We start from the raw sequence: 72,089 nt of genomic DNA on the forward strand, positions 1-72,089 counted from the left end.
GACAAATAAGTGTCCGTCTCTTGTTGTTTTAACCTGTTCAACTGGTGCCGTTATTTTACTCATATTTTACCTCTTGTCATTTGCTGCCGTGCGCTCTTCGTTTGTAGATTTTATCAGAAGCATTTTTTTTTTCGTCTTTAGCGGTTCAACATAAGTTTTGTCTATAAGTACCTACTGTCATAGTCTTCACATCTTTAACAACGATGTCAGTTTTGTTTTGAATTTCATCAATGTTGACCCTTACGTCACCAGTTTTTGAGCTGAATCCTGAATCAATTTTGCTATATCTCTGTTTGCTTATACCTCTTCATGTTCACCTTCAGTGAGTTTTTATGTGCTAATTCTTTGATCAGACCTCTTGTAATTGTTACAGATGTACATGTTGTCACTCCGAAGTATGGGTGTGTATTTGTCCTTTATATCTGAACATCTGTAGTGGAACCATGTATCACATAAGCATCAACATCGGAGCAATGCCCGCAAATTGCTGACTCTCTCTCAACTTGGATTGACTCATCCTTATCCATTTTCTTTAGTGTTCCATCTCTACATGCAAGCTCGGCACTTTTCACGGAGCACTCTGAAGACATGTCCAATTCTCGCACGACCGGCGTAACAAATCTGTAATTGCAAATATAGAAAAAGTGATGGTCAAAAGGTTTTGAAAATACTAAGAATTCTCGAAAGGGATTATAATTGAACTGAAACTCAGCTAGGAAGCAAGTGTGAGGGAAATTATTGAATAACTTTATATATTGGCATTTTGCCTTATTAGCAACTTGGAACGATGAAATATATGGGTCTATTCTAGACCTATACACAACAGTGATAATAAAGAACTCTGGAATAAAGATTTTCCTGAATAACTCTACAACTTTGCGTGTTAGAATTACACGTAACTTACTGGGAGTAAGAATAAACTTTATCTTCCACATTGCACTCATTTGGTCCAGCAAGTGGGCCCCAGTTATTTACTTTTATTTCTTAAATGTAGCCATGTCCTCACAAGTTATCTTCTTAGTTCCCGGGGAAACTTCTTGAACAGGCTGGGTGTCTTGTATTCACCATTTTGCATCAGCACATAAGGCACTTCTCGAGGAGCTTCGTTGCTTCGCTATTGTGAGCTTCATGAGTGTGTATACTTTTCCTTTTCCTTGCGTGTAGCAAGGCTACATAAAAAAATTTGTTTCATTTTCTGCTGGTATGCTTTGCAGTTCGATAATGACTTTTCGTATCTGTTATTATATTGTTTGGAAGGAGCGGCGCTCTAATTGTATTTGAGCCTCCAATTTGCTACTTTTTCAAGGCTTTGATCGTTGATATTATGAAAAATAAAGCGATACCCTTTCTTTTAAACGGTTCTTGAACTGTGAATAAATACTTTTGGATTATGGGTTTGGCGTACTTTAGTAATGGACCAATTACAGCTATTCTCTTAAAACAGAGTACGAATAGCGAGTTTTATTTTAGCATAGATTTAATCACATATGATGCATTTTTGTGTTAGTGCAGTACGATTATTGTACTTCGTAAGGCTTCATACTTGAACTTTTGTAAAAGGAACTAAATTTTAGTCTTCTATTACATGGGTCAAGTACATAGATATAGCATCTATGGTCAAATGCAAACGTAGACGAATGGTGTCTGTTCTGATACCACAAGTATACGTATTAGTTACCATAGTCTTTTGTGATTGCACCTTTTGAAAAGACGTTCACATTAATTAAAATTTTGATTGCTCATAGTTTTCGTCCATTGTGTAATGTTCAATTTGAACTTTAATTGTTTTGTAACTATTTTAAGTTGCCACCAACATTTTATCTGGCGTTCACATAAGATTAACAGTTGAGCATATAAATGGCACTTTTTCTGTTGGCCTGAGGAATCTGGGGGCAACACCTCCCCAGCACCCTCGGTTATTATGTCGAACGTGCAAGTGACAAATTAAAACCATAATTATTATAAGTTAATTTGTAGAATAGTTAACATGCTAACTTGAATTTATAAAGTACCTATTTTCTTTTCCCGTGGGTGTTAAACGTGTAACAAGACGTAGTTCAATGAGACTTTTCTGAATGTCTGACTTTATATGTTTAAAGCCAACTCTCTGTTGTATTTTCTTTCATACATCCACTCTCTCTGTGGAGGGCTTTACATAAAAACAAACAAAGGGAAGAAGTATATTTTGCTTTCTCCTCGACCAATAGTTGTTGTGTACGAATTTAACCTAAATATTAAAATCATTTACTCTACTCTTTGTTATAATCGGATCAGTGCAGCCTAGCACCCTTTCAGTATATTTAGATTCCCTCATAAACCCAAATACTTCACGTCTACAGGAAATGATGAACAAATTGGATTTTCTTTTACCGTTCCACTGTAGGTAAATGAACATTAATTTTGTTGTCATTGAATGATTCTGAGGAAAAATGTTCTTGGTTTTAATTGTTCTTGAAGCCATTCCCCCTTTTGGGTCCCTTTTCTAGGATGTGGCCTACTTAGCGCGAAGAAGATGAAACGTAAACAAAAGATTATGTAGGTAAATTCCGCGTAATACTACTACTACTACTACTACCATCGCCCCCATTAGGCTGAGGCTTAAGATAGTATCTTGCACGCGTTCTTGGAAGTATTGTGGATAATTAAATATTATTTTGCATTTTGATGCAGCAGCTACATCAAGGATATTTTAAAGCCTATTTATGGTATGTAAAGACATTATATTTGGTATACCTATTCTAGGTTACCTATGGCTGGCCTCGGACTGCAGTTGGAGGACCCCTAATGTTGTTGACAAACTCACCATAGCTAAACTAACCAAACGATCTCTTGCGAAGCCCCTGCCATGGGGTATGCTCCTAGTTGCAATGGGCCAAGGGCATCAATGCACTTCATCAAAGTACAGTTGGGATTAGCTAGCTAGGTATATAGCTAGTAGGTAGCTAGCCTAGGGCTTTAGAGTTTAGGTCAGGCCAGGCGCTGGGACCCGTGAAGGGAATCAGCGCTGAAACGAACATTTGGCGGTAAGAAGGTTTGAAAAGTGTAACAAGAGGGAAACATCGCAAGTTGTCTTATGAAGCAATTGTTGGGAGAGTAAAATGGGAGAGAATAGTTCTCCAATAAAAGGTATATTAAGTTATATAGGCTAATATCTATGAAAATCTTGGATCATTCAGTCTTTACATACCCTTTTTTTTTTTTTATTGTGCAGCCTAAATACACATGTATCTTGCATTATTGTTAAATTGGTGGTGGTCTATAAAAGCAGTTCCACATAGATCACATTAATTGAATTGAAGCATAGACTTATACAGCCCCAGGCCGGTTTCAAGCTTATCTGACCAAAATCATCAAATTGGGCTCTATGCCTTAAAGGGGCCCTCTCGTAGTTACCAATTGAAGCCTTTTCTGTATTATAAGAGGAATAAACCGCTGCCGGAAACATGAAATGAAGTATTATTCCTCACATTACTATGCATACTATATTAAAAGAAATTTTTCACTTGGAAAATCATTTCTGTGTTCGACATAAAATAATTGTCTTAATTTCTATAATAAAAATGATAATAGTGACAAATAGGTATACCACAGCAGTTTATCTCTGAATGCAAGATGTCGCTGTGTATACATACATATATATATATATATATATATATATATATATATATATATATATATATATATATATATATATATGATATATATATATATATATATATATATATATATATATATATATATATATATATATATATATTTATAGGAGAGGAGAGAGAGAGAAGAGAGAGAGAGAGAGAGAGAGAGAGAGAGAGAGAGAGAGAGAGAGAGAGAGAGAACTACAAGGTGAAACAAAGGACATTGATGAAAGCATGGAGTCATTTGAAAAACTTATCACTAAGAATTTATAGAGGAGGGTTTTAATGATGTTCATGGGCACCCGCACATAAGGGCAAGAAGGGGCACTTGTCCCCCCCGAAATCCTGGAAAAAATTTATAAATATTACATTTAACTACATATATATATAGTATATGCACTTTTATTTAGAATAACAGTACCTTTGCCTTTGTCTGGTCTGGTAATAGGCAGATCCTTGTTATTTGTCAGTTTCTTTAAAATGTTCAAATCTTTCTTACTGAAGAATGGTGTCCATTGCACTGTTAATTTGTTAAAAGTCTTTTGGGCTAATACCTGCATTTGTGTACGAAGGCTTATTACATCGGTGTTGAATTGAAATGAACCTTAGAACACAATTGTAGATATTAGCCTAAGAGACTTTTGACTTGTTAACAATGCAATGGACACTATTCTTTAGCATGAAAGATTTGAAAATTTTAAAGAAAATGGTAAATAACAAGGATCTGCATATTCATTCTAAATAAAAGCGAATATGTTGAAAAAGTGGAAAACTCTCTCTCTCTCTCTCTCTCTCTATATATATATATATATATTATAAAATTGAAAAATATGCTGCAAGCGCCCATGATGATGCTCCAGTAGGCGCAAATGAATTGGCTGAAACTAATGGATTACCATTGGAGTTTGGACTATTTCAAGAAAAAAAACTACATAGCAGGATCAGAATGTTTTCATATGAGGCAAAAGATCAACCTTTGTATGATTAAGAGAACCATACAGTTCAGTGCTTCAGCTTAGTGCTAGACGAAGCTATTCAATTTATAGTGACTAGATTTAAGCAACTTAAAAGCCATGTAAAATTATTTGGATTTCTAAATACCCTTCCAAGTTTTCAAAAGGCAGAAATAGGAAGTGGATAGTAGACCTTGAAGCAACTTTAACTGACATCACAATAAAACGCAGCACTGAAGGAAAGGCAGTTACTGAAACAACTAAAGACGTGGATGGCTATCTGTTGGTAAAAAAAACTCAAAACTCTGAACACTTTTGTTCCCTCCAGTGTCATTAAGCCTCAAGCTTAGTTTGAATGCCTGGTAGCAAATAATCATTTTACAGCATTTCCTAATGCTTTTATTGCTTTGAGGATTTAACAATGCCTGTCACAGTTGCATCGGGTGAGACTTTGCAAATAAAACAAACCTGAAAAGTCTTTCTAAAAGACTGAGTATAAACAGTATCCTTGTAATGGCCTTACCTTGTATTAAAAAATTAAAACTTTCATATTGTCTTTCAGATTTAGTATATCAAGCAGTTTTTTTTTCCGTAAAGATAAGTGTACTACATGAAATATAAACAGACATCAATTTTCAGTCATACACATAAATCAACTTTCAATTTTCTAATCGGGCCCCGCAATTCCTAGCACCGGCCCTGATGTAGCCAGTACCAATACGTATTAGGTTATTAATTCATCAAAATCTTGCATGTCAAATGCTAATATCATTGTGAGATCAAGCCTACATATCAAATTCTTATATTCTGAGTCAATGATATGGCATAGGCCTACATACCAGTTTCATATTGGTTCCTACATGGTATAAAGACCTTTCAGTCGTTATATTGGAACATTATTCAGCGAAGCTGGAAATCGACTGTTAAGATTTTAACAAGGTGGTATGGTATTTAACTATACTACTCAGTGAAACTGGAAACCAGCCCTCAAACTTTTAACAAGGCAGTATGGTAGTTAACTGCAGTATTCATAAAAATATTGATTACTTTAATTACAAATGACTAAATAGTATCAGATAATAGTAACATATAGTTCTTTATTCTTTTATGAATAAGTCTATGTTTCTTCGGCAATGTTAGCTAACCGTGGGAAAAGTTTTTGAAGACACAATAAGAACCATAACAGCAACAACAAAACAAGAACAACCACGACACCAAGAACCACAATAACACGGCTGAATATAAGATAGGTCTATACAATAATCCAAATGTCATAAGCTGCTCAAACCAACAAAAAGACATTGGACATTTTAGGTTAACATAATTTTTTATGATTCGATATTTTGAAAGGGGATAATGCTCATAAGAAAATTCTCAGCAAATTATATCATGTATGGCTTGTACAGCCCATCATACTGTAACTTTAAGCTAAATATAAGCCTATTGTGGGTTTTAAGAGTGCAGTCACTGCATGTCATCCCAACAAACATGTAATCGATTGCAATGAAATAGATTTTATGACCATTAAAATGTAGTCAAATTTCCTGAAATCCATATGAAATACTTACTAAGTACAGTGGTCCCCCCCGTATTCGCGGGGGATGCGTACCAGACCCCCCGTGAATAGTTAGAACCCGCGAATGTTTGGAACCCCTTTGAAAATGCTAAAAACAGCCTATTTTGTTAGTTAAAACTCAAGAAAAACCCACTAAAAATTTTCATACTTGGTTTTTTTAATAGTTTTATCACAAAAAGTGCATTTTATGATGAAATTCATAAAAAAAACCCAGGAATTTGTGGATATTTATCATAGAAAAATACCGCGAATGCGAGAATTTTCCGCAAATAATGCGGGGAAACGTTCCCCAGAGAAATCCGCGAATATGTGAGTCCGCGAATCTTGAATGGTGAACTTGCTTGACAATATCAGACAGTAATCACCACTGTCCTATAATTCAAGGGCACCGATTTGAAAGCAGACATTACTTGTTTCACCACCGTGGTCAGTTGAACCTCATTTATGATAAGCTGCATTGCAGCATCGTGGAACATTGCCGACTTCATTCATATTTTCCTATTCTTTTACCAAGTTTAGGGAGATGTGTATTATGATTTTATTTCAGGAGACAATATAATGTTTCCATTTAATGATCAGTAGAAATGATTTTAGTTCGTTAAAGCAACATTGATAAATTAATGAAGATGAAAAGAACCATAAATTAACGAACTTTTTGAAACCATTGCCAACCAATCATAATCATCATCCAGGAATGGTTGTTATGTAACAGTGGGCAGGGCTTAGCTGCAGAGAGCCATGAATGCAAACTGTAAAAATCACCAGAAATTTATAAAGCACAAAAAAGTATCATTGTCAGTTATAGGGATGTGAACTAATCTAACCTACAACACCAGGCTTTTGCCTGGTCATTGTTTGTTTGTATGGTGATTTTACATTGTATGGAACCAGAACTTGAATTTTTTGCAACCAGGGGGCTTACCTTGAACCTTGAATTTGGGAAATACTCAGCTAGAAGGCACACATTTCCTCTTGTCCCATTCCCATTGCAGGTAATCACTTTTTTTTATCAGGCAAGATTTTTGAAGAGGAGGTGGAAATGAATAACTTACCTTCAGATGGATGGAGCTGTTACACATCTTCTATAAAAATGAAATAAATATTAGATCTCCATCACTTCTTTCACACAAAGCAACCATTGTTAAGCTGACGAAACTGTCATATAAAATGGTTGAAGTAAAACATCAAAGGACTTTAGTTATTAAGTTTCCTTTGGTTGAAATATAACAGAAAAAAAAAGGTTCCATAGTGCTCATGCAAGCTTCATCCTTCCTCATCCAACCTCTCAAACAATTGGTGTAAAGACATGTCCTCAGGACCCACCTAGCATGTCTTACAAACAGGAGCACAAAGGTTGTGAAGTGAAAAAATAAAATAAAAATTATCTTCATTTTACCTTATTAAAAGTTGCTGAATTGATTGCCATTCTCGGAGACTGGATAGGAGTAGCGAGCTGTGAAGGACAATCCAATCACCCAATATTGAAAAATTTGTTTAACTTTCATGGTTCATAGAGGAAGTAAATAATACTTACTTGTGTGGCTGGATGAATTAAGTTATTATCACCGACCAAAAATAATGTCTGCAATTGTAGGGGAAGTAAAAAAAAGTGTACTCTATCTGAACCAGAGGTCCCATTGCCATGACAAACAAAAATTATTCATGATTTCTGTTTTTTTTGCAGTTGGCATTTAATTGCCAGAGATTATTAGTTTAACCATCACATATTTTCCAGCTGATGACTAATTTTCTTTGTACGTACTTCATTATTTATGATTTCCTAATGGACCCTGCCACAAAGTAGCAAACTTCTGCAGAATAACTAAACATTAAAATACCAATACAGGCAGTCCCCAGGTTACGACGGGTTCGGCTTACGACGTTCCGAGGTTAAGGCGCTTTTCAATTATATTCATCAGAAATTATTTCCAGGGTTACAACGCTTGTTCCAGGGTTACGACGCATGTTCCAGGGTTACGACGCCTACAACGCTCATCTGGCAGAAGAAATATGACACCAAAAATGCAAAATAATCAATATTTGAAGGTTTTTTGATGCAAAAGGCAATAAGAATACAGTTTACATAGTTTTGAATGCACCCAAAGCATTAAAAGTAAGGTTTACTTAATATTTTTGGTGATGTTCTGGCTTACGACGATTTTCGGGTTACAACGCATCTCAAGAACGGACGATTTTCGGGTTACAACGCACCTCAAGAACGGAACTCCCATCGTAACCCGAGGACTGCCCGTAGTGAGAAAAGTATTATCGAGTTGTACTTGTTGCAGTATGCATACACGAGTTCTTTCCTGTAAGCATATGTGCCTCATAATGTGTATGGCAATACAAGATTTGCAGTGGTCAGGTAGTTGATGATTGTTAGTTGCCTAATTTGTATTCTTATATAGCTAGAGCAAGCCTCAGTGGTAATGAGTATAGTAATGCAGTAACATTAGGCCTTTTTATAAAATTTGACTAATATTACCAGTAGTAATGAAACAGTAAAAATATGTAACAAAACACTTCAAATATTTACTGTATATTTTCAGAAACAGGTTATGCTAAATCTACTTGTTGATGTTCAACAGGAGTGGAAACAAGATTCTTCCGGTTGCTTGAATAAAGATAGCTTTGCACCCTTTTAATGTGAGTATTCACTGTAGTATATATTATATATATATAATATATCTATATATATATATATTATATATATATATTAAATAAATATCAATTCAAGCTACAAATGTCCTAATATCTAAATTCACTTTACCTCCCAAATGATATATTTTCATATATGTACCGAAGGGGAATTTTATTTAATTGATAATAATTTCGTCCCCCTATGGGATCGAACCACCGTCCAAGTGGACGGGGACGAAATCAGGACAGTCAGTGACGCTATCCAATCAGACCAATAGACGACGCATAAGTTCATATCGATTCTGACCTTACAATCACCCTCGATCTGGGTGCTTTCGTATTAGGAATCGATATGAAACCCCGTCTACCATGTTGGCCAATTCGAGCGTTTGACAGCACGTAGCCTTTTGTTATGAATATTATCACATCGAACCGTGATCCATTTATTATATCAATTCAAGCTACAATGTCCTTTAATATCTAAATTCACTTTACCTCCCAAATGATATATTTTCATATAGTACCGAAGGGGAATTTTTTAATTGATAATAATTTTTTTCGTCCCCCCATGGGATCGACACCGTCCAAGTGGACGGGGACGAAATCAGGACAGTCAGTGACGCTATCCAATCAGCCAATAGAGACGCTTGAATTGATATATAAATGGATCACGGTTCGATGTGATAATTATTCATAACAAAAGGCTACGTGGCTGTCAAACGCTCGAATTGGCCAACATGGTAGACGGGGTTTCATATCGATTCTAATTACGAAAGCACCCAGATCGAGGGTGATTTGTAAGGTCAGAATCGATATGAACTTATAGCGTCTCTATTGGCTGATTGGATAGCGTCACTGACTGTCCTGATTTCGTCCCCTCCACTTGGACGGTGGTTCGATCCCATGGGGGGACGAAATTATTATCAATTAAAAAATTCCCCTTCGGTACATATATGAAAATATATCATTTGGAGGTAAAGTGAATTTAGATATTAAAGGACATTTGTAGCTTGAATTGATATATAATGGATCACGGTTCGATGTGATAATTATTCATAACAAAAGGCTACGTGCTGTCAAAACGCTCGAATTGGCAACATGGTAGACGGGGTTTCATATCGATTCTAATTACGAAAGCACCCAGATCGAGGGTGAATTTGTAAGGTCAGAATCGATATGAACTTATAGCGTCTCTATTGGCTGATTGGATAGCGTCACTGACTGTCCTGATTTCGTCCCGTCCACTTGGACGGTGGTTCGATCCCATGGGGGGACGAAATTATTATCAATTAAAAAATTCCCCTTCGGTACATATATGAAAATATATCATTTGGGAGGTAAAGTGAATTTAGATATTAAAGGACATTTGTAGCTTGAATTGAATATATATGGATCATGGTTCGATGTGATAATTATTCATATATATATCTTAATAATATATATATATATATATATATATATATTATATATACTATATACTATATATTAGAATATTAGATTAAGATATATTACATATACTCTTATATAATATATATATATATATATATATTATATAATATTATATTGCTTGCTGTTTGTTTAAAGGACAAAATCTTGTATTGTGTCCATTTCTCCATGTCCTGCACTCAGAGGCTGTACCAATGGAGCAAGGTTTCTGTTTTTTAATGTTAGTTTAAGGCTTAAATAAGGGTTTATTGTCAAGAAACACAACATAAATTTTAAAGCATCTTCAGTATTCCAAGTAAATTGTATTTACTTTTAAGTAAAGCATTTAGTCTTTTTTTATTATTTATGAACACTAATTATTTATTTTCTGTTGACAGAGTCTTCATCATCGATGTCAGCTGGGAAATATGCTTTGCAAAAGTCACTCAAGCGCAAGGATCCAGAAACATCTGATAATCCAATGCAAGTGAAGTTCTGTGGTTTTATATGACCATTTTTCCTTGGATTATGTTTTCATCATTATTTTAATACACATTACAGTATATGTAGTATTTGGGACAAAACTGCCACTCTTTGTGTTTGTGCTCTAGCACTGTGTAATCCTTTATAGGCCAAAAGCTGAAATAGCTGAATGGTAATGAGTAGAGAACATAACACTGAATTATTATTATTATTATTTATATAATATTCAGATGAACCTTATTCATATCAACTTGAAATTGAAGCTTCCAAAGAATGTGGTGATCATTAGAATGACGTAACCGAAGGTAATGGGAAATGCAGAAAGAAGAGATCACTTAATTAAAAATGAAAAAATAAACTAACAAATTAATAAATATAAAAAAAGTAAATTAATATTAAAATATGTACATGGAAAATTGTACAGGCAGTCCCCAGTTATCAGGGGGGAGTTTCTGTTCTTGGTGGGGTGCTGATAAGCGAAAACCATCATTAACTGAAATTTGGCGATTTGTGGCGCCAAGTTTCGGTCAATGGCGCCTCTGTTAGGTATGTTATGGCACCATAGCTCTATTATCATCAACCAAAACTTGGCCAGTTATGGCGCCAATAACAGAAACTTGGCCCCTTAAGGTGCCAATAACCAAAACTTGGCCCGTTATGGCGCCAATAACCAAAACTTGGCCCGTTATGGTGCCAGTAACCGAAACTTGGCCTGTTATGGTGGCAAAAACCAAAACTTGGCCCGTTATGGTGCCGATAACCAAAACTTGGCCCATTATGGTGCCGATAACCAAAACTCGGCCCATTATGGTGCCATAAATTGTCAATTTTATGGGCGCTGGACAGTGCCATAAGACCGGATTGCCATTAAGCAAGTCCACTTGAATTTCTGAGGTTCCAATTATGTGACATCCTCAGGGAGGCTGTTCCACAGTCCAATGATGTGGGAATAAAGGCACTCTGGAACAGAGAATTCGACAGCAAGCAGATTTATTGCACATTGGTACTGCTATTCAGTGAATCTGGTTCCTCTTGGCAGGGAAAAGGGATCAGGGATCAATTGCGAATGTGGAAGATCTCGGTTAAAATGCAGCTTGTGAAAAATTGACATATGAGACGATCTGTTGGTGGTTCAAGTCCTCCCTCTCATGTCCACTGTAGTACCTATTTCATTTTGCTACTTTCCTGCATGCTGTCTTTTTTCATAAACATATTCATTGTTCTTACAAATATTTGAAAATCTATTTTCTTCATTAGGTATATGTGCTACTCCATTTAGTTGATATTGCATATGTTTACACTGCTTGGAACTATCAAGTGAGCTTTTCACTTGCATGAGAGCCCTTCCATATATTTAATGCAAAGACAGTGAAAAGAGGAAGTTAAAGTGGTTGGACAGCAAGATTAAGATATCCAGAGAACACATGAGATGACATATATAAAGATCTAAAGGTGAAACTGGGAGGAAACCTGTTGTACTAAGAAAGTTATAGTTAGAGAGGTTGGACAGTAGGAAGGAAGACATGAAGCAGGAATGGATGTCAAGTGGGAAAAAAATAAAAATAATAAAACACGCTTTTATTACAATGCTCTATAAAAGTAGATAATATTTTGGTACACACCAAGATTTTCTTACAGTTAATTATGTCTTCAAAAATAAAAGTCTGGGTGCCAAATATGGAAGGAAATGCTACAAGAAAAGAAATATATTAAAAAAAAATTTTGTAGCATTTTATTCCATGTTTGGCACCCATGCTTTTATTTTTGTAGCCATAGATAATTGCAAGAAAATCCTGGTTTTAAAATTTTTTTATTTTATACTTTGTAGTTTTTTTTTTTTTTTTGTATCTAAAAAAAATTTAACATGGTATCCTGTCAAGCCAAAGGTTTGAAAATCCATAGAATTGTTAACTTATTCTAACTAGTCAAATAATGTATGAAAAATTCAGAGTTGTTGAACATATTCTACTGAATCAGAGAAGGTATGAAAAATCTGAATTTTCATACAAATTCTTAGATACTGGTAGAAGTCACTATAGGGTCATTAGAGTTCACTGCTGTCCTACTGATCATATATGGTTGTATTGCCACCGGGATTGAGTAATCATGCCAAATTTCAAGTCCATTGGATGAATGGAATAGGTAAAAAACTATTACAACTTTAGACCCAAACAGACAGAAACACAAACCCCTTTAGAAACAACATATTGGTGATTTATGTTTGAAACAACATTATAAGTATCATACATAAAATGCCCGTGTGTTAATAGTTAATTATTTATAATGTTAATTAATGTGTGTACATAAATGAGGATATTTACATGTGTGGGTCAAGTGAGCAATGGCTTCCATCTACAGGTGATCTGAGCTATTTATAACCACTGGTTGCATCTACAGTAAGAGGGCTGCTTTAACCTTTACTGGAGTTTCAACACTTTTGTATACAGGCAGTCCCCAGTGGGCTCGGTTAATGGCGACCTGGTTTTGCGGTGCTTGTCTACCTTTACAAAATCAGCTATATACAGTGCCACACTGGCCTGAGTTTCAGTTATTAGTGCCAATAATAGAGTTATGGCATCATAATGTTAGGTGCCATTAATCAGTCATCGGCGTCATTAACCAAAACTGTCCTCATAAATTGCCAAGTTTTGCTTAATGGCGGTTTTTGCTTATCAGCACCCTACCGAGAATGGAACCCCCCCCCCCCGATAGCTGGGGACTTCCTACATTCTTCAGCAGTCAATCACTGTAGTATTTGCATATTATAACAGTACCATCATAAACTACAAAAGTGGTTATGTAAAAAAAAATCTTTAAACAAGTAGGAAATAGGGATTATGATTCATTAAGTAGTTAGAAAAGCCCCCTTATTGAGGATGTCTTTTGTATGCTTTCTTCCACCTTTTAATTTATAATGCTGTTGTTGCCCTTCCTATGGTGCACTGTAAGCATTACTAAAGGTTGTTTGTAGCATCCATTTGGCTCTTAGCTACATCCACTTTTAGCCTTTTACATTAACTTCATTTCTGCCAATTTTCTTCAATTGTGCTTGCCAACACAGATTTTCTCTTTTCAATGCCTTAGCACTGAATGCCTGAAAGTGCCCTTGCTTGGCTTATAGCCTAATTTTTATATATCTTTGTTTGTTTGTATAGTGTTTTTACGTCACATGGAACCAGTGGTTATTCAGCAGTGGGACCAACAGCTTTATGCGACTTTCGAATCACGTTGAGAGTGAACTTCTATCACCAGAAATATACATCTCTAACACCTCAATAGAATGCCCGAGAATCAAATTCGCGGCCACCAAGGTGGCAGGTCAAGATCATACCGTTCACGCCATGAGGCGCTAATTTTAATGTATCAATTAATTCTACATTTGCTGTCACTATTTCTCCATACTCCCCCTTTGCTCAGTTAGCAAGCTGTTATTCCTACTGCTGTGTTTTGACTGTCTTGTTTTCATTGTTTTCCCCAAGACTCCTGACTTGAATAACAGTTTTTGTGTTGCATCAGGCATGACTTTCCCAAGGTAATAGTACCATACTTTTTTGTTTTGTTTTTGGTTTTTTGTCTCCCAAACTTCTGATCTCAAAATCCATTTTTCAACTCTTGGAAAAATTTGTGACAACGGATTTTGCACTGAGCCATAAATTTTCTTTTTATCAGAAATTACCTTGAGGGGTTAAAATGATTTCAAACTTTTTTTTGTGTGTAAGTAAATTGCAAGTTTATAATTTAAATGCTGCATTTCAATATCTTCACTTTTGTTATCTTGAAATGATAACTGATAAGAAGTAATGCTCCTTTTTTTACCCCTTATACTCCAATCATTATTATTTTAACTGTTGACTCATTAAAATTTCACTTAAATGAGATTTAAAGGCCTAACAATACTCATTTGTACTTTACAGGTCCGTTCCCAGCTTTCAGATGAATAAGGAATTCTTGAGTGCAGAAGAAGAGTTGAAGGCTGATCACAAAGCAGATTACCAAATCTTCTTAGAGGTTCCTGAAGTTCATCCCGAATATGGAACCTATTACCAAATGTTTATGGATCAGTTCTCAAAAAGGTATGGTGATGATCCAGCACGGTGCAAGGAGCTGTGGGAAGCATTCTGGCCCGAGATCATTGAGGAAAAACAAGAAAAGGAATGGAGAATCAAAAGGGCTGTATTAATTAAGCAGTTTCAGATCCAGTTTCGTGGAAATAAGAATTCATTAAAAAAAATGAAGAGTGATAAGAATACAGACTCCCCAGATGTTAAAACCAGTGGTGTTACAGACTTGACGATTTCAGATTTGGCAGCCAGTGACATTTCACATTCATGTGTAAAAGAAAACGGTGTGGAGATATTATCCATGGACTCTGCATCAGTAAAAAACAGTGTGTCAGTGTCTTCCAATCAAAATGATAAACACATGGAATTATATAGTGGTAGTACCTCTTTAGTGACAAAATCAGAGTGGGCAGATAAAAATTCATCCATTTCTCAGTCTTTACAGTTACTTGAAGACACCAGTGATGCTCTTGGGGACATATTTGGGTCTATTCTTAGGAGAGTTATCAAGAAAATAAAAGAATTTAAGGACCCTCAAGAACTGTCCAAGTTTCTGAAAAATAAAGACACTAAGAAACTACTGAGCTGGGTGTCTGGGAAACTGAAGAGACTCAGTGCTATGGCTGTTGGAAATGAAAAAGAGAGATTGGTTCAGAGTGGTAACATAGCCAGGAATTTATCAGAGTATGGTGTAGAAGGCACACAGAGTACAAGGTATGGTGGACTGGACTTGAGGCAAGTTGCTGCAGCTACATACGATAAAGCCATATCCACCACCATTGGAATTATCAGGGAAACTTTGAGGTTCAGTGGGGATCCTAACCCATCAGATGAAGTTGTCAACAAGGTGTTTGGAGAAGTGTCCTCCTTACACTTAGAAATGGCATTAGAAAAGCAATGAGTACCTACTCCACATGAGAGTTTTAATGTACAAAAGTTTTCAGTATCCTATAATTGGAGTTTATATTTTTGTAGTTTTTTAATTGCAAGAAATCAATAATCCAAAAATGTGCCAAAATAGTTTACTCATATACTTAAGTTTATATATGTATTACTATGATGTATGAAAATACAAGGTTTGCTCATCAATTAATACTATATTCTTTGGAAGCTTGAATTTCAAGTCAGTGGCCACTGTAGGATTGTTCCACATGAATAGGGTTTTATCTTCTCATTAATTATTAATAATAGTAAAATGTTTGTTTTCTCTTGTGAAAAAATCACTGATAAGCAGACAGGGGATTTTTATTTTTGTGGTTTTTATTATTGATGCTGCTGTCAAAGCCTATGACAGCACTGGCTTAAAGTTTTGCATGTAAAAAGGCAAAGAAAGGTTGCTGGTGCCACCTCCTGACTTCCTAGATAGTGTTTTGACAGCTATTTTTATTCTTACCAATTAGATTTGACCATTGAGATACATTAGGCTATCTACACCTATAAGAGTTTTTAAATAAAATCTGAACAAAAATGGTTGCACAGCACTTTGTATGTATTTCCAAAAATACTGTCCATCACTGAATTAATCCAAATTTGCAAAGAAAAAAAAATCTATGAACATAGAAATTAGAAAGACCAAGTCTTAATCTAGATGACTTGATCTGCCTTGGCAATAAGGTAATACCTCTCAAGGTGTAAAACCGTTGCCCAGTTCTTCCTTGCATTGTGTAAGGCAACCCCAGCCCCCAACAGTGCACTGGGATATGGAAGGAGGTTAGATCATAACTACATGAAACAAAAGATCTGTAAAATCTACACAAACGGAATAATTTTACAATAATGCAGTGTTTGCTATCTATAAAACAGGCCTAATGGTGAGAATATGACTGGGGGACCATAATTTTCATATATATATTGCAATGATTAACAGTAAGACATATGATGAAGCATGGCACCAAAGCAAAGCTATAATAGCATGCACATTGCCTGAAAGGCTCGGATACACTAATTACAACATGCAATGAAAATCTGAATTTTTTGGGATGATTCTTGTCTGCTCTTCAAGTTAGCTGACAGGATAGTCAACATTAAAAAAAAAGATTGAATGGCTGCCCAGATAATTGTCTAGTACATCAATTCTCCACTAGGTGTGTTTCAAATGTTGTAGCTCGTCAGAATTCTCCTTGCCCTTCCACCATTGTGTATAGGTGCTCGGTATTTCCTGGCGGTTTGCTGCTAGCATAGTGCTACATTAATGTATTTTTCCTACAATTCCTCCACTGGAATCAAGGCTAAGAATGTCAGGGTCTATGATTGATTGCTGTGTTTGTTTTTGTTTGTTTGTTTGGTGCTTTTACATTGCATGGATCCAGTGGTTATTCAGCAACGGGACCAACGGTTTTACATGACTTCTGAACCATGTCGAGAGTGAACTTCTATCACCAGAAATACACATCTCTGACCCCTAAATGGAATGCCTGAGAATTGAACTCGCAGCCACTGAGGTGGCAGGCCAAAACCAAACCAACCATGCCACTGAGGCGCTATGATTGTTGTGTTAGCAGGATGTTGATTTTTTAGGAGATATAGTACAGTTTATGCTGACTGCAATAGTATAAAGTGTATTCTTGAGATGTAAAGAAGTCAGGATTGCAAAAGCAATTAAGTCAGATCAGGTTATCAATCTGCATCACCCCTTTCTCCAGGTCCTTCATCTGTAGTTATTCCTACTCAGTCTAGGCTTTTCCTTTGCTAATGCTTTAGTTAGCACTAAGGCTTCCTCTTTAGCTCGGCCTTCTAGTTCAGGAAAAGCATATCGAGAATTTAGAAGAGGATGTAAATATAATTTTAGGACCCTCATAGTGTGTACTCATTTTTGTGTTCCCTTACAAAAGGTAAATTGTCAGTGCCCTCACCAGTCTGTAGTCCAAGCAAAGGACTGCCCTACGACAGTTGGGAGGCTGTTGCCAAGGAACCAGGTCGGTTCTCAGGACGACGTGGTTTTGTGCCCTCCATTTTTCAAGATCCTAGTCTCTCATAATGAGTTATGATAATTTTGGTAAACGTTAATCTTTGCTATGCATGCAACTAATGCCGTCATCAGCGCCTAGTTCTAAATCCTTGTCTGCCAGCCTATTCCTCTTTCTCCGTCGAAATGCTCTTGTTCGTTCTTAACATGTTTTTTCTTCAGCTAACTGTAAATCTCTTACTTCTGCCTAGATTAATGTTTCTCTTTCTAAATCTACCATGGTTAAAATATCTGTTGTTTTCAAGCTAGGTATTCTAGCTACATAGGTTTCTAAGGATGTGTCGTATGGGAATGCTCTCAAGTATATGTTGACTAGCTTTTGGATGTGGCATGAAATTTGTTGTAAATCCTCTTTCCCCCTTTTCCCATTTTCTTTTGGCACCCTGTTTTCTTTTACTAGGCTAAGTCACTTAGACTGCCTCCCTTTCATCAAACTGTGGATGCAATACAGTACTCGGCTGCTGTCGGATCCTGCCGTCTGGTGTCTCTTCCAGTTGCCAACTGTCTCCTCCTGTCACCCCCCGGCAGAAGTTTGAATTGGATCTCCTTCCATTTGATCGACATTTGCTAGAGTGTTGTGCTTCACTGTATCCTCATTTAGTTGAGGAAAGAGGCCACATAGAGAATAGGTCTCACTTGTCTTCATCCGTTTTGGATGCCTTAAAGGATTTGAAAAAGAGAACCCAAGTTCTTCCTCAATTAGAGCACGTTTATTGTTTTCTTGTACTTGGGCACATACATCTCCCTTAGGTCTGCGACAGCTAGTCTTCTGGCTTTTTATGAAGTCACGGAGCACAGCCTCTTGTGGTACAGGTGCTTAAACCGTCTTCAGTAGAAGATTTGGTTTCTTTTCTCATTACTGTGAAGAGATGAACTCAAGGCTAGGAAGTGCTTTGGACATGCTGAAACAGTCTCAGTTTAGATTGTTGAAGTTTTTATCTTTTACTGAACTTTTGCTCAGTTTATTGCATCAGCTCAGAGAGGTTGAGGCACCAGCTTAGGGAGTTTGTGAAGCCAGCTTTAAGGGTTTTTGGCTCCAGCAGGAATTTAGCAAAGAACATGTTAGTTTCCACCTCTTTTCTGATGCTGCAGGCTAATGTTCTCATGGTTATACTAACTCAGTTTGGAAGTGATAACACTTAGCTCCCAATTGCAGTAACGGCTTATGCTGCAAAGGTTAAAGTGATAAGGGAGGATATATTGGTACAAGTCTTGTTTTATACCTTTCAGGAATAAGTTCAGAACTCATGCTTGGAGAGACTTAAGAGCTTAACCTTATGTATTAGAGGACCAGGTAGTAATTCACTGGGATTTTACCTCTTAACTTTTTTTTTAGCTCCATATGCAACTGGAGATTGGCAGTCATATTTAAACACATTGAGACTGAATAACTTTATGAGTTTGTCCCCATACTTGTTGGTTTTTCCTGCATGGTTACAGTGACTCCAAAAGAACGATCAGATGTTTTGGTGGACATGCAGGAGACATTTTCTCACACCAGACAACCTCAGTCACAAAGTTCCTTTGAGGTGTATTTACAGAGGAGGTATTGCTGTTCAAGGTGCTTTGTTTGGGCTTGTGTACAGCAACTCTATAAGTATTCACAGGATATTTGTTTCCCATAGGGGGATGGTGTTGATTTTTGGGAGCATGAAACTTTTCTACTGAGTCACTGGTTCAACCTGGCCAGCTCTGTCAACAGTATTCCAAAGGCCAAGGATCTCAATATTTGAAATTTGCAGGCCGTCAGAAGATGAATAGGCACTTGCTTCTTGAAGAGCTTTAGGCTTGAAGGAGAGCTTTCTTTGTTAGGAAACATGGCCTCACTGGGGATTTTGTCAGAATAATCAGGTTCAATTACAGTGCGGTCTCAGCGTAAGAGATTACAACTTATCGCTAATTTTCATTAAATTTGTAAGTAATCCAGGACCATCCAGGTTCTGTAGGAGGGACTGTAACCACGAATTGCCCATTTTGTTCTTGAACTTCTATCCAGGGTTTGTTTTTCTCCCTCTGTCATGTAACACAAAACAAAGAATTTTGACTAGTCCAACTCAGCCTTTTTGGCCACTAAGGCGTTGGCCTTGTTTACCCTGGATTTTCCACACCGTTGTCACTTCTCCAAGGTGGGTACTTCCGATCCGCCTTTCTCTCTCTCTCTTTCTTGTGTTCAGCCTCTGACCACCATTCTTGATTTGCTTTGGAGCAAATCCTTCTAACTGTCCTTTTGCTTACTTTCGTGGCATTGGCTGTGTCTGCCGTTGGCCTTTTCATCTAAAAAGTACCGATAGACTTTAAAAATTATTTCCTTAGTCTGACTGTGCAGGTGGGGGCAGTGAGAAGCGGGAGATGTTTACATGGTGGGTCTGTGACACAGAATGACCTTGTCGGGCTGAGTTGGCAACGGAGCACTAACCCAGCACAAGTGTGTTGTCAAATCTCAGGAAAACATTTTTAGTAACATTCATTTTCCCATAAAAAACTTAAGTCATTCTTAAACATATGAAGTTCTGTTATGAAACCATATAGGTATTTAATTAGTATAAAAAATATCAGAGACATTTCTTCATCACTGTTGTGGCGTATTTAGAGAACTGTGGCAACTGTGCTGCCAGCACCTTAGTGGCCAAAAAGGCTGAGTTTGATTATAGAGTCATTACATTTTCATACAATATAGAATGGTCAACATAAGTAAATAAAACTTATTAAATGTCAAGGCAGTGGAAAGACCATCGAAGATGCCTACCAGGTTTATCCCTGGTCAGAAACAAAGTCATTAGTGGAAAGTTTGCTTCTTTGAGTGTAAGGAACGATATCAGATTATTCTTTCTGTGGAAGAACAGTGTTTTTGGCAACTGAAGATTCAGAAAGAACAAAATTACCTACGGAGTGGCCATTACATATGCAAATTCAACAATTACAGTGGGATTAGAAGAGTGATCATATATGTAGACTTAATTATTAGCATGCAGGCAGATGAACAAGAACATCTAGTCAATTACTATTCCTTTGAGGGTCCTCCAGCTTGAGCAGGGGATGTTTCTTAAAGTTTGGCCTGGTTAAGACTCATAGGCCTTAACCCCTCTCTATCTACATATTCTAAGGAAGTATTGGGCATATTTCAAAGTTCAAGAATTGCTTAGTGACTCCTGTAGAGCCTAGTAGCCACAGAACAAATGATTTTTGAACTTTATAGCTCTCTCTCTTATTCATCCATTAAGGGAAGTCAACTCAAACTAGTATAGAATTTCATGCACTGCCACTAACTTCAGCATCTCACACTTAACTACTTGGAGATGCTTGACTGTCTCCTAATAATTGGATTTTCAAAGGTATCATGGGTTCTATTCTTAATCAAGTGGAAAACAACTGTGGCCTTGTGTCAGAACCAGCGGTTTGAGTATTGATCAGGATGCCGTTCTAGAGGAATTTTCCGCGCCTGGAACCTTGTAGACATCAAAGTTTCTGTTTCTTAAAAATGTTAAGATTTTTTTGCTGTATACTTTCAAGGTTATCATTCCATACTTTCCTCGCTATTGCATAATGTGCTACTGGATCTGGCTGATAGTCAGCACCTTATGGTGTTGGGATCAGTTGATATTGAAGCCCCTTTAACTTGGAATCTGTCTCTCTCTGGAATTCAGATGCCGGTGTGAGTTTTACTTGCAGATTCTTTTGAGCCTCTAGAATGAGTTCCATAGAATTATTTACTATGAAACCTTTTATTTAGAACTATCGGGAGTTAAATGTGTAAAATTTATTGCAAGCACTCTTCTTAAGGCTGTTGTAAAGGGAATGCTATATTATTATTTTGCCTTAGAGCTGAGACTAATGTGAAGGCCAAGTTTTTCAGAGAACTGCAAGAATTCCAATTTAACCTCTTTGGTGGGAAGAGGAAATACCTCCGTCCTGTTGGGAGCAATTAAAACATATTTAGATCGGTTCAGTCTGGAAGAGGTAGTTATCCTTTTGTTTTGTGCTTTTAGAAGCCTAGAACATCTTTGTCAAAGGTAAAGATTAAGCCAGGAGGAGGCACTATTAACCTTTTGTCATGTGGTTTTAGAGAACCTAGATATCTTAGTCAAGGGTTCAGTGGAGGAGGCAAGTTCACCTTTTGCTTTGTGGTTTTAGGAAACCTAGCTGTCTGTTAGTGGTTAAGCTTGGAGGAGGCAAAGCTGAATTGAATTGCATATGGAATTTAGGCCAAAGGCCAAACACTGGGATATAAAGTCATTCAGCTCTGAAACGGAAATTAACAGTAAAAAGTTTGAAAGGTGTAACAGGATGAAAACCTTGCAGTTGCACTAAGAATCAATTGTTAAGAGAGGGTGAAAAGTAAGATGGAAGTAAGAGAATATGAAAGGAACTACAGTTAAAGGAATGAAAAGGGTTGCAGCTAGGGGGCTAGAGGCAAGCTGCAAAGAACCTTAAGTAATGCCTACAGCAGTGGACCACATGAGGTGCACTGCCAGCATTACCCCCTATGGGGCAGGGAAAGTTGAATTTTTGTTTTGTGGTTTTAAGAAAACCTAGTACCTCTTTGTCAAAGGTTAAGCCTGTAAGAGGCAAAATTAACCTTTTGTTTTGTGGTTTTAGAAACATAGAATGTCTCTGTCAAATAACAGGTGGTTCTCCGACATATTTGATTAGGCTAGTTCATGAGAGCTATCTCCATACCTTTTACCCTTTCTGAAGGTAAACATTCATAATTTGAGAGCTGTTGCAACTTCACTAGTGTATGACAATTTGTCAACTGAGGATGGATTTAATGTAGCACAGTAGAAGTGCAATTTGGTTTTGCCCGCTCACTAACTTAAGTATGCAGAATCATGTTTGAAAACAGTAAAGCTTTAAATCTGCTACTAGCAGCAGGTAGTCTTTACCTGAACTGAAAGGCAATCCTTTAGATCTTTGTTTTAAATCCAGGGTTTTAATACCTCGGGGAGGATACATTTATATCACCAAGGTATTTATTTTTATAACTGTCATTTTATACAGCTTTTGGACCCAGGTACAGGGACCACATCACGATGCTTCTATTTCATTCTGGCTGAAGTGGAGCGGTTTTTTCTGCAGGCTGCTCTTTGCTGCATATGTATGAGACTTACTCCATGGATGGAATCCAACTTCTGATAGTAGTAAGATCCAGAAAGGATTTCAGATCAGGTAAGAATGTTTTGGGTTTCATGCAAGAAACCTTTAGCTCGATTGGCTGAGCAGATTCTATCTAGCTGCACTACCCACCATCCTCTTCTCAATGTGGGAATCAGCAAACTTTAACAGAAGGTAAGAATCATCCCAAATAATATAAGTTTATAATAAAATTTATTATTTGGATACTTACCTACTGCTGAAGTAGACCCCACACCTTAGTGGGCGGTCAACAAAGACTACTTGAAAAGAGGACTAGCGACTCTGATGCTCGGGTTGCAAACGGTAATAGTGCATGCTTTAAAAAACTTAAAAAAAAAAAATAAAAAAAATAAAAAAAAAGAAAGTTAATCTAAGTTTTTTTATATGATATATGATTTTAAAAAGTAGTCTTTTATCACTGTTTTCTAATAAATATTTAAATATTATTTTGTTATCAAAGCTTAGGATAAATAAATGGATTTTCCCCCCTCTAACTTCAATACATGAAATCAGTACAATTATTAAATAAAGATGCAATATTTTTTGTATAAGAAGGATGAAAATATGATACCAATATAAGATAAAAATATGATACCAATATAGGAAAGAATACCAATTACAAGAAAATAGAAAAAAATAATCATGGATATGGCAGGGCTTGATAAATTTACATAGTATTTTAGTTCCAAGATACTATAAGGAGAAATAAATCAGTGCAAAAATCCTATGGAAAAATAAAGAAAACATCTAAATTCGTATTTTCATTTACCCATTAATCTCAATTTGATAACTTTTCTCGTCATCTTAAGCAACCTAGTTTATTCTCTCGATCAGAATTGTTTAAACATATGCTTTGCACAAAATATTTTAGAGAGATTTTTGCCAAAGAAGATTCAATGATTTCTAAAAGCTTAGCCACGTAATTTCCACAATATTTTCTCGGCTCACTTTAGTTCTCAAACAAATGGAATGCACTATGAACAAAGAACACTATGTCAAGAGTAGGAACATAAAAGACCACCACGATTCATTTCCTCATATGTTCCCCAATATTTATGAACAGGATAACCAGCAATAAAAATGTTTTGTTTCAATGGATCCGAGAAATCAAGTAATTCTCCAGTGCTGCAAATTTGAAAACTCTATAAGGTTAATATCCTCTTCACACCACTCGCCTTCACAGCTGGAGCACCAGGGTGCATGGGGATCCAAATTGCTATTATGCTTTCTTATAGCATCATGCTTGACCATTTGTTGCAAATGCTGAACTTTACCAGCAACAAGGACATCCTTGACATCAATGTAAAAATTTCCACCAAACCACTGCCTGGCCTGTCCAAAAAAATTTCTCAAGAGGATCTTGAGAAAATACAGAAGGCAAAACATATTACAAGTTTACATTGATGTCAAGGATGTCCTTGTTGCTAGTAAAGTTCAGCGTTTGCATGATGCTATAAGAAAACATAATAGCGATTCGGATCCTCATGCACCCTGGTGCTCCAGCTGTGAAGATTAGCTGAGTGAAATGGATGTTAACTGTATAAAAAGTTTCCAAGTTTACAGCACTTGAGAATTACTTGATTCCTCAGACCCATTGAAACAAAAGGTTGTTTTTATTGCTGGTTATTTTGTTCATATATACAGATGAAAGTGAAGGTAACATTTCAAGTGAATTTTTAGAGGAACTTAATCGTGGTGAATTTGTGTTCCTACACTTGATATTTTGTTCTAGTTCATAGTGCATTCCATGTGTTTGAGAAATTGAGGGAACCAATTAAATATTGTGGAAATTATGTGGCTAAGGTTTTAGAAATGATTGATTCTTCTTTGACAAATAACAAGAGAGCTTGTCAATCCCTCGAAAATATTTTGTTCAAAGCATGTTTAAACAATTCCGATTGAGAGAATGAACTAGGTTGCTTAAGACAATGAGAAAAGACATCAAATTTAGATGTTTTTATTTTTCCATAGCATTTTTGCACTGATACTATGTAAATTTATCAAGCCCTGCCATATCCACAATTATTTGATTTTCTTTTCTCGTAATTTATATTTTTTCCTATATTGTTATCATATTTTTATCATTCTTATAAAAAAAATATTGCATCTTTATTTAATAACTGTAACAATTTCATGTATAGAAATTAAAGAAAATTTTTTTGTTTTTGCCCTAAGATCTGATAACAAAATATTTAAATGATGTTCATTAGAAAACAGTGATAAAACTCCCCCCCACTTTTTTTTTTGGGGGGGGGGGGGGGGGGAAGAGATATAAAATATCATATAAAAAAACTTGAGGAAACAACAAAAAGCCAACGTAAGAGCATTTGTTAGATTGCATGCTATTCCCATTTGGGACCCGATTTTGAGGACTCGAGCGTCGGAACTAAAAATTTTTAAACACACCTGGTCAAGAACAGGCACACTAGCCAGTCATCCGGTCTTTTGTTTGAATGCCGATTTGCTTATCGGCGAGGAGATATACGCCAACTTCAACAGTAGGTAAGTATCCAAATAATAAATTTTACTATGAAATTTTATATATTATCAGTAACTATGAATTTTACAGGAAAAAAATAGCATATTATTCCCTGATAAGAAATGAAGGAATCCATTTTGAGGGGTGAATATGTTTATATCAGTGAAATGTCAGTTCCCACTAAATGGAATGCCAGAAAAAAATAAAAAATCAACAGGAAACATCTGCGAATATTACTCTAGGAACTGATCTCTTTCAAAATGCAATTATACATTAATGGTCTAAAATGTTCTATGTACTTTGTATGAATGCACATTACATGTCAAATACAGTTTGTAACATTAATTAGTTTTAAAATACTATTTGACAAAGCAACATTTATTTATCATAATTTTGTCATGGAATTGCACATCCTACTGAAGAACAATAGTTAATCAACAATTGCTCAAGTTTAACCAAGAAGTCTTGTATATAAAAATACAGGTAAAGGATTTGCAAGTCATAAATGAATAAAAAATAAGAAAAGATAAAATAAATATCAATTTTGATATTCAATGTCCCGCTATATAGTCTACATGAGTGACTGAGTCAAATAAACACATTAACATTGGTTCCATGTCATTTGGTAAAATTCTAATATGACTGGCTTGACTTACAATCTAAATTTTCCTAATTTATTTAAAGTACAATGTAAAAAAAAAATCTTCAAATGGTACACAAAATACTCTCTATTTGCTTTACTCTCCCAAACATAAACATATGGGTATTAAATGTGTTTACACAACCACCAACTCCTCTTGAGAAATCTTTATTCAGATATGGCACTTGTAATACCAGCTATAAACAGAAGTATGTATGGTATAAATAAAAGTACAGTTTAGTTTCTGAAAATGTACTACTGTTATTATTAAAAATATAAAAATAATTCACTCTCAAATTCCACTTACACTAAATAATTATCAATGTAATACTTCCAAGTCATAAATGCCCAATGAAAGACACTAAACTTGTCTTTTAATGTCTAGTCGAGTGAGAAGTAGCAGGTGGATCAACAAGAGACACCTGTGGTGTTAACGCTGGACTGGATAAATCTACAACAAATGACTGTCCACCTTCATACACAACCTGGGAATTATCTTCAATGCTTCCCAGATTACAAGAATGCTTGTAAACAGGTAGGAGAGGCACTACCTGCTGCTGGTGAGCGCTAACAACAAGACCTTGCTGGTGAACGCCAGATGCAACAGCAGAGGCATTTGACAAATGAGCAACAGAGACCTGTTGGTCAGTGGTATTGGCTATTTGCTGGTGGGCTGTGATCGCTGGCAAATGCTGCTGAGGAACTGAACTAACATTCTGGTGTGCTGTTACGGCAACCATATGTTGCTGCACACCACTGCTGCTCTGATGAGCAGTCAGGATTGTTGGTAGTGTGTGCCTTGAACTAACAGTTGGTAACTGTAGATGGTTAGTAACTGTCTGCTGATGGGCACTTACAACAGGCAACTGATGGTGACTGTTCACTACGTGGTGATGGCTTACACCTGTTAACAGCAGCGTGTTGGCAGTGGTGCTCAGCTGCTGAGTAGGACCTGCTGACACCTGCTGCTGTTGATGGGCGGATACTACAGGTAACATCTGATGACTCGAGGCAGTGGAAATCTGTTGATGAGTGCTTGCCATGGTCAAATTCTGATGAGCCGTAACAGTGTTCTCTATACTTGTTGGCAGTGGAGTTACTTGCTGATGTACACCAATACCAACTTGATTTTGGTGAGCATTTATTGTTGGTAACTGTAAGTGAGAACTTGATGTATTGTGAATAGCAGTAACAGATGGTAAATGTTGCTGTGAAGTGACAGCCGGCACCTGATGATGACTGCCAACTGCAGGTGAATGTTGATGTGCTGGCATTGCACTTAATTGTTGACTGTGGGTAGGTTGGCTAGAACTGACTTGGCTTACTAAATTTGTGGCATTCTGATGATGTGCTGAAACCTGCGGAATTGCATTCATACTACCTCCTGTTGTAGCAGAACTTGTAACTGATAAAGGTAATGCACTCATTGACTGCTGAAAGGTAGTAGCCACGGATAACTTTTGGTGGTTATTCATACTATGCTGACTGACCATTGCTGAAGTTATTTGGTGATGCTCCAATGAAACCTCATGCTCTTGATCTGTCACAAGAGGTAGCTGATGATCAGCTTCTACAACAGACATGGACTGTGTTGGCAGCAATCTAAGAGTTGTCTGAGGATCAGTGTCATTTTGGTGCTCTGCTTCGTGCATCTGCTGCCCTGATAAATCCATCACCCCAAGCTGCTCACTCTCATCTGTCAATGAATGAAGTCCATGCAAGGTGCTGCTTGGCACAGAATGTAGAACAATTCCATCTGCTCCAGAACTAAAGTTATCCAGCATAACATGAACCATTGGAAGTTGAGAAATATGATCATCTGACTCAGATAACCCTTCATGCTTCAAAGGGGATTCACTGGGAAGATCTGAAGAACCTGAGTCTTCAAGAATATCAGATGCTTGTTCAAATGCTGGGATGACTTCCTTTTGATTTTTGTATGACTGTTCTTCTGGCAGGACCTCCTCTTTCATCTGAGCAATTCGCAAGGCCCTAGATTTTGAACGAGAAACTCTATCAGTTGGAGCTGCTGGCTTCCTGTTCCTATGCTTTTTAGACTTGTTCCAAGAAGGCTCCACACCATCATCACGAGGATATTTAGGAGGTCTACCTTTAGGTCGTTTGGGACGAGGACCGGAACACTTCAATTCATGTTTTACAAAAAATTTTGCTGTTCGGAAACAACGGTCACACTTTTCACATCTGAAAGGTTTTGAACTAGAGTGAGCAACTTTACGATGTGCTCTAAGTTCAGGCCCAGAGACAAAGACACTATCACATTCACGGCACTTGAAGGCCTTTTCTCCAGTGTGACGTCGAAAATGCACTCTTAATTCAACGCTCTGGCTAAAGGCTTCCCCACAAACTTGACAAACATACGGTTTTTCCCCAGTATGACGGCGAACATGGTTCCTCATGTGTGATGAAGTATAAAATGATTCTCCACAAATACCACAAATATAAGGTCTTTCTCCAGTATGAATACGTTTATGTCCAACCAAGTGGGATGACCTTGAAAATGTCTGACCACACTCAGAACACTTGTAGGGGCGCTCCCCTGTATGAATGCGATTATGGACCTTCAAATTTGAACTCTGTGTAAATGATTTCCCACATTCTGAACAAACAAATGGTCTAACACCCAAGTGAATTTTTGTATGAATACGAAGGTTAGAACTATTAGTAAAAGTTGCACCACATACTTCGCAACAGTAGTTCCGTTCTCGTTCCTCTGGAGGAGGCTTTTTGACCTTCTTTAACTTAGCAGGAATCATACTCACTGCCACAGGCACAGGTGTTGGAGGAGGTGCAGGAGTGGGAGTAGGTGTTGGAGTGGGAGTAGGTGTTGGAGTAGGAGTCTGGGGAGCAGCAGATATTACCTGCACTGATGGCACAGCCACCTGCACTTGCAGTGGATGATTCATGATGACATCATAGTTATACCACAAAGCAGGCTGAGAACCAGCTGCTTGTGGTATAGGTTGTCCAGCTATGTGGTTCATGAAGAACAGGATTTTCTACGTTTCAATTCCATGTGGTGTTGATGACTTCTATCTGAAATATGCAAAAGATCAGATAAAACAACTACAAACAATGCTTGGGGAAATGTAATTAGATGTACTGTACCAGACACCCTTGATCTCTATGAAAAAAATACAAAATATTGTAATACAATAAATGACACCTAATTATTGAAAATGTTGGTTTTGTTGAAAAATCTATACTTTTGCATATATGCCAATCAGTGTTACATGCATACCTTAGCCATGACATCAAGCATAGAAATGGGGAATATGATTTTATTTTCTATTAGAGATGTACATACAATTACCTAAATGACACTAAGAAGCCAGACTGGGTGCCCCCATTACTATTGTGATATTTATTCAAGGTGGTGGTCAATGGAAAACAAGGGTTTTGCTCAAGTTAATAACAGAACACAACAAAGAAACTAGCAGAAAAAAGTTTTTCATGCAAAAATCGCTGGGTGGTCCCTAACAAAAAATTACCCATAGGGGAAACAACCACCTTGCGTCCATCTTTACTCAGGTAGATCACCCTTATTCACTCGATATTTAATTGGTGAAACAAGAATACAATTACATCTTTAAGCATACCATTCAAAAGATTGAAATTTTGTCAACATAATGTGATACATATATGAAAGCACCATACGAACTAAAATAAGCATGTGAGGTCTTTGTAAAATATGTTTTTAAGGCAGTTTTTAAATCCAATATGGCGTCTATCACATCCGGTCCCTTTCGTGTTCAGCATTGATACCAAATCCTTCCCAGTGCTCATTTGGACAATATTAGCATATATATGTAATGCTTATTGATCTTACTCAAGATTGCTGTTGTAATCAGCACAATAAAACATTTTGTTACCTATATTAGTGAAAGTATGAGACTTCTTATTCCTGGGGTCATGGTTTGAACTGAAATTCATTTTTACCTTGTAATTGGTGGTTTTATCCTTACTGCCATCACAAATGAAACTCTACAGCCCTTATTTGATTGTAATTATACACATTTTGTTCTTAATTCACAATTTGCACTTGAAATACATTGAGTGTGTTGACATCAAATCCATGGCGAGAACAATTTTTGTCAATGTACAGGGTGTCCAAAAAGGGTCAGTATACCATTACTGTACAAGTATTTATTGCTCAGAAACCATATAACAGAGTAATGCAGTTTTTTGTAGAATGAAGTACTCTGAATGTCAACTTGAATATAGAACATTCTAGGAAACTGCATTACTCTGTTACAAAAAATACTTGTAATGGTGTTGGGACTTTATGGACACCCTGTACTTACATCTGGCTGCTAAAAGCATGGGCGAGAAAACAACAGATCAGTAAATTGTTTATGACAAAAATTTTGTATTTTTTTTATCTCACTTTTCATTGATTCAAGTCTATACTATTAGTACTTTAACTTTTATTTTTAATAATTATATCTATGCCTGAAATAAATGCAAGCTTTAATGTTTGCATGTTAGGAATGGCAAAATTTCATCGTTGCCAATTTAGTGGAGCTTCACACATATGCTGATGCATTTACAAACTGTTTCTATGAATTCTAGATGTCATGGTAATGCAACAATCATAAAATTGCTCTAATATGTATATATACTACAAAAAGATACGCTAATTTCACTATTTCCACGGCTTTGTTTAAGTCTTATACCCAGTTTGGAGGATAAACAGATACCAATTGGCAACACTGAACAATAGGAGAGCATGATCAACACTGTAGGTACTGTTTACAGCAAAACTGTTGACATTTGTGTCAGGAATCTAGTTACTTTTTCAACAACAAATATTTTCAAATTAATTATCATGAATACGCAATAAATTCATGTAATTCATAACCTTACACTGATGTTTAACTATTTACTTCAAAATTATCCAGCTCACTCTTCTTCTTTCCTCCTGAAAAATCGAGTTTCCTTGGATTCGTGGGCAAACATCGTCGTCGTTTAAGACTGTTGTGAAGAAAGTGTCCCAGCGTCTATAGGTACGAGTGGTGTGCGGATTTAGCACATGAAATGGAAAGTTTATTGACACAAGTGACTCTGCAAACATCGAGATGGCGTCAATCTAATACACGTAAGGTGTTTTAGGAGGGTAAAAAAACCGCAATGTAGCACGGTGTGGACGCCATAGTACGATCAATGTGGTACATAACCCCCAAAAAAGTACATTAGAACGCGTCCTGACATTGGAGGATGGGCATCAGACGCGACTTCTTGTTGGTGAGGAAATCGGTAGCTAAAGACCTCTAACTTCCGTGGGTCCAGGACGGTAGGGTTATAATGTACTTTTCCTTTGCGGGGTTGTACACAATTGATTCGTATAACATTGGTCCACCCCATGTAACGCCCATGGCGGTTTTTTACCCTAAGTAAAAATTTCGAAAGCTTCATGGAGGGAAGTTTGCACTGCGCGTGGCTAAACTTTCATTAACCTGTTTAATCTTAAATTATGACATTATTTTGTACTTTGGAAGATAACTTGTGACTGGTGTCCATCTCTGGTGTCAGGATGTGTTAAAACTACTTTTCCTGGAAGATGGGTCAATGAGCGGGCAAGACTGTACCGGGTAGTCCACTCGGCTGTCTACCCTAAACATTGAAAACAATAGACAAGGTATGCTTCCCTTCGGAGGCAGTGTTAAGTGTTCGATCCCTCCATTCTTTAACTAGGGCGGCCCATTCAAAACAATTAAGACCGACATGTGACACTAGGCATCATGCGTCATGCTACGGTGTGGTACAGTAGGTACGGCAAGTTATATGTTACGATGGGTCGCTAGCCTAGGCTACGAAGAATAGGTACTACCTAGCCTACCTAATAAAATTTCCATGAAATAAAAAAAATTAATATGAATGTTTAAATCATCCTCCAAATTTAGCCATCACCACAATCTTAACAAATTAGCTTTCAAATTTATGGCCACCGTAACGTGATTTAGGTAGTAGGCCTAGTAGTAGTATGACCGACTAGGCTATACTAGCTAGCTACTATAATACGGCACAAGGAAAGAAACACGCTCATATTTCCCTACGAATTATACCGTGATTTACTTCTCTTCCACTCACAATTTAAAGATAAACGTTTACAGATTCGATTTCCGTAACAAAGGACGCGACGAGGGCCTCGAGGACGGTGGAATTTGAACGAAAATCACCCTATCTCACCTGGATCATTCAAGGGCGACCTTGAGACGCATCAACAGCTCCACTGTCAACAACACACCACACGGTGCTGGTGTTTATCAAAAGACGGTCGGCTTGCGTCTTTTTATTTATTCCCCATTTTACATTATTATATATATATATATATATATATATAATATATATATATATATATATATATATATAGTTTGTTTCGTTTGTCTCTTCTTTGTTCCATTTTGCTACCTTATTCAGTATGTTTTTTTTCATTCCCTTATACTGTATTCAAACTTATCTACTATACTCAGCCTTGTTTTATCTACTTCACTCAGTATGCGTATTTCTAATATGCCTTTAATTTACTCCATTTTATCTACTCTTTTCTAAGCATGCGCGTTTCATTTATATTTACTTTATTCCAGTTTATCTATAATTTCTGGCCTGCGTGTTTTTTATTTACCCTAATTTTAATCCGTTGTATCGAGTTCTTTAGCATTTTTATTTATGCCCTTAACTTGTCACTTTTATATCTTCCTTTTTCGTGATTCGTGTGTTCTCCTCGGTGACATAATCTTGCACATACACATCCAAGGAGGACACATATCGCGGATTTGAATGATCTGACCCTGACAGCTTAAGATGAATGAGCTTAACATGTTTTACGTTCAAAAATGATAGGCCAGTAGAAAACAGCAACCCCATAAAGAAGACAGAGATTTAAGTAATGGTAGACGAGTCAATTTTCACAACCCAGTATCACCGTTTAGCTGCTGCAGAAGTCTATGCCATACGAGGATGACGGCGAATAACGCTGAGAACACAAATAACCTTTTTATTGTAAGCGTTCGAGAGTAGGCCTATGTCGTATGATCTAAAAACTTTCGCTTTTGATAAATGCTTTGAGTTTTTTCCAGTCGCGTCTGTGACGTTAAGGAATCTTTCTTCAAGTTAATAGAATGACCAAACCTTTTGTTTTCCTGCTAAAAAGATGACTGGATAAATATTCGCTGCAAGACTGAACGGTAGTCGAACTGTTGTTTCTGAACGACTGATTTCGATCAAAATTTGAAAAGGATACCGGATATCAACTAACAAAAATTCCAAGGAGATCAAGGATTTCGTTAATGAACCAAAGCGTCTAGGCAATAATTTTCAAATACCCCAGGCGAATTGAGCTACTAAATACATACCTCTATAACTGCACCTCATTCAACTGGTCTTTGTTAGTTTGACAAACTCCTGAGTTTCCTGTGCACGTGTTTTCATTATCCATGATGTTAAGAGCGGAGGCAAGAGAATATAACTTCCACGTATTTATTTAGAAAATAACACTATCTAATTTATATATAGTTTCCTCTGCACTTGTTCTTATTATCCAAATAGTGTTAAGAGCGTAGAGGCAATTGTATATGACTATATTGCAAAAAATGATGCTATGCAATTTATGTTTAGTTGTTTAACCTTAAAACAAACATAATTCAACAACAATTATGACATGGATTTACTAGACGTTGCGTAATTTGCACGTTTACTTTTTTCAAGTCGGGACAATGATGAATTACTGATTGATTGATTTCATGAAGTTCATTGAAGTATATATATGCACTATATAGGCTTATCCGCTGCAACAAATTCTTTTACAACCACTCATAATTTCTATCTCTTGTGATAAATCTTCCAGGACAGTGGTTTTTAAACTTTTTATTACCACGCTCCCTCTAAGAGTTGGTGTTTTCTGTCGCGCACCCCACCCCCTGCATCTATGTGTAAAATTCCCTCCCAGATTTAAACAAAAAGAAATGAGAACAGGAAGGGGTTTCGAGGGATATGAAGGGAGGTCAATAATTACGAACATCGTAAGCCCAACGATCCTAACTATAGAGTAGTACACTCTAGGACCTAAGGTAACGTTATAAGGTGATACTTTTGCATTTTTCATAAATTCCTGAATATTAGTTCCTCACTTGTTAAGAGAATAACGAATATAAATAGAGAACTTTCTTTATCCCTTTTCCCTAGGGATCGCGCCTTCTCTTGGAATTTGCAAAAAAAAAAAAAAAAAAAAAAAAAAAAAAAAAAAAAAAAAAAAAACACTCACGCGAGTAGTATTGTGTGCTAGCAACTATGTTTATGGAAGGAGCGCTTTGGAACCGGGTGGAACACAGCACGGGATCTTTTGCTCTTCAACAGACACTTTTTGATAAATCTGGAAAAAAGGAGCAGTTTATTTAGTTATAGAAGCAGAGATTTATGATTATCTCAAAATTCTATGGATCCGTATCCCCCGAGACATATTTGTTTATTTACGTTCCCCCTTCATTCCCTGTTCTTATTTTACAATCTCTGCTTTTGTGAACAGATAAACAGTCATTTTTTAATTTTTTACCATGATTCAATAAATAGGCATTTTATAAATGTTTGTGCTGTCCTTCATAGAATTTGGACCCTTAAACACACACACTACGACAACACCAACACACACATTATATATTATATATCTATATATATATATATATATATAATATAAAGATATGATATATATATATATGTATATATATATATATAATATATATATATTACATATATATATATTTCAAGTTAATTTTACTGGTTTTCATTAGAGTAAAAAATTTCCCTTGTTTAAAATAAAAACATTAGGCTATGCGACCGATGATTTAATAAATAACCGTTTTCTGTAGTTTCCAGATGACTATATGAGTGAAAACCAACTATCAATGGGTAACTATTGTTATCATGCAAGCGATATGACAGTTCTTATTACATACCTATAAATTAAGAGACCCAGAGATTTAAAGATTGGAATAAAAACACGCTGTAGTTCAGTTGGGATGATTACAATAAAAACTATCATTATTGTATAAAAAGGTTTGGTTACTGACAGATACAAGCGAATGCATTTTTTATTTTTAACTAAGCCTATGTACTAATATAGGCTATTACATTATGTGCAACAGAATAAGCTACAGGCTATGCTACAGTGATTTGGTAACCCAGTGCTCACTTCTCAAACATAATTGCATGCACACTCACTTCTTCTCCTATCTTTTAGAGACTAGTTTAACGTACAAAATGAACTTATGTTTTTTTTTTTTTTTTTTTTCGTAAACCAAGAAAAATCTTGAAAATGCAAATTTCTCTTAAGCACGATAGTCTAAAAAGGAAACAATTATTAGAAAAAGGATTAGGAAAAAAAAGAACGAAATGCATTTGTAATTTAAACAGAAAAAATGTTCACCAAAAACATCTTAATCAAGAACGAACGGTGCAGTTTCTGTATTTTCATTTCTAAGGCATATGTCCATATCTGTATTAATAATCTATCTTCCATATTTGAATATTCAAAATATGAATTTTTTGCGAAATCACGTTAATTTTGTTTTGATTTGCATTTATGGAGAACCCCTCAAGAATCTGTTAAGTCTTAAACCTTAATTCTCAAATCAGGTATATCTTTCACTTCATAGTCTCAGTATCAGTAACATCAATCCGTTTTAGGAAATAATTAGAGTTATATTTCCTTAGTATGAATTTATTATTATAGATTTATGTTTCTTTTCCTTACTTACTTTAACTGGAAAAGACTAAAGCAACTTATAATTTTTTTTAACTTAATTTTGATTCACTGTAGCGCACAATTTGATAAATTTAGTGAAAATTAGAGAGAGAGAGAGAGAGAGAGAGAGAGAGAGAGAGAGAGAGAGAGAGAGAGAGAGAGAGAGAGAGATTCGATATCAAGCAAAAAGTCTAAACGTGTTCACGGGCTAATCATTGTTGAGCAACTCTAATGGTCTGGGGATCACTTATAAGTTGCAGAAAGCACCAGATGGTGGCGGCAAAGTTCAAGTTTACTAAAAGCATTTTCAGGTCGCTTGAGAGAGAGAGAGAGAGAGAGAGAGAGAGAGAGAGAGAGAGAGAGAGAGAGAGAGAGAGAGAGAGAGAGTATTTTTTCGTGACTTTGTTATTCTACTCTCGTTATTTAGTCTCTATGAAACCTGAGCTGTGTAGGAATTTGAAACCGCAAATCATAATTTGCATCTCGTAGACAGACAGACAGATAAATTAACAAACACACCGACAGACAGACAAATAAATGCAAAGAACACCACTTCTGTCCAACTGCGTCGCCGGAGGTAAAAGGAAAATAACAGAATTTCTGGCGAGAATCGGATCCTCGCGAAGGAGACCAGATGTTGTCAAAGTTTGGCCGGAGTTGCGTTGTGGACTCACAGCCAACAGCGTCGAAAGTCGCTTTCCGCAAAAGAAAAACAAGCAAACATGACGGGGATTATTATTAGCGAAACAGGCACCAAGGAAAAGAAAGCGACTGATACTGGAATGAAAGGGAATATCAAACTGAGACTAAAGGCCATGCGCTGGGACACATCATGAGGTCATTCAGCGCTGAGAGGGAAATTGAGAGTAAAAAGGATTTTTAAAAGTGTAATGGGAGGAAAACCTTTTGCAGCTGCGCTATAAAACAACTATTGGTAATTCTAAAGAATAGTTCCGCAGGACTGCAAGGAACGTAACCGCGGATACGACATCCACTGACTAGGGATTGGGACCCGTCCAATGTATTTCGCCGTGTTTAGTACTGGCCCCTGGGGGTTAATTACAGTCGTCCGAATAAATATTACTTAAGATTCTTGTTCAGGAGGTAAAACTGCATAGAAAACCGCAACTGCCATAGTCTAGGCCGCCGCAGAATAGTACCATAGATCTACCAAACTATTACGAGAGGGTGGACAGTAAGACTGAAGAAAGAGAGTTACAGCAAAAAGAATGAAAAGGGTTGTAGTAGCTAGTGGCCGAAGGAATTCTGCAGAGAACCTTCAGTAATGGCTACAGCGCACTGCGTGAAGTGCCCTGCCGGTGTATAACGTTGAATATGCACTACCGTAGAGGATGAACTCCCCAGTCTTTATTATACGCATAATTTGGACCCCTGAGTTATTATTATACGTATAATATACACTCTCCTTGCATTATTTCCCCCCCCCCCCAGTTCTTATTGAACCTATAATTTGCACTCCCCCAGACAATATTAGGAGAGTTATTTATAATATAAACTTCATTTTCATTATTTTCCTTAGTACACATATTAGATAACTATCTATAGCGATGCAAAGTGGACATATTAAAACAGCACTCAACGAACCCATTTGCTTGAGGATGGTAAGCACTGGTTTACCTTATACGTGACGCCAGTAACGGCATGTAAGGTTTCTGACACTTTGTTGACGAATTCCCGACCCTGATAATTTATTTGAATATCAATGCCTTGTTATGAGTTCAAAAAGAAACTGAGCAACGTTGGAAGCGTCTTTGTTTTTCAGCGGTTTGGCTTCTGTCCACTTTGAAAAGTAGTCAATGGCCATAACAATGTACTTGAATCCACCATATTCTGGGACACAGCATATATCAACACCAATTTGTCTAATGATCCCATTTGGAACAGATACAGATCGCAATTTTGGGGCCGCAGCTGACGATTTTAGGTTTACTTTTTGACACTGAGCACATGATTTCACATGAGCAGACACACCAGCTTCCACTTTTCTCCAATAAAACCGTTTACTGATAAGCAAAATGGTGGCAGCAATTCCGTGATGTCCACAAACACATAATTATATACTTCAAGATTCTTTACTTTTCCCAGAACCTTTATGAATTTCTTTGATGAAGCAGTTTTCTACTTCTTTTTCATTCCACAAAACTTGCACCTGTTGCGGATCGCCATCTCTTTGTTTCATTCTGTAGAATAATTTGTTTATTAATATTGCAGAATGACTTGCATGCACGACGAAAATTTGCTTTTTTTCCCTTTATCCGTCATGCCATCAGGATAGGAATGGTGGCTTAGGAAACTGAAAATATTTTCAAATGAATAATGCTTGCTCCGATGTTCGTCCATGCCCTGACTCTTGGGTGAATCGAAATTTATATCAGCCATCTAACCAGTACACAGAAAAAGGCCCTTACCACTGTTCTATCTCCAAATGAATAGTGTTTGAAGCATTTACCAGCATATAAGCAAAAACATTCAAAGAAAACAAGATGATTGTTCACTGCGAGAACAACAATTACCACCATATAAACAAGAATGGCGACAGTCATTGACTAGTTAGTATAACCAATAAACAAACTGTCAAGCGTTTAAAATGAACTACAGTAAAACAGGATAGAGAGAGAGAGAGAGAGAGAGAGAGAGAGAGAGAGAGAGAGAGAGAGACGTATTTACTAAAATAATGCCTGTTTGTATACATAAATGTATACAAACATACATGTAATCATATACACTTAGATACATACACACGCACATACATAAAAAAATTAATAGAAAATCACATATTCAGTTGATATATCGACATAGGAGAGGGGAGTGCATATTTTACATATAATAACGACTGGGGGAGTATTTATCAGACGTACAGTAATGAATGGGGAGTGTTTTATCATACATAATAATGACTGGGGAGTGGAAATCCAGGGGAGTGCATAGAATAAGTGACACCTGGCAATATCATACCCCCTACGGGGATGACTGATATTGACTCGCTTTACATTTTAGTTTTGGTGCCTTTTCTTTGAAAAGCTCTGCCAAAGGATCAAGAGGACTGTCTCTTCTCGCGTCTTCATTTAGATTGCAAACTATCATGGTCCTTAGACTCGATTCTCCCCAACCCAGAATTCCGAAAGGTACGACCACTCCTTATAGAACTAAAAAGTAAGATAGAAAATGCAGAACAAAAGATTATACAATCAAAAGAAAATGAAAAACGGGACTTGGAAGAAAAAACCCTATTAAATATCAAGCAAAACCCCAAACTATTATACTCATATGCGAAGAAGATGAATAAAAGAAGAATAGAAATAGGCCCTCTGAGAATTGAAGGGAGATTACGATGAAAAAAGGAAATTTGCAACATACTGGCAGAACGATATAAGAGAGAATTCACCCCTAGAATAGATAATGAAGATAATGATATAGAAGTAAGGGATGAAAATAGTGAATATTTAGCTGACATAGATATTAATGAAGCTGATATTGTGCAGGCTATTAATGAAATTAAAAATGGAGCTGCTGCAGGGCCTGATGGAATTCCTGCTATTTTGTTAAAGAAAGTAGTTCATTCTATCGCAAAGCCACTTGCAATATTATTAAGACAAAGTGTAGATACAGGCAAGATTTATGATGAGCACAAATTAGCATATATTACCCCTACTTTCAAAAGTGGATCAAGACTAGAGGCAAGTAATTATAGGCCTGTGAGTCTAACATCACATATTATGAAAGTGTATGAAAGGGTAATGAAGAAAAATATTATGAAACATTTAATAAAAAATAATTTGTTTAATAAAGGACAACATGGTTTCGTACCCGGAAAAAGTACACAAACCCAACTGTTAGTCCACCGTGAGAACATATTCAAAAATATGAAAAGCGGAAATGAAACAGATGTGGTTTATTTAGACTTTGCAAAAGCTTTTGATAAAGTAGACCATAATATATTAGCGAAGAAAATTAGAAAACACAATATCGTGGATAAAGTAGGAGATGGTTAAAAGAATTTTTACACAACAGAAAACAGATAGTTATTGCAAACGACGAGAAATCGGATGAAGCCAAGGTAATATCCGGTGTGCCGCAAGGTACGGTGTTAGCTGCAATACTGTTTGTTATTATGATTGAAGACATAGACAATAATGTTAAGGATTCGGTAGTGAGTAGTTTCGCAGATGACACAAGAATAAGTAGAGAAAATTACTTGTGATGAAGATAGGAACGCTCTACAAAGAGACCTTAACAAAGTATATGATTGGGCAGAGGTAAATAGGATGGTATTTAACTCTGATAAATTTGAATCAATAAATTATGGAGACAGAGAAAGAAAGCTATATGCATATAAGGGACCTAATAATGAGACCATCACAAATAAGGAAGCAGTTAAAGACCTTGGTGTGATGATGAATAGGAACATGTTATGCAATGATCAAATAGCAACTCTGTTGGCAAAATGTAAAGCAAAAATGGGAATGTTGTTACGGCACTTCAAAACAAGAAAAGCTGAACACATGATTATGCTTTATAAAACATATGTTCGTAGTCCACTTGAATATTGCAATATGATATGGTACCCACACTATCAAAAGGATATTGCACAAATAGAGAGTGTACAAAGGTCCTTTACAGCTAGAATAGAAGAAGTTAAGGACCTAGACTACTGGGAAAGACTACAATTCTTAAAATTATATAGTCTAGAAAGGAGAAGAGAACGCTACATGATAATTCAGGCATGGAAACAGATAGAAGGAATAGCAGAAAATATCATGGAACTAAAAATATCAGAAAGAGCAAGCAGAGGTAGATTAATAGTGCCCAAAACTATACCAGGAAAAATAAGGAAAGCACACAGGACATTAATCCACTACGCACCAGCATCGATAATGCAGCGTCTATTCAATGCGTTGCCAGCTCATCTGAGGAATATATCAGGAGTGAGCGTAGATGTGTTTAAGAATAAGCTCGACAAATATCTAAACTGCATCCCAGACCATCCAAGATTGGAAGATGCAAAATATACCGGAAGATGTACTAGCAACTCTCTGGTAGACATTAGAGGTGCCTCACACTGAGGGACCTGGGGCAACCCGAACAAGATGTAAGGTCTGTAAGGTCTGCAACTCCCCTCTTCTGCCTAAGACTTTTTGCTAGATATAGAAGCTCTCTCTCTCTCTCTCTCTCTCTCTCTCTCTCTCTCTCTCTCTCTCTCTGCCAACCTATTTGGCTGTCCGACTTCTTGCTTGCTCCAATTCTTAACTAGATTGTCAACAATTTCTTCGTGCCAGCCCTAATAATAATAATAATAATAATAATAATAATAATAATAATAATAATAATAATAATAATATTGGAAGGAGACCCTCTTTCAAACAAGTATCATTGAAAGATATTGCTGCATCAGCTGTATTTAACTTGCAAATAGTCTCCTCTATTTTTCTAATAATTGCCGTGATAATGCTCGGATGATACCAAGAGAAAGGTCGGCCATTAGAAGAATACTAACCCCGAAATTGACTTATATTTTGATCTATTTATTTACTTACGGTGATAAATAAATTTTTAAGCAATATCCCTGAAATTGACTCCTCCTGATGAATCATATCGGCGCAATACTCCCCAGTTGTAATAGCAGAGAGAAAGCAATTATTAGAAAAATAGAGAAGACTTTACAAGTTAAATGTAGCTGATGCAGCAATATCTTTCAACAATAATAATAATAATAATAATAATAACAATAATAATAATAATAATAATAATGATAATATAATAATAATAATAATAATAATAATAATAATAATAATAATAATATATATGGGAAATACGTCTGGGGATATAGGTAAATTATTAAATAAACGCACACAAACAAATATATTACATCAAGCCAGATTCTTCACACTGAATTTTGCATTATTACCTGGACACTTCCAGCTGCCCTAGGAAGTCTCCATGTCATGCGAGTTGATGCGACCCTAATGTACCGTATCCCAATAAGGTTAAGTGCTTATAGTGGGGAGTTGTGAACCCATTGGGAATGGAAAATAAGCCTCTCTTTTAGCCGAGAGCGGTAATAAGCGGTGCAACCTGAATACTGCAGTCACAGGAAGTGGCAATGGTTTGGGAGTATAGACAGCATTTCATGGCAGATGACCTCCTCCTGAGGACAAGAGAATGCTTGGAAGAGGAAGCAATGGCGTTCTCCCCAGTCTACAAGGTGTAAAACTCACCAAATGTCCCCTGCATGGGGTTTGCAGCCACACACTTTGTACCGAAATTAAAAAATAGATATCTAAAACGAAAGATTTTGTGTTTAGAATACGTGTGGCTCTGGTGCAGTTGAGAGAAATGTTATACAACAGACTTATAAAAAGAGGAAAAAAAGTGGATGTTTTGGCATTTAGAGAGGCCAAAATGAAAGGGCAATGTGCATGCAGGTGTCTTGGGAGAGAGAGAGAGAGAGAGAGAGAGAGAGAGAGAGAGAGAGAGAGAGAGAGAGCATGTCGAGGTAGAAAAGGGTCAATACGTCAGGAAGGCTCTGTGGAAAGGGAACCAAATGTATCAGTTCAAGGATTATGTAGGTAGGACTAGAAGGTGACAAAGTTGTGATGGTGCGTGTATATTGTCTTGATATGAAAAACACAAAATGCAAGGGAAGTGCCAAATACTGTTTTCTTTTTCTTTTTATGAGTGTCACAATCTGTGTCTGGCAAGGTTTGCAGAGAATGGCTGTATTAAGTGATTTCAATGCTGAGGTGGGTGAATGAGATTCTAATGCAGAGATATGGTGGACATCTTGAGGAAATATGTTTGGAAAGGAGTGTGACTCTTGGGGACAGTTTCCCCAAAATAAAGGTTAGCCATACGTATGCTTGACATTAAGAACATGCAAGGGTGAGAAAGTGGCTGGAGGTATATTTGTCCATTATTAGGTTGAAGTATAGTTAAGACATTTGTAAGTTGGCGGGGAATGAGTGGAACAAGTAAGACAAGGAGGGAGTGAGGGGAACACAAGAAGATGGAGGAACACGGGAACATATTTCCTCCATGTCATGAAGACAAAATTGTCTAGTTTGTCTTGTTAATTTTTTCATCTCATTTAGAAAATCAATAAGATATAATGGAATACTTTCTGAATTCGTCAACTCTGACACTAAATGACAGAAAACATAAAAGGATCTCGTGAATCTTGTGAGAAGCTTGCTTCCTTTTACAGATACAGTGTTTTTAAATACATCCGTTTAGTAACGCTTTGTCTTCTGTTCAACGATACACGGAAATATAACATAAATATTGCAAAACTATTGCATACCAAAGAGGAATAAACACGAGGCATGTCATTTTTCCATCAATAATCACGATGACAAACAAATATTAATACTAATGACATTACAATGTAAATCTTCCTCTTGGACGAACTCGAGTGTGGTGTGTGTGTGTGTGAGAGAGAGAGAGAGAGAGAGAGAGAGAGAGAGAGAGAGAGAGAGAGAGAGAGAGATAAGATATCGGAAAACGATGGCGGTCTACCCATATAAATCCGAAACTGTTAACAGTGAAATCAAGGGGTCGAGTTGCACCAACATCCCTCCCTCACAAAAGAATAGGCCTAAAATATCTGCGTTTCTTCTTCTTCCTCTTTATAATGAAACTATTCTTAACTTTATACGCCATTGCAAAGGCATAGGTCCTTTCACTACTACTACTACTACTACTACTACTACTACTACTACTACTACTACTACTACCTCTGCTACCTTGACTGCGTTCGATTGGTCGTTGTTTGTTGATCTTCTTCTTCTTCTTCTTCTTCTTCTACTTCTTATCTATCTATCTATCTAACTCCCTCTGACTCCAACTTTCGCTTCTCCCAGGGAAAAGACGAACTTCTGCGGGAGAGAGAGAGAGAGAGAGACATAAGGGGATGAGCGACGCGAATAACTCTGTGGTGGACCCTGAAGTTGAGATCACACGATCAAGTTTCCTGCCACCTTTTAGCGTCCAGCAGATAAACTTTTTTTCTTTACAAAGTGGCCAATATTGGTAGCGACAGAGAACCAATCCTCCCCTTCTCTCTCTCTCTCTCTCTCTCTCTCTCTCTCTCTCTCTCTCTCTCTCTCTCACACACACACACACACACACAAATGTCAAAGGTATAATTATTCTAAGGGTCTGCCCGACTTGAATGTTGCACCCTTTTTATTCATGTCTTCTTAAATGTGGCACCTTTTTTTTTTTTATCCATGTCCGTCTTGAATATGGCACCTTTTTAGGCCCCGCCCGATTTTTATGTGGCACCGACGCTTAGGGTATGATGAGCTTGCAGAGGGTTTGTTCAAAAGTGAAAAAAAGTGGCTACTATCGTGAGGAAAGTTCCACGACACCGACGAGTCAATGATAAAACCTCGAAATCTATTCGTATGTTTTTGCAACGAGTGTAACTTTTTTCTCGTGACAATGATCAAGGTTGGATGCTTAAGTGTTTATTATTATTATTTTTTTTGGGGGGGTTGCAGGGGGCGGGACGGCCTATCCCAGTAATTATATTCGACTGGGTGGTTTTTATAGCGTGGGGTTCCGGGTTGCATCCTGCCTCCTTAGGAGTCCCTCATTTTTCTCACTATGTGCCTGCGCTGTTTCTATTAGCACACTCTGCTGCATGAGTCCTGGAGCTACTTCAGGATCTAATTTTTCCAGGTTCCTTTTCAGGGATCTTGGGGTCGTGGCTAGTGTCCGTATGATTATGGGGACAATTTCCACTGGCATATACCATATCCTTCTTATTTTTATTTTCAGGTCTTGATACTTATCCATTTTTCCCCTTTCTTTCTCTTCAACTCTGGTGTCCCATGGTTTTACGACATCAATGAGTGATACTTTCTTCTTGATTTTGTCAATCAACGTCACGTCTGGTCTATTGGCACGTATTAACCTATCTGTTCTGATACCATAGTTCCAGAGGATCTTTACCTGATCGTTTTCTATCACTCCCTCAAGTTGGTGCTCGTGCCACTTATTACTGCAAGATAGCTGCTGTGTCTTGCATAGGTTCCAATGGAGGGATTTTGTTAATTAATCATGCCTCTTTTTGTCCTGGCTCTGTGCAAGTGCCGGACATCGCTTGCTATGCGGTTTATGGTCTCGTTTTTCAATTATTATTATTATTATTATTATTATTATTATTATTATTATTATTATTATTATTATTCAGAAGATAAACCCTGTTTATATGTACGTAAATCAATGTTTCTCTACTTTTTTACCTCAGGGCGCATCTATGAATTAACAGAACCTTTGGGGCGCACCTTTGATTTTAATATGGACAAAATACTTATGAAATTTGAATTTATTGTGAAGTTTCAGAAACTTCAGATTGCTGGTACGGTAATACTTTCTTCCTGAGTCGATATTTTACATTTTTGTGCATAGCGTTCAAGCATATTTTAAAATATATGTTTTTTTATATGCTGCATATTTTTATTTTCATTTAATTGTCTTTTTCCCCACAAATTTCCTTTGGGACTGCTTTTCCTGCTAATACCCTCGGGTCTACAGCGGTTGGGGTTCAAAGTCTGTATTTCAATAACAATAATAATAATAATAATAATAATAATAATAATAATAATAATAATAATAATAATAATAATAATAATGCGGAAGTTTCTAACAGGTATCATCAGCAAAAAAGCGGTACAACAACCTAGAGGATACAAACACCATCCCCCGCCAACAGAAAGGCTGCAGAAGGAAGTGTAGGGGCACAAAAGACCAGCTCCTAATAGAGAAAGTGGTAATGAAGAATAGTAAGAGAGGGAAAACCCTCCTAAGCATGGCATTGATCGACTACAAGAAAGTCTTCGACATGATACCACACACATGGCTAATAGAATCCCTGAACATATATGGGAGAGAGGAAAGCACCACCAGCTTCCTCAAAAATACAATGTGCAACTGGAATACAGTATTTACAAGCTCTGGGATAAGACTAGGAGAGGGTAACATCAGCAGAGGGCTCTTTCATAATGACTCACTGTCCCTACTAGGCACTCTTCGTAGTAGCCATGATTAACATGACAAAGTACTACAGAAGACGGACCCAAGCACAACTTCATGTCTTTTGGAAGTGAACATATGTTTAGTACCTGTCTATTTGAAAGTGAACACACGTTTATGCATGTATGTTTTGACGTAAACACATGTTTAGTGACGTGTATTTTGACGTAATGAATAATGAACACCTTAATATTCTTTGGGAATAGTGTGTATGTGTGTTTGTAAACAAACACACACACACACACACACACACACACACACACACAAACACACACTACCTCCTCCTAGGCTCATTTGAAGCCCATTTACCCTGTCTGGGTGGGTGTGTACTAAAATCGCTGAATTGCTGTGTATTTGTATGCATGTATATAATTATGTATGTATATATACTTTGCATGTATATATATATGCATATATATTATTCATTTATATTGTTTATATATGTATATATATGTATATACATATAATATGTACATCATCTGTATAAAATATATATATTATATGTATATAATATTACATATATATATATATATATATATGCATATATATAATTACGGGCCTTTAGCGATCGCAAGCGATCTCACCCATAGGGCATTCTCGCTAATGAAGTGTCATAGAATTGGGGGTTTAATTTAGCCAGGGATGGACCCTTCCCCATTGACAGAGATCTTCTATTAGAAGAGTCTTCATCAAGGGACACAGCATACTCGAAGGAAGAGTTCCTTCTTTCTGCAGAGCCGGTCTTCTAGATTATTCCCACAGAATAAACAGAAGGAAGACATCTGTAAGAATAGTTATAGATATTCGACTATTTGTCTGCTTTGACAGAGATCTTCTATTAAAAGAGTCTTAATCAAGGGACAGAGCATACTCAATGGGAGAGTTCCTTCTTTCTGCAGAGCCAGTTTTCTATATAATAACCAGAAGGAAGACATCTGTATGAATAGTTATAGATATCCAACTATTTGTCTGCTTTGACAGAGATCTTCTATTAGAAGAGTCTTCATCAAGGGACAGAGCATGCTTGAGGGAAGAGTTCCTTCTTTCTGCAGAGCCGGTCTTCCTAGATATTCCCCAGAATATCCAGAAGGAGGGACATCTGATAATGAATATTCTAGATATCCGACTATTTGTCTGCTTTGACAGATATCTTCTATGAGAAGAGTCTTCATCAAGGGACAGAGCATACTCGAAGGAAGAGTTCCCTCTTTCTGCAGACCGGTCTTCTAGATTATTCCCACAGAATAACTAGATGGAAGACATCTTCTGGAATAGATCTCTATATCCGAATATTTGTCCGCTTTGACAGAGAAATCTTCTATTAAAAGAATCTCCATCAAGGGACAGAGCATACTCGAAGGAAGAGTTCCCTCTTTCTGCAGAGGTGGTCTTCTAGATTATTCCCACAGAAAAACCGAAAGGATCTGTAAGAATAGATCTAGATAACCGACTATTTGTCCGCTTTGACAGAGATATTCTATTAGAAGAGTCTTCAAGAAGGGACAGAGCATACTCGAAGGAAGAGTTCCCTCTTTCTGCATTGTCTTCTAGATTAATCCCACAGAAAAACCGAAAGGATCTGTAAGAATAGATCTAGATATCCGACTATTTGTCCGCTTTGACAGAGATCTTCTATTAGAAGAGTCTTCATCGAGGGACAGAGCATACTCGAAGGAAGAGTTCCCTCTTTCTGCGGAGGTGGTCTTCTAGATTATTCCCACAGAATAACCGAAAGGATCTGTAAGAATAGATCTAGATATCCGACTATTTGTCTGCTTTGACAGAGATCTTCTATTAGAGGAGTTTTCATCAAGGGACAGAGCATACTCGAAGGAAGAGTTCCCTCTTTCTGCAGAGCAAGTCTTCTGGATTATTCCCACAGAATAACCAGAAATAAGACATCTGTAAGAATAGATCTAGATATCTGACTATTTGTCCACTTTGACAGAGATCTTCTATTAGAAGAGTCTTCATCAAGGGACAGAGCATACTTGAAGGGAGAATTCCTTCTTTCTGCAGAGCCGGTCTTCTAGATTATTCCCACAGAATATCCAAAAGGAAGACATCTGTAAGAATAGATCTAGATATCCGACTATTTGTCTGCTTTGACAGATATCTTCTATTAGAAGAGTCTTCATCTAGGGACAGAGTATACTCGAAGGAAGAATTCCCTCTTTCTGCAGAGCCGGTCTTCTAGATTATTCCCACAGAATAACCAAAAGGAAGACATCTGCTAGAATAGATCTAGATATCCGACTATTTGTCCGCTTTAACAAAGATCTTCTATTAGAAGAGTCTTCATCAAGGGACAGAGCATACTCGAAGGAAGAGTTCCCTCTTTCTGCGGAGGTGGTCTTCTAGATTATTCCCACAGAATAACCTAAAGGATCTGTAAGAATAGATCTAGATATCCGACTATTTGTCTGCTTTGACAGAGATCTTCTATTAGAGGAGTTTTCATCAAGGGACAGAGCATACTCGAAGGAAGAGTTCCCTCTTTCTGCAGAGCAAGTCTTCTGGATTATTCCCACAGAATAACCAGAAAATAAGACATCTGTAAGAATAGATCTAGATATCGACTATTTTGGTCCACTTTTGACAGAGATCTTCTATTAGAAGAGTCTTCATCAGGGACAGAGCATACTTGAAGGGAGAATTCCTTCTTTTCTGCAGAGCCGGTCTTCTAGATTATTCCAAACCCCGAATAACCAAAAGGAAGACATCTGTAAGAAAGATCTAGATATCGACTATTTGTCTGCTTTGACAGATATCTTCTATAGAAGGGTCTTCATCTTAGGGAGACAGAGTATAATCGAAGGAAGAATTCCCTCTTCTGCAGAGCCGGTCTTCTAGATTATTCCCACAAAATAACAAAAAGGAAGACATCTGCTAGAATAGATCTAGATATCCGACTATTTGTCCGCTTTAACAGAGATCTTCTATTAGAAGAGTCTTCATCAAGGGACAGAGCATACTCGAAGGAAGAGTTCCTCTCTTTCTGCGGAGGTGGTCTCTAGTCATTCCCACAGAATAACCAGAAGAAAGATCTGTAAGAATAGATGTAGATATCCGACTATTTTGTCCGCTTTGACAGAGATCTCTATTAAGAAGAATCTTCATCAAGGCGGGACAGAGCATACTCGAATGGAAGAATTTTCTTCTTTTCGGCAGAGACCAGGGTCTTCTAGATTACTTCCCAACAGAATAACCAGAAGGAAGAAATCTTCACGAACAGATCTAAGTATATCCGGACATATTTGTCCGTTTTGACAGAGATCTTCATTAGAAGAATCTTCATTCAAGGGACAGAGATACTTCGAGGAAGAATTCTTCTTTCGGCAAGGAGGCCGCGTTCATTCTAGATTATTTCCCACAGAATAAACCAGAAGAAGGGAATCTTCACGAAAACAGATCTAGATATCCGACATTGGTCAGTTTTGGACAGAGATCTTCTATTAAGAAGAAGTTCCTTTCAATTTAAGGGACAGAGGCATATCGAAAGAAGAATTCCTTCTTTCGGCCAGCCGCCGGTGGTTCTTCTAGATTATTCTACAGAATACCAGAATAGACGACAAAAAAATCCTGTAAGAATAGATTAGATAAATCTGAATAATTTGTCTGCTTTGACAGAGATATCCTATAGAAGAGTCTCATCAAGGGACAAGCATAACTTGAAGAGGAGATTCCTTCTTTCTGCAGAGCCAGTCTTCTAGATTATTCCCACAGAATAACCAGAAGGAAGACATTGTAAGTAATAGATCTTAGAGATCCGACTATTTGTCCGCTTTGACAGAGATTTTCTATTAGAAGAGTCTTCATTCGAGGGACGAGCATACTTCGAAGGAAGGAAATTCCCTTCTTTCTGCAAGAGCCGGTCTTCCTAGATTAATTCCCACGAATGGGACCAAAGAAAGACCAATCTGTAGAATAAGGGAAATTCTAGATTAGCCAACCATTTGCCCGCTTGAAAGAGATCTTTTATTAGAAGAGTCTTCATCCAAGGATCAGAGGCCATTACTCGAAGGAAGACATTACTTTCTTGCCAGAGCCGCGTCTTCTAGATTAATCCACAGAACAACCAGAAGGAAGACATCTCGTAAGGATAGATCTAATAATCCGACTAATTTGTCCGCTTTGACAGAGATCTCTATTAGAAAGAGTCTACTCAAGGGGACCAGAGCATACTCGAAGGGAGAATTACCTTTTCTTTGACAGAGCCGGTCTTCTAGACTATTTCCCACAGAACAACAGAAGGAAGACTCTGCAGGAAATTCGATCAGATATCAGACATTTGTCCGCTTTGACAGAAGGATCTTCTATTAGAAGAGTATCATAAGGGACAGGAAGCCATACTCGAAAGGAAGAAGTTCCTTCTTTCTGCAGAGCCCAGGTTTCTAGATTTGTTTCCCACAGGACTAACCAGAAGGAAGAATCCTGTAAGAATTCGATTCTAGATATCCGACTTACTTGTCCGCTTGACCCCAGAGATCTTCTATAGAAGAGTCTTCAATCAAGGACAGAGCATACTCCGAAGAGAAAAGTCCGCTTCTGGCAAGAGCCACGTTGGTCTCTCGATTAATTCCCACAGAGTATCCAGAAGGAAGGACAATTTGCAGAAATTAGATCTAATATCCGACTATTTGTCTGCTTTGACCGAGATCTTTCATTAGAAGAGTCTTCATCAAGGGACAGAACATTAACTCAAAGGAAGGAGAAAGAGTTCCTTCTTCTGCAAGCCCGAGTTCCACTAGATTACTTCCACAGAAATAATCCAGAAGCGAAGACATTCTGTAAGAATAGATTTCAGATATTCCGACTAATTGTGGCTTTGGGACAGAGCATCTCTAGTAGAAGAGTCTTCATCAGGGACAGAGCATACTCGAAGGAGGGACAGTTAATCCTTCTTTCTTTTCTGCAGAGCCGTCTTCTAGCTTAGATTCACCAACCCACAGAATAAGCCGAAGGAAACATCTGTAGAATAGTCTAGATCGGCACTATTTTTGTCCGCTTTGACAGAGATCCTCTATTAGAGATTCTCATCAAGGGAAAGAGCGATACTCGATGGAAGAGTTCCTTCTTTTCGTGCAGAGCCGGTCTTCTCTTAGATTATTCCCACAGAATAACCAGAAGGAAGACATCTGAAAGAATAGATCGAGATATCTGAATATTTGTCCGCTTGGACAGAGATCTTCTATTATAAGAGTCTTCATAGTCAAGGAACAAAGCATACTCGAAGTAAGAGTTCCTTCTTTCTGCAGAGACCTGTCCTTCTACGATTATTCCCCCCGAATATTCCAGAAGGAAGACCTCTGTGAAGAATAGAATCTAGATATCCGACTATTTGTCTGCTTTAACAGAGATCTTCTATTAGAAGAGTCTTCTCAAGGGACAGAGCATACTTGAAGAATAGTTCCTTCTTTTCCTGCAAAGGCCGGGGTGGAAAGCCGGGGGTGGTCTGCAAAGATCCGCAAAAAAAAGGAGGGGGGTCGGGGATGAAAGGGTTGGGATTTTTATGCTTCCTAGATTATTCCCGAAAATAACCAGAAGGAACACATCCTGTAAGAATAGATCTAGATATCCTACCTATTTGTCCCTGTGATAGAGATCTTCTATTAGAAGAGTCTTCATCAAGGGACAGAGCATACTTGAAGGAAGAGTTTATCCTTCTTTCTGCAGAGTCCGGTCTTCGAGATTATTCCCCAGAATATCAGAGGTAAGACATCTGTAAGAATAGATCTGATATCCGACTATTTGTTCTGCTTTGACAGAGATTTTCTATTAGAAGAGTCTTCATAAGGGAACAGAGCATACTCGAAGGAAGATTTCCTTCTTTCTGCAAAGCCGGTCTTCCTAGATTATTTCCAGTAGAATAACCAGAAGGAACACATCTGTAAGAATAGATTTAGATATCCGACTATTTGTCTGCTTTGACAGAGATCTTCTGTTAGAAGAGTCTTCCATCAAGTGACAGAGCATACTTGAAGGAAAGAAGCGAGTTCCTTCTTTTCTGCATAGCCGTCTTCTAGATTAATTCCCCACAGAATAAACAGAAGGAAGACATCTTGTAAGAATAGATCTAGATATCCACTACTTGTCCGCTTTTTTGACAGAGATTCATTAGAAGAAGTCTTCATCAAGGATGCAGGCATACTCGAAGGATGAGTTCCCTTCTTTCTGCGAGCCGGCGTCTTCTTTAGATTATTCCCATTAGGAATAACCAGAAGCAAGGACATCTGTCAAGAATAGATCCTAGAATATCCGTACTACTTGTTCCCGCTTTGACAGAGATCTTCTATAGAAGAGTCCTTTCATCAAAGGGACAGAGCATCAGAAGCCATACTCGAAAGGAAGAAGTTCCTTCTTTCTGCAAGGAGCGGTCTTCTAGATTATTCCCACAGGAATAAGCAGAAGGAAAGACATCTAGTAAGAATAGATCTAGATATCCGACCGCTATTGTACCGCTTTGACAGAGATCCTCTATTAGAAGATTCTTCATCAAGGGAAAGAGCATTTTACTCGATAAGGAAGAGTTCCTTCTTTCTGCGAGAGGCCGGTTATTCTTAGATTATTCCCAACAGAATAACCAAGAAGGAAGACATCTGAAAGAATAGATCTAGAGATCCGAATATTTGTCCGCTTGACAGGAGATCTTCTATTAGAAGAGTCTTCATCCAGAAGGGACAAAGCAATACTCTGAAGGCAAGAGTTCCTTCTTTCTGCAGAGCCGGGTTTCTTCTAGATTATGTTCACCACAGAATATCCAGTAAGGAAGGACAATCTGTAAGAATAGATCTAGATATACCGAACTATTTGTCTGCCTTGGACAGAGATTTCTATTAGAAGAGTCTTCATCAAGGGTGGGACAGAGCATACTTGAAGGAAGAGTTCCTTCTTCTGCAAAGCCGGTCTTTCTAGATAATTCCACCCAGACAGAATAACCAGAAGGAACACATCTGTAAGAATAGCATCTAGATAATCCGACTATTTGTCCGCTTGATAGAGATCTTAATTATTAGAAGAGTCTTCATCAAGGGACAGAGCATACTTGAAGGAAGAGTTCCTTCTTTCTGCAGAGCCGGGTATTCTAGATTATTCCCACAGAATATCCAGAAGTTAAGGGAACATCTGTAAGAAATAGATTTAGAATATCCGACTATTTGTCTGCGTTTGACAGAGATTTCTATTAGAAGAGGTTCTTCATCAAGGGGACAGAGCATTACTCGAAGGAACGAGTCCTTCCTTTCTTTGCAAAGGCAGGGTTGTTATCAAATTTTTTTTTTTTCTCTTTTTCTTCTTTTGTTCTGTTCTTCTTCTCGTTCGTTTCTTCTTTTTTTCTATATCTAATTCCCTTCTATTTTCCTTTCTTCTTCCTTCTCATCCGGGTTTTTCTTCCTTCACTTTCCCTTTTCTCTTCTTCTCTTCTTTTACTCTTCTTTTCTCTCGTCTTCTCTTACCCTTTTTCTTTTACCTCTTTCAATTCTTTCACGTTCTCCCTTTTTTTCTCTTTCTTTATCTCTTCTCTCTTTCCTTATTCTCTAATTTTTTCTTTCTTCTTTCTTCCAACTTCTTTGTTTCTTTTGCCTTGTTAAGGAACTTTCTTTTTTCTTTTCTTTCATTCTAGATTATTTCCATAGAATAACAGAAGGAAAACACATCTGTAAGAATAGATTTAGATATCCGACTATTTGTCTGCCTTTGGACAGAGATCTTTCTATTAAACGAGTCTTCATCAAGGGACAGAGCATACTTGAAAGGAAGAGTTCCTTCTTTACTGCCAGAGCCGGTCTTCTAGGATTAATTCCCACAGGAATAACCAGAAGGAAGACATCTGTAAGAATAGATCTTAGATATCCGACTTACTTGCTTCCGCTTTGACAGAGATCTTCTATTAGAATAAGAGTCTTCATCAAGGGGACAGAGATACTCGAAGGAAGAGTTCCTCTTTTCTGCAAAGCGTCTTCTAGATTATTTCCATAGATACCCAGAAGGAACACTCGTAGATAGATTTAGATATCCGACTAGTTTTCTGCTTTTGACAGAGATCTTCTATTAGAAGAGTCTTCATCAAGGTGGACAGAGCATACTCGAAGGAAAGTTCTTCTTTCTGCAGAGCCGGTCTTCTAGATTATTCCACAGACTAACCAGAAGGAAGACATCTGTAAGGAATAGATCTAGATAATCCGACTACTTGTCCGCTTTGACAGAGATCTTCTATTAAAGGTCTTCCATCAAGGGACAAGAGCATAACTCGAAGGCAGAGTTTCCTTCTTTCTGCAAAGCGGTCTTCTAAGATTATTCCACAGAATATCCAGAAGGAAGACATCTGTAAGAATATATCTAGATTCCGACATATTTTGTCTCTTTGACAGATCTTCTATAAGAAAGTTCCTTCATTTCAAGGGACAAGCGGCATACTCGAAGGAAGAGTTCCTTCTTCTGCAAAGGCCGGTCTTCTAGATTATTCTCACAGAATAAACCAGAAAGAAGACATCTGTAAGAATAGATCTAGATATCTGACTATTTGTCTGCTTTTGACAGAGATCTTCTATTAGAAGAGTCTTCATCAAAGGACAAAGCATACTGAAGGGAAAATTCCTTCTTTCTGCAGAGCCAGTCTTCTAGATTATTTCCCACAAGAATAACCAGAACGGAAGGACATTCTGTAAGAAATCGATCTAGATATCCGACTATTATTTGTCCGCTTTGACAGAGATTTTCTAGTTAGAAGAGTCTTCATCAACGGGACAGAGCATACTCAACAGGAAATTCCCTCTTTCTGCAGAGCCGGTTCTTCTAGATTAGTTCCCACAGGAATGACCAAAAGGAAGATTCTCAGTCTGCAAGCAATAGATCTAGGATATCCGACTATTTTGTCCCGCTTTAAACAGAAGACTTTCTATTAGAACGAGTCCTTCAATCAAGGGACAGAGCATACTCGAAGGAAGGACCCTCCCCTTTGCTGCCAGAGGTGGTTCTTCTAGATTATTCCCAAACGAATAACCAGGAAAGAAGACAATCTGTAAGAATAGATTCTAGATAAGCCGACTATTTGTCCGCTTTGACAGAGATATTCTAATTAGAAGAATCGTTCATCAAGGGGACAGAGCATACGCGAAGGACAAGAATTTCTTTCTTTTCGGCCATAGCGGGCGGGTCTTCCTAGATTACTTCCCACCAGAAATAAAACCAGAAGGAAAGAAAATCTTCACGAACAAGATCTATATATATACCCGACTATGTTGTACCTGGTTGTCCGTTTTTGTGCCAGAGATACTGGTTCCTATTTAGAAGAGTCTTCCATTTTCAAGGGACAGCAGCATCTTTCGAACGAAGAATTCCATTCTTTCGCGGCAGCGAAGCCAAGTTCCTTCTAGATTATTCTCACGAATTAAACCCTGAAATAAGGGAAATCTGTAAGAATAGATCAGATATAAGCCTGACTATTTGTCCGCTTTGAGGAAACAGAGATCATTTCTATTAAGAAAGAAGTTCCCTTCATTTTCAAGGACAAAGGCATACTCGAAAGGAAGAGTTCCTTCTTTCTGCCAGAGCCGGTCCCTTCATCTAGATTATCTCACAGAATAACCCAGAAGGAAAGACATCTGTAAGAATACATTTAGATATCCGACTATTTGTCCGCTTTGACGAGATCTCTATTAGAAGAGTCTTCATCAAGGGACAAGCATACTTTCGAAGGAAGAGTTCCTTCTTTCTTGAAGCCGGGTTTCTAGATTATTCCCACAGAATAACCAGAAGGAGACCTCTGTAAGAATACTTTAGATATCTGATATTTTGTCTGCTTGACAGAGGTCTTCTATTAGAAGAGTCCCTTCCATCAGGGACAAAGACATACTTTGAAAGGGAGAATTCCTTCTTTCTGCAGAGCCAGTTCTTCTAGATTATTCCACAGAATAACCAGAAGGGAAGACTTTGTAAGAGATCTAGATATCGACATTTGTCCGCTTTGGACAAGATTTTCTATTAGAAGAGTCTTCATCAAATTGACAAAGCATACTGTCCGAAGGGAAGAATTCCCCTCTTTCTGCAGAGCCGTCATCTAGTTATTCCCACAGAATGGACCAAAAAGGAAGACAATCTGTAAGAATAGATCTAGATATCCAACGCCCATTTGCCCGCTTTGACAGAGATCTTCTTATTAGAAGAAGAATCTTCATCAAGGGACAGAGCATACTCGAAGGAAGAATTCCTTTCTGCAGAGCCAGGTCTTCTAGCATTTATGTTCCCACAGCAATAACCAGAAGGAAGGACCTATCTATAAGAATAGATCTAGATTATCCGACTATTTGTCCGCTTTGTTGAAACAGAGTCTTCTATTAGAAAGAGTCTTCATCAAGGGACAGGAGCATACTCCGAAGGAAGAATTCCTTCTGCAGAAGCGGGTCTTCTAGAGTTATTCCCACCAGAATAACCAGAAGGAAGACATCTATAAGAATAGAATCTAGATATCCAGACTATTTGTCCGCTTTGACAGAGATCTTCTATTAGAAGGAGTTCTTCAATCAAGGGACAGCGGCATACTCGAAGGGAGAATTCCTTCTTTCTGCAGAGCCGGTTCTTCTTTAGATTTATTCCAACAAAACAAACCAGGAAGGAAGACATCTTGCAGAAATACGACTCTAGACATCCAGAACTTATTTGTCCGCATTGACAGAGATCTTCTATTAGAAGAGGTCTTCATCAAGGGGAGCAGAGCATACTCGAAGGAAGGAAGGTTCCTTCTTTCTGCAGAGCCGGGTTCTTCTAGATTATTCCCACCCCAGAATAACCAGAAGGAAGGACAATCTGTAAGGAATAGATCTAGAATATCGACCTACTTGTACCGCTTGACAGTAGGATCTTCATCTTAGGAAGAGTCTTCAATCAAGGGACAGGAGCATACTCGAAGGAAGAGTTCCTTCTTTTTCTTGTGCCCAGAGCCGGTCGGCTAGATTATTACCCACAGAGTATCCAGAAGGAAGACATCTATAAGGCAATTAGATCTAGATAATCGACTATTTGTCCGCTTTGTACAGAGATCTTCTATATAGAACAATCTTCATCCAAGAAGACAAAAGCATACTCGATGGAAGAGTTCTTTCTTTCTGGCAGAGCCGGTCTTCTAAATTATTCCCACAGAATAGCCCAGAAGGAAGACATCTGTAAGAAATCAGATCTTAGATATCACCGACTATTTGTCTTGCTTTGACAGAGATTTCTATTAGAAGAGTCTTCATCAAAGGGACAAGGAGCATAACTCGAAAGAAGAGTTCCTTCTTTTCTGCAAAGCCCGTGGTCGTTCTAGATTATTCCTCACAAGAATAATCCAGAAGGAAGACATCTGGTAAGAATAGATCTAGATATAACGACTTATTTGTCCGCTTTGACCAGAGATTTTCTTATTATTTGAAGAGTTCGTTCATGAAGCGGGACAGGAGCATACTCGAAGGAAGAGTTCCGTCTTTCTGCAGAGCCGGTCTTCTAGATTATTCCCACAGAATATCCAGAAGGAAGACATTTGCAGAAATAGATCTAGATATCCGACTATTTGTCTGCTTTGACAGAGATCTTCCATTAGAAGAGTCTTCATCAAGGGACAGAACATACTCGAAGGAAAGTAGATCTTCTTTTCTGCACAGCCGGGTCATCATATTATCCCACAGACTATCGCAGAAGGAAGACATCTGTAAGTAAAATAGATCTAGTATACGACTATTTGTGTGCTTTGACAGAGATCTTCTATTAGAAGAGTTTTCATCAATTGACACAGCATACTCGAAGGAAGAGTTCCTTCTTTCTGCAGAGCCGGTTTTCTAGATTATTCCCACAGAATAACCATAAGGAAGACATTTGTAAGAATAGATCTAGATATCCTACTATTTGTCCGCTTTGACAGAGATCTTCTATTAGAAGAGTCTTCATCAAGGGACAGAGCATACTCGAAGGAAGAGTTCTTTCTTTCTGCAGAGCCGGTCTTCTAGATTATTCCCACAGAATATCCAGAAGGAAGACATCTGTAAGAATAGATCTAGATATCCGACTATTTGTCTGCTTTGACAGAGATCATCTATTATAAGAGTCTTCATCAAGGGACAAAGCATACTCGAAGGAAGAGTTCCTTCTTTCTGCAGAGCCGGTCTTCTAGATTATTCCCATAGAATAACCAGAAGCAAGACATCTGTAAGAATAGATCTAGATATCCGACTACTTGTCCGCTTTGACAGAGATCTTCTATTAGAAGAGTCTTCATCAAGGGACAGAGCATACTCGAAGGAAGAGTTCCTTCTTTCTGCAGAGCCGGTCTTCTAGATTATTCCCACAGAATAAGCAGAAGGAAGACATCTGTAAGAATAGATCTAGATATCCGACTATTTGTCCGCTTTGACAGAGATCCTCTATTAGAAGAGTCTTCATCAAGGGACAGAGCATACTCGAAGGAAGAGTTCCTTCTTTCTGCAGAGCCGGTCTTCTAGATTATTCCCACAGAATAACCAGAAGGAAGACATCTGAAAGAATAGATCTAGATATCCGAATATTTGTCCGCTTTGACAGAGATCTTCTATTAGAAGAGTCTTCATCAAGGGACAAAGCATACTCGAAGGAAGAGTTCCTTCTTTCTGCAGAGCCGGTCTTCTAGATTATTCCCACAGAATATCCAGAAGGAAGACATCTGTAAGAATAGATCTAGATATCCGACTATTTGTCTGCTTTGACAGAGATCTTCTATTAGAAGAGTCTTCATCAAGGGACAGAGCATACTTGAAGGAAGAGTTCCTTCTTTCTGCAAAGCCGGTCTTCTAGATTATTCCCACAGAATAACCAGAAGGAACACATCTGTAAGAATAGATCTAGATATCCGACTATTTGTCCGCTTTGATAGAGATCTTCTATTAGAAGAGTCTTCATCAAGGGACAGAGCATACTTGAAGGAAGAGTTCCTTCTTTCTGCAGAGCCGGTCTTCTAGATTATTCCCACAGAATATCCAGAAGTAAGACATCTGTAAGAATAGATCTAGATATCCGACTATTTGTCTGCTTTGACAGAGATTTTCTATTAGAAGAGTCTTCATCAAGGGACAGAGCATACTCGAAGGAAGAGTTCCTTCTTTCTGCAAAGCCGGTCTTCTAGATTATTTCCATAGAATAACCAGAAGGAACACATCTGTAAGAATAGATTTAGATATCCGACTATTTGTCTGCTTTGACAGAGATCTTCTATTAGAAGAGTCTTCATCAAGGGACAGAGCATACTCGAAGGAAGAGTTCCTTCTTTCTGCAGAGCCGGTCTTCTAGATTATTCCCACAGAATAACCAGAAAGGAAGACATCTGTAAGATAGATCAGATATCGGCGACTACTGTCCGTTTGACAGAGATCTTTCTATTAGAAAATAGTCTCTCAAGGGGACAGAGCATACTCGAAGGAAGAGTTCCTTCTTTCTGCAAAGCCGGTCTTCTAGATTATTCCCACAGAATATCCAGAAGGAAGACATCTGTAAGAATAGATCTAGATATCCGACTATTTGTCTGCTTTGACAGAGATCTTCTATTAGAAGAGTCTTCATCAAGGGACAGAGCATACTCGAAGGAAGAGTTCCTTCTTTCTGCAAAGCCGGTCTTCTAGATATCCCACAGAATAACCAGAAAGGAACACATCTGTAGAAATAGATCTAGATATCCGACTATTTGTCCGTTTTGACAGAGATCTTCTATTAGAAGAGTCTTCATCAAGGGACAGAGCATACTCGAAAGAAGAATTCCTTCTTTCGGCAGCGCCGGTCTTCTAGATTATTCTCACAGAATAACCAGAAAGAAGACATCTGTTAGAATAGATCTAGATATCTGACTATTTGTCTGCTTTGACAGAGATCTTCTATTAGAAGAGTCTTCATCAAGGGACAAAGCATACTTGAAGGGAAAATTCCTTCTTTCTGCAGAGCCAGTCTTCTAGATTATTCCCACAGAATAACCAGAAGGAAGACATCTGTAAGAATAGATCTAGATATCCGACTATTTGTCCGCTTTGACAGAGATTTTCTATTAGAAGAGTCTTCATCAAGGGACAGAGCATACTCAAAGGAAGAATTCCCTCTTTCTGCAGAGCCGTTCTTCTAGATTATTCCCACAGAATGACCAAAAGGAAGACATCTGCAAGAATAGATCTAGACATCCGACTATTTGTCCGCTTTAACAGAGATCTTCTATTAGAAGAGTCTTCATCAAGGGACAGAGCATACTCGAAGGAAGAGTTCCCTCTTTCTGCAGAGGTGGTCTTCTAGATCATTCCCACAGAATAACCAGAAAGAAGACATCTGTAAGAATAGATCTAGATATCCGACTATTTGTCCGCTTTGACAGAGATCTTCTATTAGAAGAATCTTCATCAAGGGACAGAGCATACTCGAAGGAAGAATTTCTTCTTTCGGCATAGCGGGTCTTCTAGATTATTCCCACAGAATAACCAGAAGGAAGAAATCTTCACGAACAGATCTAGATATCCGACTATTTGTCCGTTTTGACAGAGATCTTCTATTAGAAGAGTCTTCATGAAGGGACAGAGCATACTCGAACGAAGAATTCCTTCTTTCGGCAGCGCCAGTCTTCTAGATTATTCTCACAGAATAACCAGAAAGAAGACATCTGTAAGAATAGATCTAGATATCCGACTATTTGTCCGCTTTGACAGAGATCTTCTATTAGAAGAGTCTTCATCAAGGGACAAAGCATACTCGAAGAAGAGTTCCTTCTTTCTGCAGAGCCGTCTTCTAGATTATTCCCACAGAATAACCAGAAGGAAGACATCTGTAAGAATACATCTAGATATCTGACTATTTGTCTGCTTTGACAGAGATCTTCTATTAGAAGAGTCTTCATCAAGGGACAAAGCATACTTTGAAGCGAGAATTCCTTCTTTCTGCAGAGCCAGTCTTCTAGATTATTCCCACAGAATAACCAGAAGGAAGACATCTGTAAGAATAGATCTAGATATCCGACTATTTGTCCGCTTTGACAGAGATTTTCTATTAGAAGAGTCTTCATCAATTGACAAAGCATACTCGAAGGAAGAATTCCCTCTTTCTGCAGAGCCGGTCTTCTAGATTATTCCCACAGAATGACCAAAAGGAAGACATCTGTAAGAATAGATCTAGATATCCAACCATTTGCCCGCTTTGACAGAGATCTTCTATTAGAAGACTCTTCATCAAGGGACAGAGCATACTCGAAGGAAGAATTCCTTTCTGCAGAGCCGGTCTTCTAGATTATTCCCACAGAATAACCAGAAGGAAGACATCTATAAGAATAGATCTAGATATCCGACTATTTGTCCGCTTTGACAGAGATCTTCTATTAGAAGAGTCTTCATCAAGGGACAGAGCATACTCGAAGGGAGAATTCCTTCTTTCTGCAGAGCCGGTCTTCTAGATTATTCCCACAAAACAACCAGAAGGAAGACATCTGCAGAAATAGATCTAGACATCCGACTATTTGTCCGCATTGACAGAGATCTTATTCCTATTAGAAGAGTCTTTCATCAAGGACAGAGGCATACTCGAAGGAAGGATTCCTTCTTTCTGCAGAGCCGGTCCTTCTAGATTTGTTTCCCACCCAGAGAATAACCAGAAGGAAGACATCTGTAAGAAGAGAGTCTAGATATCCGACTACTTGTCCCCTGCTTTGGACAGAGAATCTTCTATTAGAAGAGTCCTTTCAATCAAGGGACAAAGAGCATACTCGAAGGAAAGACCTTCCGTTATTTTGCGCAGAGCCGGTCTTCTAGATTATTCCCACAGAGTATCCAGAAGGAAGACATCTATAAGAATAGATCTAGATATCCGACTATTTGTCCGCTTTGACAGAGATCTTCTATTAGAACAATCTTCATCAAGAGACAAAGCATACTCGATGGAAGAGTTCTTTCTTTCTGCAGAGCCGGTCTTCTAAATTATTCCCACAGAATATCCAGAAGGAAGACATCTGTAAGAATAGATCTAGATATCCGACTATTTTAGTCTGCTTTGGACAGAGATCTTCTATTTAGAAGAGTCTTCTATCAAGGGACAAGAACATAACTTCGAAATGAAGAGTTCCTTCTTTTTCCCTGCAAAGCCGGTCCTTTCTAGATTTATCTCACAGAATAACCAGAAAGGAAGACATCTGTAAGAAATAGATCTAGAATATCCGGACTATTTAAGTCCGCTTTGACAGAGATCTTCTATTAAGAACGAGTCTTCATTGAAGGGACAGGAGCATACTCGAGGAAGGAAAAGTTCCCGTCTTTCTGCAGTAAGCCGGTCTTCTAGATTATTCCCACAGAATATCCAGAAGGAAGACATTTGCAAGAAACTAGATCCTAGATATCCGACTATTTGTATGCGTTTGGACAGAGATCTTCCATTAGAAGAGTCTTCAGCAAGGGACAGAAACATACTCGAAGGAAGGAGTTCCTTCTTTCTGCATCAGCCGAGGTATCTCTAGATTATTCCCACCAGAAATATCCAAAGGAACAAGACATCTGTAAGAATAGATCTAGGATATCCGACTATTTGTGTGCTTTGACAGAAGATCCTTCCTATTAGAAAGGAGTTTTTCATCAATTGGGCAGCCAGCATACCTCGAAGGAAGGGACCTTCCTTCTTTCTGCAGAGGCCGGTTTTCTAGATTATTTCCCACAGAAAGAAACCCAGAAGGAAGACATTTGTAAGAACTAGACTCTAGATATCCTACTATTTTGTTTTACCGCTTTGACACGAGAGCTTCGATTTAGAAGAGTCTTCATCAAGGGGACAGAGGCATACTCGAAGGGACGAGTTTTCTTTCTTTCTGCAGAGGCCGGTCTTCTAGATTATTCCCACAGAATATTCCAAAGGAAGGAACAACCTCTGTAAGAATAGATCTAGAAATATCCGACTAATTTGTTCCGCTTTGACAGAGAGCATCTATTAATTAAAAGAGTCTTCACATCAAGGGACAAAGCATACTCGAAGGAAGAAGTTCCATTCTTTTGCTGCAGAGCCGCCGGTCTTCTAGATTATTCCCATAGAATAAACCAGAAGCAAAGAATTCTGTAAGAATAGATCTAGAGATCCGACGACTTGTCCGCTGTTTGACAGAGATCTTCTATTAGAAAGAGTCTTCATCAAGGACAAGAGCAATACTCGAACGGAAGAGTTCCTTCTTTCTGCAGAGCCGGTCTTCTATGATTATTCCCACAGAATAAGCAGAAGGAAGACATCTGTAAGAATAGATCTAGATATCCGACAGATTTGTCCGCTTGAACATAAAAGATACCTCTATTAGAAGAGTTCTTCAATCAAGGGGACAAAGAGCATACTCGAAGCAAGGAATTTGGAGTTCCTTCTTTCTGCAAGAGCCGGTACTTCTAGATTATTCCCACAGAATAACCAAAGGAAGGAACAATACCGTACCAGAAAGAATTAGATCTAGATATCCGAATATTTGTCCGCTTTGACAGAGATCTTCTCATCTTAGAAAGAGTCTCTTTCCATTCAAGGGACAAAGCATAACTCGATAAGGAAAGAGTTCCTTCTTTTCTGCAGAGACCGGTCCTTCTTTAGATTATTCCCACAGGAATATCCAGAAAGGAAGGACATCTGTAAAGGAATAGTAATCTAAGATATCCGACTATTTTCGGTCTGACTTGACAGAGGATCTTCTATTAGAAGAGTTCTTCATCAAGTGGACAGAGCATACTTTGAAGGAAGGAGGTTCCTTCTTTCTGCAAGAAAGGCCGGTCTTCTAGGATAATTTTCCCACAGAATAACCAGAAGGAACAAAACAATCTGTAAAGAATAGATCTAGAGAATCCGACGATTTGTCCACTTTGATAGGAGATCTTCTATTAGAAGAGTCTTCATCAAGGGACAGAGCATACCTGTTGAAGGAAGAGGTTCCTTCTTTCTGCAGAGGCCGGTTCCTTCTAGGATTATTCACCCTACAGAATAATTCAGAAGTAAGACATCTGTAAGATAAAGATCTAGATATCCGACTATTTGTCTGCTTTGGACAGAGATTTTCTATTAAAAGAAGAATCTTTCATCAAGGGGACAGAGCATAACTCGAAGGAAGGAGAGTTCCTTCTTTCTGCAAAGGCCGGTCTTCTAAGCTTATTTCCAGATGAATAACCAGAATGAACACAATCTGTAAGAATAGATTTAGATATCGCCGACTATTTTGTCTGCTGCTTGACAGAAGATCTTCTATTAGAAGAGGTCCTCATCAAGGGACAGAGCATACTTTCGAAGGAAGAGTTCCTTCTTTTCTGCAGAGCCGGTATTCGAGATTATTTCCTCACAGAATAACACAAGGAAGGAAAACATCTTGTAAAGAAATAGATCTAGATATCCGACTACTTGTTCCGCTTTGGACAGAGATCTTCTTTATTAGAAGAGTCTTCATCAACGGGACAGAAGCAATACTCTGAATGGAAGAGTTCCTTCCTTTCTTTTCTGCAAAAGCCGGTCTTACTAGATTATTCCCACAGAACTAATCCACTGAAGGAAGACACTCTTAAGAAATAGATCTAGATATCCGACTATTTGTTCCCTGCTTTGACAGAGATCTTCTAATTAGAATGGATCTTCATCAAGGGGACCAGAGCATACTCGAATGGAAGAAAGTTCCTTTCCTTTCTTTCTGCAAACGCCGGTCTTCTAGATTTTAGCCCAACAGCTAATAACCAGAAGGAAACACATCTGTAACGAATAGATCTAGATATCCGACTATTTGTCCGATTTTGGACAGAGATTTCTTATAGAAGAAAGTCTTCATCAAGGGACAGAGCATACTCGGCAAGGAAAGAAGTTCCCTTCTTTTCTGGCAGGCGGCAGGTCCTTATAGATTCATTCCCACACGGAATACCAGAAACGAAAGACAATCTGTCAAGAAATAGATCTAGATATGCCCCCTTTTTTTGCCTATTTGGTCTTGCTTTTTGACAAGATGGGATTCTTATTTAGAACGAATCCCTTCCAATCCAAGGGTACAGAAGCATACTTCGAAGGAAGGGAAAATTTCCTTCTTTCTGGCAGAGCCGGTTCTTCCTAGATTATTCCCACCAAGAATAACCAAGAAGGAAAGAAACTTCTTGGCAACGAAAGATCTAGATATTCCGACTATTTGTCCGCTTTTGACGAGATCGATTTTTTCTATTAGAAAGAGTCTTCATCAACGGGACAGAGAGCATACTCGAAAGGAAGAACTTCCCTTCTTTCTGGCAGAGCCGGTCTTCTAGAAGTTATTCCCTCAAGAATGAACCAGAAAAGGAAGACATCTGCAAGAATAGATCTAGAGATCCGACTATTTGTCCTGCTTTGAACAGAGATCTTTCTATTAGAAGAAGTCTTCATCAATGGACAAAGCATACTCGAAGGAAGGGAAAAAGTTCCCTTCTTTCTGCAGAGGCCAGGTCCTTCTACATTATTCCACAGAATAACCAGAAGGCAAGGGACCATCTGTAACAATAGATCTAGAATATCCGACTATTTGTCCGCCCTTTGACAGAGATTTTTTTCTTTCTATTAGAAGAAGTCTTCATCAAGGGACAGAGGCATACTCGAAAGGAAGAATTTTCCCTTCTTTCTGGCAGAGCCGGGTTCTTCTAGGATTATTCCCACAGAATGACCAAAAGGAAGGAACAAATCTTGCCAGATAAACAGATTCTAGACATCCGACTATTTGTTTTCCCGCTTTTTTGAACAGAGCATCTTCTATTAGAAGAAGTCTTCATCCAAGGGACATGGACAATTACTCGAACGGAAAGAAGTTCCCTCTTCCCTTCTTTGCCAGAGGTGGTTTCTAGATCATTCCCACAGAATTACCAGAAAGAAGACATCCTGAAGAATAGATCTAGATATTCCGACTTTTTCGCTTTGACAAAGATCTTCTATTAGAAGAATCCTCAATCCAAAGGGACAAAAGCGCATACTCGAAGGAAGAATTCTTCTTCGGGCATTAAGCGGGGTCTTAAATAAGATTCTTCCCACAGAATAACCAGAAGGAAGGAAATCTTCACGAACCAGATCTAGATTTTATTCCAAAATTTGTCGTTTTGACAGAGTTATTCTTCTTAGAAGAAAGTCCTTCATCAAGGGACAGAAAGCATACTCGAAGGAAGAGTTTTCCTTCTGTTTCTGCAGAGGCTGGTCTCTCTAGATTCATTCCCACAAGAATCAACCAGAAAGAAGGACATCTGTAAGAATACATCTTTAGATATCTGGACTATTTGGTCTGCTTTGGACAGACATCTTCTATTAGAAGAGTCTTCATCAAGGGACAAAGCTAAACTTCGAAGGGAAGAAGTTCCGTTCTTTCTGCAGAGCCCAGGTCTTCTAGATTATTCCCACAGAATAAACCAGAAGGAAGACATCTGTAAGAAAAATTTTTTTTAAAAAAAAACCCCCCCCCCCCCCTCCCCCCCCCAAAATTTCCTTAGGGAATATCCGACTATTTTGGTCCTGCGTTGACAGAGATCTTTCTATTAGAAGAGTTCCTTCATCAATTGGGACAAAGCAATACTTTCGAAGCGGAAGAATTCCTTTCCCTCTTTCTGCAGAGCCAGGTCATTCTAGATTTAGTCCCACAGGAATGAACCAGGAAAAGGAAGACATCCATGTAAGAATAGATCTAGATAGCCGGACCTATTTTGTCCCACTTTGACAGAGATCTTTTTCTATTAGAAGACTCTTCCATCAATTGGTACCAGAAAGCATACTCGAAAGGAAGAAATTCCTTCCTTTTCTTGCAAGAGACGGTTCTTCTAGAATTATTCCCACCAAAGGAATGAACCAAAAAGGAAGTAAACATCTATAAGAATAAGGAGATAGATACCTAAATCCCGACTCTTTGTCCCGCTTTTGACAGAGATCTTCTATTAGAAGAAGACCCCCCCCCCCCCCCCCCCTATTCATCAAGGGACAGAGCATACTCGAAGGAAGAATTCCTTTCTGCAGAGCCGGTCTTCTAGATTATTCCCACAGAATAACCAGAAGGAAGACATCTATAAGAATAGATCTAGATATCCGACTATTTGTCCGCTTTGACAGAGATCTTCTATTAGAAGAGTCTTCATCAAGGGACAGAGCATACTCGAAGGGAGAATTCCTTCTTTCTGCAGAGCCGGTCTTCTAGATTATTCCCACAAAACAACCAGAAGGAAGACATCTGCAGAAATAGATCTAGACATCCGACTATTTGTCCGCATTGACAGAGATCTTCTATTAGAAGAGTCTTCATCAAGGGACAGAGCATACTCGAAGGAAGAGTTCCTTCTTTCTGCAGAGCCGGTCTTCTAGATTATTCCCACAGAATAACCAGAAGGAAGACATCTGTAAGAATAGATCTAGATATCCGACTACTTGTCCGCTTTGACAGAGATCTTCTATTAGAAGAGTCTTCATCAAGGGACAGAGCATACTCGAAGGAAGAGTTCCTTCTTTCTGCAGAGCCGGTCTTCTAGATTATTCCCACAGAGTATCCAGAAGGAAGACATTTATAAGAATAGATCTAGATATCCGACTATTTGTCCGCTCTGACAGAGATCTTCTATTAGAAGAATTTTCATCAAGAGACAAAGCATACTCGAAGGAAGAGTTCCTTCTTTCTGCAGAGCAGGTCTTCTAGATTATTCCCACAGAATAACCAGAAGGAACACATCTGTAAGAATAGATCTAGATATCCGACTATTTGTCTGCTTAGACAGAGATCTTCTATTAGAAAAGTCTTCATCAAGGGACAGAGGATACTCGAAGGAAGAGTTCTTTCTTTCTGCAGAGCCGGTCTTCTAAATTATTCCCACAGAATATCCAGAAGGAAGACATCTGTAAGAATAGATCTAGATATCCGACTATTTGTCTGCTTTGACAGAGATCTTCTATTAGAAGAGTCTTCATCAAGGGACAGAGCATACTCGAAAGAAGAGTTCCTTCTTTCTGCAAAGCCGGTCTTCTAGATTATTCTCACAGAATAACCAGAAGGAAGACATCTGTAAGAATAGATCTAGATATACGACTATTTGTCCGCTTTGACAGAGATCTTCTATTAGAAGAGTCTTCATCAAGGGACAGAGCATACTCGAAGGAGATTCCTCGTTTCTGTATAGAGCCGTCTTCTAGATTATTCCCTTCCCCCAGAATATCCAGAAGAAAAGACATTTGCAGAAATAGATCTGATATCCGACTACTTTGTCCGCTTTGACAGAGAATCCTTCCTATTAGAAGAAGTCCTTCATCAAGGACAGAGCATACTCTAAGGAGAGTCGTCTTTCTGCAGAGCGAGAGTCTCTCTTCTGCAGAGCGTATTCTAGATATTCCACAGAAATAATCCAGAAGGAAGACATCTGAAAGAATAGATTAGATTAATCCGACTATTGTCCGCTTTGACAGAGATCCTTCTATAGAAGAGTCCTTTCATCAAGGGACAGAGGCATACGAAGGAAGAGTATTGCTTTCTGCCAAGGAGCGGTGGTCTTCTTTAGATTATTCCACAAGAGTATCCAAGGGGAAGGAAGGAACATTCTTTGTAAGAATAGATCAGATATGCCGACTATGTTTTTGTCCGCTTTTGACAGAGATCTTTCTATTAGAAGAATCTTCATTAAAGAACAGCATACTCGAAGGAAGAGTTCTTCTTTCTGCAGAGCAGTCCTTCCTAGATTATTTCCCACAAATAACCAGAAGGAACCACATCTGTAAGAATAGATCTAAGAATCCGAACTATTTGTCTGCCTTAGGACAGAGATCTTCTATTAGAAGAGTCTCACAAGGGACAGAGGATACTCGAAGGAAGAGGTTCTTTCTTTCGGCAGGAGCCGTCTTCTAATTTATCCCACAGGAAGAATATAGGAAGGAAGAACTCTGTAGAATAGATTAGATATCCCGACTATTTGTCTGCTTTGACAGAGATCTTCTATTAGAAGAGTCTTCATCAAGGACAGAGCATACTCGAAAGAAGAGTTCCTTTCTTCTGCCAAAGCCGGTCTATTAGATTATTCCTCACAAGAATAACCAGAAGGAAGACATCCTGTAAGAATAGTCTAGATATCCGGACTTTTGTCCGCTTTGACAGAGATATTCCCTAGTTAGAAGAGTCCTTCATCAAGGGACAGCGCATCTCGAAGGAAGAGTTCCTTCTTTTCTGTAGAGCCGGTTTCTTCTAGATTTATTCCCACAGAATAATCCAGAAGGAAAGACATTTGCAGGAAAAGATCTAGATATCCGACTTACTTGTTTTCCTTGCTTTGTGACAAAAGGAGATTCTTCCATTTAAGGAATTAGTCTTCCATTTCAGGGAAGAAGTTAAGAGCCGGGCGAGAAGGAAGGAGTTTCCTTCTTTCCTGGCCCAAAGCCGGTCTTTCTAGATTATTCCCACAGCAAGAAATCCAGAAGGAAGACACCTTAAGAATAGACTTAGATATCCGGATATTTGTCGCTTTGGACAAGAGATCTTCTATTAGGAAGAGTTCTTCCATCAAGGGACAGAGCATTACCTCGGGAAGGAAGCATTCCTTCTTTCTGCAGGAGAACCGTCTTCTAGATATATTACCCCACCAGAATATTCCAAGATGAGAAACACTGTAAGAATAGCCATCTAGATATTCGACTATTTTGTTCTCCGCTTTGACAGATCTATATTAGAAGAGTCTCATCAAGGGAAAGGAGCATACTTCGAAGGAAGAGTTCCTTCTTTCTGCAAGAGCCGTGGGTCTCTAGATTATTCCCACAGAAATAACCAGAAGGAAGGGACATCTGTAAGAATAGATCTAGATATCCGACTAACTTGTCCGCTTTGACAGAGATCTTCATTAAGGGAAGAAGTTCCTTCATCAAGGGACAGAGCATTACTAGAAGGAAGAGTTTTTCTTTCTGCAGTGAGCCGTCTTCTAGATTATTCCCACAGAAGTATCCAGAAGGAGACATCTGTAAGAATTTAGATCTAAGAAATATCGACTATTTGTCCGCTTGGACAGAGATCTTCTATAGAAGAATCTGCAGTAGAGGACAAAGCATACTTCGAAAGGAAGAGTTCCTTCTTTCTGCAGGCAGGTATGCTAGATTAATTCCACAGAATAACCAGAAGGAAACACAATCTGTAAGAATAGATTTCCTAGATATCCGGACTAATTTGTCTTTGCTTAGACAGAAGATCTATCCTATCAGAAGAGGTCTTCATCAAGGGACAGAGGATACTCGAAGGAAGAGTTCCTTTCTTTCTTGCAGGAAAAAGCCGGTCTTCTAAATTTATTCCCACAGAATTATTCAGAAGGAAGACCCAATCGGAAGAATAGATCCTAGATAATCCGGACTAATTTGTCTGCTTGACAGAGATCTTCCTATAGAAGAGTCTTCATCAAGGAACAGAAGCATAACTCGAAGAAGAGTTCCTTCTGCTGCAAGCCGGCTTCTATTAGATTATTATCACGAATAACCAGAGGAGACCTCCTGTAAGAAATAGAATCTTTTAGAATCAGACCTATTTGTCCGCTTTGACAGAGATCCTCTATTAGAAGAGTTCTTCAAAAGGACAGCGCATACCGAAGGAAGATTTCCTTCTTTCTGTAGGACCGGTCTTCTAGATTATTCCCACAGAATATCCAGAAGGAAGGACATTTGCAGAAAATAGATCTAGAATTCCGACTATGTGCTTGCAAGGAAGATCTTTCCATTAGAAGAGTTCTTTTCCATCAAGGGACAGAGCATACCGAAGGAAGAAGTTCTTCTTTCTGCAAAGCCGGTCTTCTAGATTATTTTCCCACAGAAATATCCAGAAGGAAGGAAACCTGTAAGAATAAGGATCTAAGATATCCGACTATTTGCCCGCTTTGCAGAGATCTTCTATTAGAAAGAAGTCTTCATCAAGGGGGACAGTAGGCATACTCGAAGGAGAATTTCCTTCTTTCTGCCAGAGCCGGTCTCCTAGATTATTACCACCGGAATAATTTTCCAGAAGGAAGAACATCTGTAAGAATAGATCTTTTAGATATCCGGAATATTTGTCTGCTTTGACATAGATCGTTCTATTAGGAAGGAGTCTTCATCAAGGGACAAAAGCATACTCGAAAGGAAGAGTGCCTTCTTTCTGCAGAGCCGTCCGTCTTCTAGAATTATTTCTTCCCATCAGAATAACCAGAAGGGTAAGGAAACATCTATAAGAATATATCTAGATATCCGACTGCTTGTCCGCGTGACTGCGATCTTCTATTAGAAGAGTCTTCATCAAGGCGACAGAGCATACTCGAAGGGAAGAGTCCTTCTTTCTGCCAGAGCCGCGGTCTCTGATTATTTCACACAGGAATTAACCAGAAGGAAGACATACCTGAAGAATAGATCTTTAGATATCCGGACTACTTGTCCGCTTGACAGAGATCCTTCTATTAGAAGGAGTCTCATGAAGGGACAGAGGCATAATGGACGGAAGAGTTAATTCTTTCTGCAAAGCGGTCTTCTAGATGTTCCCACAGAATAAACAGAAAGGAAGACCATCTGAAGAATAGATTCCTAGATATACCGAATATTTGTTTCGCTTTGACAGAAGATCTTCCTATTAGAGGAATCTTCATTTCAAGGGACAGAGGCATTACTCGAAGGAAGAGTTTTCTTTCGCAAAGCCGCGTATCTCGATTATTCCCAACAGAATAATCAGAAGGAAAGACATCTGTAAGAATGATCTAGATACCGACTATTTGTCCGCTTTGAAACAGATACCTCTTTATTAAGAAAGAGTCTTCATCAAGGGACAGAGCATACTCGAAGGAAGGATTCCCTTCTTTCTGCAAAGCCGTCTTCTAGATTATTCCCACAGAATAACCAAGGAAGAAACATCTGAAAGAATAGACTAGATATCCGAATATTTGTCCGCTTTGAAGAGATTTCATTAGAAGATCTTATCAAGGGACAGAGCATACTCGAAGGAAGAGTTCTTTCTTTCTGAAAGACCGGTTCTTCTAGATTATTCCACAGAATATCCAAAGGGGAAAGACATCTGTAGAATTAATCTAGTATCCGACTATTTGTCCGCTTTGACAGAGATCTTCTATTAGAAGAGTCTTCATCAAGGGACAGGAGATACTCGAAGGGAAGAGTTCCTTCTTTCTGCAAAGCCGGTCTTCTAGTTATTTCCCAAGAATAACCAGAAGGAAAGGGACATCTGTAAGAATAGATTAGATATCCGACTATTTGTCCGCTTGATGAGATCTTCTATTAGAAGCTCTCATCAAGGGGACAGAGCATACTCGAAGAAGAGTTCCTTCTCTGCAGAGCCCGGTCTTCAAATATTCC

General features: G+C 38.0%; 2 protein-coding genes across 8 annotated transcripts in view; one reads left to right on the forward strand and one right to left on the reverse strand.

The window, feature by feature from the left end:
• LOC135218215 (uncharacterized) overlaps positions 1 to 15,890 on the forward strand; it is an 18,235-nt gene extending 2,345 nt beyond the window's left edge. The window contains exons 1-4 of one of the 5 annotated variants that reach the window (XM_064254392.1): positions 2,360 to 2,383; positions 8,714 to 8,810; positions 10,628 to 10,712; positions 14,627 to 15,890. In XM_064254392.1, coding sequence (XP_064110462.1) covers positions 10,642 to 10,712; positions 14,627 to 15,674 — 1,119 coding nt within the window. In that variant the 5' untranslated portion in view covers positions 2,360 to 2,383; positions 8,714 to 8,810; positions 10,628 to 10,641 and the 3' untranslated portion in view covers positions 15,675 to 15,890. The other 4 variants (XM_064254385.1, XM_064254370.1, XM_064254401.1 and 1 more) reach the window with 4 other exon arrangements.
• A 10,252-nt stretch (positions 15,891 to 26,142) lies between these two features.
• On the reverse strand, positions 26,143 to 34,378 carry LOC135218174 (zinc finger protein ZXDC-like). Of its 3 annotated transcripts, none has more exons than XM_064254342.1 (2): positions 34,272 to 34,378; positions 26,143 to 29,044 (listed from the first exon to the last, which is right to left on the reverse strand). In XM_064254342.1, the coding sequence occupies exon 2, from the start codon at positions 28,990 to 28,992 to the stop codon at positions 26,365 to 26,367; it is 2,628 nt and encodes an 875-aa protein (XP_064110412.1). In that variant the 5' UTR covers positions 28,993 to 29,044; positions 34,272 to 34,378; the 3' UTR covers positions 26,143 to 26,364. The 3 variants fall into 3 exon arrangements, with proteins under 3 accessions (XP_064110412.1, XP_064110397.1, XP_064110404.1); XM_064254327.1 differs by lacking the exon at positions 34,272 to 34,378 and adding an exon at positions 32,198 to 32,289; XM_064254334.1 differs by lacking the exon at positions 34,272 to 34,378 and adding an exon at positions 32,099 to 32,231.
• Positions 34,379 to 72,089: the final 37,711 nt, after the last annotated feature.

Source organism: Macrobrachium nipponense, chromosome 19 (assembly GCF_015104395.2).
Source record: "Macrobrachium nipponense isolate FS-2020 chromosome 19, ASM1510439v2, whole genome shotgun sequence".
NCBI classification, from domain to species: Eukaryota; Metazoa; Arthropoda; class Malacostraca; order Decapoda; family Palaemonidae; genus Macrobrachium; species Macrobrachium nipponense.

What these genes read in the sequence shown, in the direction of transcription:
- LOC135218174 (XM_064254342.1), bottom strand. Translation starts at nt 28,992, where the DNA reads ATGAACCACATAGCTGGACAACCTATACCACAAGCAGCTGGTTCTCAG.